The 72089-nt window shown below is 41.1% G+C and overlaps 1 protein-coding gene across 1 annotated transcript; it reads right to left on the bottom strand.

Annotated features, from left to right (window-relative positions):
- Window positions 1-53134: 53134 nt before the first annotated feature.
- Window positions 53135-67641, bottom strand: LOC110706186 (ATPase ASNA1 homolog). The gene is made up of 11 exons (XM_021884082.1): window positions 67347-67641; window positions 66065-66276; window positions 65904-65966; window positions 65653-65763; window positions 65405-65479; window positions 65230-65298; window positions 64725-64790; window positions 56457-56534; window positions 56268-56366; window positions 55158-55292; window positions 53135-53649 (listed from the first exon to the last, which is right to left on the bottom strand). Exons 1-11 carry the CDS (start codon window positions 67522-67524, stop codon window positions 53512-53514), a joined length of 1224 nt encoding a protein of 407 aa, XP_021739774.1. The 5' UTR covers window positions 67525-67641; the 3' UTR covers window positions 53135-53511.
- Window positions 67642-72089: the final 4448 nt, after the last annotated feature.

Raw genomic sequence — 72089 nt, 5'->3', positions numbered from 1 at the left:
AACGATTTAGAAAGTAGATTCCACCCAAAAAACACTAATTTTGAGTCGAAATCTGGGTTCATCAGCCAAAATTATAAAATTACAAGATTAAAATAATTAAAACGGCTTCTAATCTAATTAGAAAGCACAACCAGAAATTTAAATCCATTTTAAATCACCTTAAGTAATTATTAGTCACAATAATTAAAGTGAGCGCGGCTCCAATACCGCTGTTGAGTTTCGTAGCGTCCAACGCTACGTGGATGGGAAACCCACCCAAGACCCGCTTACTAATTAAAACAACTAAATATTTAATCACATAATTAACAACATAAAGAGAGAAGGAGAAAAGTCATTCTTACCCTCGACGCGTGCTTCGCTCGCAAATCGAGCTCTTACTTCGAAAGCTCGAGCGTCACAATCGTGACCGCCTCCAACGGCTCGTACCCACAAACCCGACCCGAACGGTCCAAGTCCCGAAGGTTAGTCGGGACCTTACCAAATAAAAACTGGAGTTTTACGAACTTAGAGGTTTTCTCACCTAATGGGAGATGCCTCATTGAATTCTACTCAAGTGGTTTTTCCCAAACCCAAAACTTGGGTATTTATAGGGAAAGGAGACTTGATTCTCCCTTCTCCCATCAATGTGGGAGATTTTCATTTTTTCATTATTTTATATTAATCAAAACAAAATAAAATGCAAAGGAATCAATGAGTTACAAGTGGCACATGGAGAGGAGTGGGTAGGTGAGGACCATTCCAAGAGGAGGGGACCATAGCCTTGGTGCCCAAGGCAATTCCCACTCACCTTGGTCCCCACTTGCTCAAACCAGCACTCCCTTCCACATGGCTGGCTAGCAACCTGCCAAGGCTGCCAGCTGGCGCCTAGCACTAAGGCTGGGCAAGCTTGCCAGCCAGCCAGCACACAGCCCGTATGCATGCATGCGCTGCCATCCAGCACAAGGCCAGCCAGCACGCAATGCATTGCTGCTACTTGGTGTGATGTGCTGGGTGCTGTAATACTAGGCACACGCACACCCTAGCACGCTGCAGGCTGGCGCATGGTGATGTGCTAGCAAGGCTGCCAGCGCTTAGCACCACACATAGCCTTGCATGCTATGCACGCTGCTATGCGATGCTTGATGCGTGGCTGCGATGGCTTGGCGCTGCTATTGCCAAGCGTGCTAGCAAGGCTGCTAGTGCCCAGCACCATGCATAGCATAGCATGCTTCTATGCGATGGTGCGGGGCTGCGATGGCTAGCTAGCATCATGAGCCCAGCACGCTTAGCATGCTAGGCTTGCGACGGGTTTTTTCTAGCCTAGCACTCACATGGCTAGGCCAATGCAAGGCTACGGCTAGGCTCGTACTTGTAACTCGATTGATTTCGCCTCTCGTCCAATTCTAAATTTGACTTTACTTGCGACGCTCGGTTTCGACGCTCTAAGCTCGATATCCGACGTCTTTGTTCGTAAAACTTCGACGACTCATCATATCCTTTGGATTGATTCGTCGTCTCGGATCGGTTGTTCGATTGGGTTCGACCCGAAGGTTTCAGTCAAGATTAAGCTGTAATATTAATTGAACTTTAATATTACTGATCGAAAGCGGCCTCCACCTAGGCATTCCGATCACTTGACCTTACTGAAGAATTAGCTTTCTAATAATTCTTAACCCTCTACCGGAATAATACACTTTTTAGAAGAATACCATTCCTTTCATATACAAGCATTGATCACATAAAGATTACATTGCAATGAATGTCGTTATTCTTTAATTTTTTAAATTCCTGAAAGGAAAAAGAAATAAACAAGATTCGCCTTAACTTAAGTGATAAAACAACAATTAATTATTCAGTTCTAGTCTTTAATTAACGAAAGAATACTATGTGAACTTAATTTATTAAATTTTTATTTAAAGTGATCAAACAACACTAATTAATCAATTAAAGTTATTTAAACAAGAAAAGGAAAGTGATTTATCTAAGTGCTCAAGAAACTAACTATTTCGGGGTTTTTTGAGTGTCCTGCGGGAGAGTTGCAACACCAAGACCGACCTCCGACTGCCTGTATCTGCAAAACAACGGAGACTCCCGGGGGTGGGAGTTCCGCCTCCGACGATCAAGTTAGAACGTGTATGAGGAGTAAAGTGTGGAATGTAAAGGGGGATCAGGCTCCTCTAAGGAGAGGAGTGATCTTCTGGCTATCTGAGACAACCTCAATATCTGAGTGTTTCACTCTCTGATTTGTGTGGATTGAATGTGTATTCAATATGAATACCTCCTCAACTGATGTAAATGATCAGTATTTATAGAGTTTTTGCGAGAGGTGCCTCTTAGGTTATTTAACCTAATTTGATGGGCTTATACCATTTTACGGTTTCTAGGGTTATGGGCTTTAAGCCCGTTTTCCCATTTGAGATGACACATGTCATGCTCTAATTGGCGCATTGGGCGCTGAGCTTAGGGACACATGTCGCATTAGCATAGGTCCATTTATCAGGTGTATTTTTACCCCAAACATTAGCCCCTTGAAAGGAGTAATCTCTCTTTTAAGAGGGATTGTTCCTTTCAAATATGAGACCCTTTAAGCCTCTTTGGTCGGCATTTGTCTAGTTCAATGAAAGAGGGAATTGATTAACTTGGAAAATTTTGATACCTTGAACGGTATGATATTTTCAAAGTTAATCAATCATAATAATGATTGTCGCTTAACTAGACAGATGTTGACTCTTATTGCTTTGAGCCCCACTATGTTAATAGCCCCAGATCAGGGGATTGTCGACCATCAAGTAGGGGGTAAGCGCCCAATATTATCCGGCCATTGGCCTCTTTAGGTTGTTCGTAATGGAATCAACACTTAGCTGCTAAGTTTTTGGACTTAGCTTATGTCTGCTCATGTTTGGAGCGGACAGTTTTAAATATAATCTGGCCATTGGCCTCATAGAGTTTTTGGACTTAGCTTATATCCTCAAATTTAGCTGACGGTATTGCTTTTGAGCAACATTAGGCGGCATCTGACAAAGATAGTAACTAGGTACCGCTGGTATTTAACAGCCGGTAGTTATGTCATCTTAGCCTCATTTGATCAATTCAAACGGCTACGAGCTTGACTTTTTTGACAGTCAGTAGGGCCATTTGTTTTAAGTTTATAGAGCAATGTGCCACCCGAATGGGAGATGCTCTCTACGACGAATTCACCCAAATGGGCGTCGCCGGATGCCTCCTCATGTTGGAGCAGACGAATTGTTTAATTTAATAAGATCACCCGGCATTGGCCTCGATTTGATCACTCCAGCCATTGGCCTTAATTTGATCATCTGGCCATTGGCCTTATTTTGATCATTCTAGCCATTGGCCTCAATTTGATCTTCCAGCCATTGGCCTTATTTTGATCATTCTGGCCATTGGCCTCAATTTGATCATCCGGCCATTGGCCTTATTTTGATCATTCCGGCCATAGGCCTCAATTTGGTTGTTCAAAAAGAAACAACACATCCGCTAAGTTGTTTAGACTTAGCTTATATCTACTCATGTTGGAGCAGATGGATGATTTTAATTTTGCCACCTGCACATTATACAAGCGGTGGTTCTACTTAAGCCCGTTCAACATACTTTTAGACCTTTTTTGGTCGGTATGCTGCCCTTGAGGGAGACTTAAACCAATATTAAAACTTCTCAATGAGAGTTTGAACGGTCTTTTTAGGCCGTCAGACTTTAGCATTGAAATAATAATAACAATAATAATATGATAACAATATAATGTTTATTCCGAGGTATTAGAACGATACCTTTCAATGGAGGATTTTTGCCCATATGCTGGACGACATTGAAATGCCTCCTGCTTATTTGTGATACCGAGCTCTTCAAATGGTGATAGGTGGTCATGGGACGCCGAGTAACTAAGCTCGAGAAACGAATTTGCTCTCGGCTTATATAGGCGGCTCTCTATTGAGATGCCTCCTGCCTTGGAGAATACTCAGTGCCAGGGGGCTACACCAGGCGGTTATTCTACCATGCCGCATGGTTAGATTCAAATTCAAGTGCCAGGGGGTTGTCAACCCATATACATGCAGCAAGGCTCCAGGCAACATACACTCGGAAAGGGCAAGAATTTGTTGAGGTACCCAGGCGCAGTGATAGCACTGACGGTTGATTCAGGCAGCTAGGCCTTAACCCTATACGGCTAGGCTTCAACCCATATATATACAACTAGCTTTAATGGAGTATCGCCATGACGTTGTAAAGTATGCAACCACAGGCGACTTCAATGGTGCAACACATGCGCCACACATCCGGTCAGTGCATGGCTCTGCTTGATATATATAGCCGTTTATTCATGGCTTTACTCATGTATGTACAGCCGGGTTTCGATATAATCTTCAAACACCGGCTGATCCCCTTTTGTAACTACCACATAAAAGACCGTCTCTTATGGACAATGCATTCGTTAACTCAAGCGCTCTTATTTGAACAATGCTCATGCTGGATAACGAAGCCAGTTACTCTCAAATGCCCAGCCATCCGAACTATCCATGAGGACTCACAAATAAGCACAACCGGCTTAGCAACACGATCGGATGCTCATGCTTCCATTTGAACTAATGAGAGGCATATAAACACAGCCGGTGAGAAGGTTATCTTCGATGCCGCATGACCCCATTGATAATAGCATAGAGTATCAGCAGCTCCAGTACTCTCAGTCGAACCTCTTAGTGCCGGATGCATGGCTTTAACTTGGCTTGGATAATGCATGGTTGTAGTGCCGGATGCGTTGAGTTGGGTTGTTCACATGGAGCTTCGCTACCTAGTCGGTCAAAGTGACATGTGACTAGCATGCACTACTCATGTAATAAGTATAAAGTTAGCGCTTGATTCCTTTTTTACCAACATTGTATATATATATATATAAAATGGTAGTTAGGCGGCCTGACTCTTGCATAATTTTTTTTTTTTTTAATTTTACAATACAATAATGATATATATTAATCATAATAATGATATGATAATGATGTACAGTATAATAATGTTATAGAACTTCACACAAGGAGGTTTTTAAGGGTGATACGACAATACCACCTCTATTATCATTATTATGATAATGGTAGCCTAAAGCAAGCCCCTATACCAGGCCATACATTCGGTATGCCGCTTGCTTTCATTTGCCAAGGCATCAAATCCCTTCAGCTTCGAAGCCACGATGCTTGATCATGATGATGCCGCTTGCTGTGATTACAATCACAAGGCTTTGCTTGATAGCGTCGCACCATAGCTGGCTTAGCAAGGATGAACCTACAGCCGTTTGCTCGGTTTTTAGCTGGCCGGATGATCGGTTTTTAAAGGGCTAGATGCTTCACAACTTAAACACCCTTAGCCGGCATCAAGGGTGTAACACAGGCACCCCCCATCCGGGCTATTCATGGTTGCTTTCGCATTCATACAGCCGCTTCTTGATGTTACCCTCATCGAATGCCAGCTGACCCTCTTGATAACCATAATGAGCGTCTCACGGAACAAAAATTCCGTTTGACCCTTGTAAATATATATACTCAAGTAATATGCTATTCACATGTATAATATATACTTTAAGGTTGACCGTATCTTCTTGTACCATAGCACAATCATGCAACCAATTAAGATGGACTTGTCACTATTCGCTGACCATCTCATGAGAACTCAAGCATAATCTCGACATGATACTCAACACCATTGCCGGATGCTCATCAATATTTTGATCTCTATGGCTGCTTGTTTATATTCTCGGCACATATATGCTGCTTGTATATATGGAGTTTTAAAGCTTGTTGGTTTTCTAGAAAACTCGACTGGCGAGTAAATAGGCTCAATCATGGCCAAATAATTGTTCATTAGAGGCGGCATACACTAAGTGTAGGTGAGTAAAGAAGTGCTTAGCACACTAACACATTTAACCATGCCGCTTGGCTACTCACAAGGTGAGTTAGCTTGCTCAACCTTCATGGTCATCCGGCCATATGCCACTTATTGAGACTTTTAATCACAAGCATTTGCTTGGTTGCTGGTCATACGGCCATAAAATACCGGTTGAACCACTTGATGATCACCGCCTAAGGACCCGTCACTCATGGACGGAAATGTCTGCTGCTCCATGCTTAACACGCATGCACACAACCGGATGCTTTGTGATTGGGATTGTGCCGGTTGTATCACCACTTTTGACAATTGCATGACCCCAAGAGCCACATCGCTTGGGTGTTTGAACTTAACAAGCGGCTAGGAGCCACACCACTTGTGCATTACTTCTCATAGGATAGCCCTTGGGCAGCCCCTGCTCCCCTCATGAACAAACCTGTTCAGCTTATTATTAGAACTACCAGGATATGCTAGGCTAAATGCCGCCTGGCCGGATGCTCAGCGACTAGGATTGGGCCGCCTGTGCCTAGTGATGACAACCGCGGAAGTACCACGATGCTTATGCTTGATAACGCCAATTGCACGTTGCTTGTTCAATGCGTACACAGCCAAATGCGTGGTTTAGAGCTGGCCGGCTGCTGCGTTGCTAGGATAGGGCCATGTTTGCGTGGCTGGGCTAATACCGGCTGGTATTTATGCCGCCTGCCCTCTGGAAGACCAAAGGTGCCGCTTTACCAATACCCCACATCACGACGCCGGCTACTCAATCTCAGTTATGCATAGCCTCGCCTATGTACAGCCGGTTGCTCAAAATGCCGGCTGAGTTAGTTGAGTTTGGGGATCTTGTATTTTGGCCCTTCTATATTGAGCTGGGCTAGACTTTAAATTCAATTAGTAGGCCCTTCTATATGGCTGTTTGTACGTGTTCAAAGTAACACGCCATTCACCTCTTGCATTCAAGGTTCGACATTTGGGAAGCTGAATGCTCTTGCGCCTATACCGGCTGCTACCACCGACTGCCGGATGCTTTAAATAGCTCAAGCTTGGAATGGTGATAGCTCTCTTGTATGGTGTTGGCTTTATGCTCATTGCACCCACAACCGATTTCAAGGCCGCCTCCTCATGCGTCACAATGTCGGCTGAGTTCTTGTGCTTGGGTTTATTAGCCGGATGCCGGTTGTACACATTGAGACTAGGGCAACATATTCCATATATACACAGCCTTATGCGTGGTTTAGAGCTGGCTGGCTACTTCTACCAAATACCGGCTTGGATCAAAGCTATGTGTTAGCTTAAGAAGCAAAGGAGGTGCCGCCTAGGTGCTCTAGAGAAGAAGCCAACCAGATCATGGCCCCCTCCATAATGTCTCTTGTAGCTAACATTCAAGTTTTGGCATGAAAAAGTACCGTCTCTTCCATGCATGATTATGCCGGCTACCCCTCCTGAGTGCAATTACATGCTCTTGTTAGGGGGAGTGCCGGTTGTATGGTATGCTTACAAGGGAGGTCGTGGACGACTGTGTATTAACCAGCCCCTACTCACACACATGGATGGACCCATTGGACTCAGCATTGAGGCTGCCTGTATATAGCTGGGATTAAAAGTATTTTAACTTCCTTTAGTCGTCTTAGCTACCACTTGTATGCCAACATGCTTGAGCATGCCGGCTGACTGAGAGTCTAAGCATGGGACAAGTATGACCTCATGATGCCTGTAGCACTAGACCTTTGGCCTCACGGTGCCTGATGTGCTTGACAGTTTGCTTGATGACACTTGTATTACTTGGCAGTCCAGCGCTTTCGCACCAGAAGGTTATTTCTTTGAGAACACAAAAGGTTGTTCCCCAAGGTTTTTGCAGGTGGAGCTGCTAGTCCTAATGGACATTTTTGCCGCCTGACCCCTGAAAAAGGGCCGGCTGCATGCATGGTTGTCCAAACGACATGTATGGCTGCTGAGGCACATACGCGCCGAGTGGATAATTTGAGAGTCGGTTTAAACAGACATGCCGCCTGACTGACCCTCTCGGTTAGAATGTGAATACCCCATTGAGGTATTTTGAAAGTTGTCTGGGTAGGTTGACGTTTAAGTCGACTTAGACATTTAGGATAGGGAGGAGGAACTCGGTCCTTGACTTCGACCGTAGGCCATTTCTTAGTAGACGGTAGTACAGACTGCTGTGAAGCCATCTTAGTAGTACTCTCCCCACAGACGGCGCCAAATGTTTTTGGGTTTTTTGAGTGTCTAGATGGAGAGTTACAACACCAAGACTGACCTCCAGGTGCCTGTACCTGTAAAACAACGGAGACTCCCGGGGATGGGAGTTCCGCCTCCGTCGATCATGTTAGAACGTGGATAAGGAGTCAAATGCGGAGTGTAAAGGGGGATTAGGCTCCTTTTAGGAGAGGAGTGATCTTCCGGCTGTCTGAGACAACCTCAATGTCTAAGTATTTCACTCTTTGATTTGTGTGGATTAAATGTTTATTCAATATGAATCCCTCCTCAACTGATGTAAGTGACCAATATTTATAGAGTTTTTGGGAGAGGTGCCTCTTAGGTTATTTAACCTAATATGATGGGCTTCTACCGTTTTACGGTTTCTAAGGTTATGGGCTTTAAGCCTGTTTTCCCCTTTGAGATGACACGTGTCATGCTCTAATTGGCTCATTAGGCGCTGAGCTTAGGGACACATGTTGCATTAGCATTCCATTTGTCAAGGGTATTTTTACCCCAAACACTAACTATTCTCCTTTGTTTGCTAGATCTTTGTTTTGGATGTTTATGGACCTTCCTTCTTCTTCGTACCTCCAAGAATTTAATGGAATCAATTAGGGTTGGAGAGTATTTGGGAAGAGAGGAGAAAAGTAGTATGATAGTAAGAGGGTTTGAGAGATTAGGGATTTCACAATGCTAGGGTTTTAATTCTGATTTTCTGTTGTGATTAAGGCTAACGAAGACCCCTATTTATAGGCGTAGGAATCTAGATTTGGGGTTTTAGAGCCGCTGCTTCAGGTGGCACGCGCAACTCTTTGAGTTGCGCTGGAGTGCCCAGCGCAATTCTATGATTTGCGCTCGGCAGACGCGCGCAACTTTGAGAGGTACACGCAGTGCCGTTTTCCTTATACGAAAACGCGTTTTTAAAACTTCCATAACTTTTGATTGCAAAGTCGGATTAAGGAACATAAGATATCATTGAAAAACTCTGAATATCTACTTTCCAATGCCGTTAGAATTAGGTTAAAATTTGTTATGGATAAGAAGATATGGTCATTTGATTGCAAGGGTGTTGGTTTTAGGGCCCGATTAGTATTTTGATGATAAATTCTTCGTTTCAACTCTGAATTGGCTTATAATATACTGTTGGAAAGCTCTTTGAAAGGACTATCCATATGTATTGGCGTTGAATGGATATTTGGTGGTTAAATATTTTGGTTGGCTCAGTTTCTACAATGTAAGATCTATTTGATCAAATCATTGCATTTGACACATTTAGTTCCGTTATTAATAAAATTCAAACATTTATGAGCACGTTATACACCTAATTAATAACCGGACTAGGATCTAAGATAATTTAGTCTCAAATACGGGTTTTAACTTACTTCCTAATGCTTTTCGGAGTCCATAAACACTTCAACTTTGATCTAGCATGAAAAATGAGTTTTTGTAACATCATTGAACTTCTTGTCGAGACAAGAGGCCAAAAGTAGGCGTCTACAGTTAGCCCCAACTTTGATCGAGTCTAGAATAGATGATGATCAAAGTAGTCAAGGAAATAAATCCGAGACTCATTCTGCGAAGTTCCTTAATCATAAGGAATCTTTTAGTAATGTTGAGAATGTCGAAACTATCCTCGATTTGCTAAATGTTAAAGACAAGTAGCTACCATGATTAATATAAAATAATTTAAACTTAGTACGCTAAATAGTCTAGATTGACCCTTTGCTAGTGTAGAACCTTTTTACAACTAAAGGCTGTCCTGGGTGATGCCATGTTATGAGAAGGTTCTGGGTTTAAAAAGATTAAAGAGGATGATACCCTCTCATTAAGTCATCGCCGGTCTAAAGTCCCTCGATATGTCATTGAAACATTAGTCCATGATCTTAACAAAGAAAAAGATAATAAAAATGGGAGTGTTTTGGCATTTGTAGCCTAACACTTGAATAAAAGATTGACATACGCCGCCAAAACAGATACTCGATTTCCACAAGATAGAAATACATGTCTCAGGACTTGAGGCACATATCCAAATCCAGTGAGAGAGAAGAAAATTGGCAACTCTCTTAGCATTTTTGTCCACAAGATGAAAACACGCGTCTCAGGACTGGGGGCACATGTATAAATAGGTGCGGCTTCAGCAGGGGCAGCTCTTTATACAGGGGGTGGACAAATGATAGGTCGTCGTCGAGCCTACTAAAATAATAAATCCTATATTGGTCTCACTAACTAGTAGCAAGGGTAAGAAAGGGTCGAACCCAAGAGAGCATTGAATCAACAACCGAGTACTACCGTTTAAATAAGCTAAATGAAGTCAAAAATTGGTTTAGTCATGAGTGACTTCTACTAGTTCAATTCAACTAAAGCTAACAGGAGATTACAATATTAAGAGGAATCTAGGGCTCGGGTTATACCACTCAACTTCATCACAAACAACAATTAGCATGCACAAACAAGGTAAATTAATGGGATAAATTAGGGGGAGTCATCTAAGGCACCCAACCACTCTCTCAAGCTAGAGGGATCACTTGAACCATGAGTACAACCTATTCTCGTGGTTACAAAGCATAAAACAAGTGTTAAAGCATAATCACGATGACATAAATATTCCCTTGACTGTAAATTCATATTCTCATGGCATTTCAAGTCAATCAAGCATACGGGAGCTAACTCAAGTTCATCTCTCAATCCTTCGTTGAGGAAGCTTGGATAAATAGTTATAGCAATGGCCATATCACTTAAGCTCAACTAATTAACATCCCACAACAACCAAATTAGCACATGCAACTATTTATTAGTGACTACATTGAGGATTTTACCCAAACCCTAGAAATTAGACTACTCAGAATCCATGGAGATTAAAGCAATTAAAGATTTCAAGCAATTCATGAAAAAGTTCAAACTAAGGATTAAGCTAATTAACGATCTAAACATGCAAGAACTAGAAAATAATTACCAATTACCAACAAAGTAAAGAGAAATGGAAAAGATGAGTAAGAAATGATTACTATAAAGCATCAAAGTAAGCAACAACGGTGGACTTTGTCTTCTACAATAATTGAAGTTGAATATTTCCAAGCTACAATTAAGAACTAACTAATGATATTGAGAGTTTTGATGTTCTAAAATTGCTAAAATAAGAGAAAGCACTAAAAACCTTCATAGCCCGTACAAATGAGCTCAAGGGGGGTATTTATAAGACCCCCAAATAAAAAGAACGGAGAAAACAAGGAAGGAGTTCGACTGCAGGTTTGCACAGGCATGCCATATTTGGCACGCACGTGCTAGGCTTAGCACGGTCGTCCCAAGTTTGGCACGGACGTGCAGAAGGGCCAAAAAGGAGGTAGAAGCTACTGCCAATTTTAATTGCTTCAAAAGGTTGTGTAGATAAAAAGTTATGGTAGGTTGAAGTTGATACTTACGCAAACGACCTTTCAAGGTTCTCCAAAAGCTTTTCATTTCCCTTTAGGGCATTCCTCCTTCTTCCTCCATGGCTCTATCAACCAAGCTTGCCCTTATCCTTTCTCATTCATGCTTGATCACATCCATAGTGCTAAAAATAGCTACATTACATCAAAAATACAAACAACCCGTGAAGCATGGATGGTAAAAAATTTGAATAAAAATAGGTTAAAAAATGAACTTTGATGCTGATTAATAACGAAAACATGGTTCAGAAGTACCCTAAAATCATGCCAAATAACAAGTTATCAAATCCCCCCAAGCTAAGCTTTTTCTCATCCTCAAGAAAAACAATAATGTCAAACCAAAAAGGGGAATAACTTGTTAGAATAAAAACAAGGAGGGGCAACTAGGAAAATGCACATACACACTAATCCGCATGGTAGCAACCATAATCACTTTTAGCGCAAGTGAGAAGCAATTTAAACCTCTAAGTCACCCTAGAGGACGAGTTTTTGTCTCTTGAGGGTTTCCAATGAGCTTACCCACAACTCACACAAACCACAACAAAACTATTAAACGACACAAATTCTGATGTTATTATCACCCAAGTCAACTCATTGGGATATAAATCGCAAGCAAGACAAGTGAGAAACTTTCAAGAATTATCATTCACACAAATGTGCACATGAGTTGGGGGTAAAGAGGAGAACTAAGCAAGATTGCACTAGGATACTTCTTTAGACCTTTTACTAGTTCATTAGAGCACACCTAGATATTCCAAAGTTTCAACAAGCCCTTTTTCGGTTATAAAATATCAAAATGCTGGTCCACTTCCCAAAATGCACACCCAAGGCCTCTTAACTACACTCTAACTCGGGAATTTCACAAGAAACAATGATGTAAACAAGGTGTGGAGGCATCCACGAGTTGACCTCTAAAGAAGAAAATTTTGAGAATTTTCAGGAGAGTTTTTGTTCTCCCTTTTTTATTCATTGTTCTATGCTCTTCTTTTCTTCTTTTTTGTTTTTTTTTTTTCAACTTTCAATGCTCTCGCCTCTTTTAGCTGTGAGCGGCTCTTTCTTTTATTAAGAACATGTGACTTATTATGCCATTTATTACAAATGATACAAATAGAACCAATTCCCTAATAGAGTTTCATTTCGGGGAGGAAAGGGGGCACATCAAGGGCACAAAGGACCACAAATTAATTCAAACATATCCTACTTGAGCAAATTAGACAATATCATCTACTAAGCGTGCAATTGAGAATTCATTGGCTTTAGTTTCATATACTCTAATGCAATCAAGATTATTAGACCTCTAAATGACCCCAACTCTTGCATACACCCTTCTAAAAGAACTAGTACTCATCGCTCAAGAGTCAAGCAAGCAAAACATATAAGCATTGTCATTTGAGTCTCATCCTTGGCAATTTTTTTTTTCATTTTTCAATTTTTTCATCATTTTTTTTATGAAGAGAAAGCGAAAATATTCACATTACTAACTAGAGAGGGAACACTAATAGTCACATGACAAGAGGTTTGGATTTCAAGGAAGCTAAATTGGATTAAGGGCCTTGGATATTAGGAAAATGAAACAACCAAAACAAACGCAACCAAAACAAACCAACATGTCAAGAAGGCATGTAAATGACTCTCCCCCAAGCTATCATAAACATTGTCCTCAATGTTAAGCAATAAAAGCACATAAAAAAAAAAGAAAGAAGAGTAACCCCCAAGGATCGGGTCTTCTTCGACGCTTGAACCTCCTTGGTACCTTTGTTCCTGTAGGTTGCTGTTGGAAGACATGCACTTCGTGCTTTTTTTTTTTTTTTTAAGTTAATCCACTACAAAAATACTCGGATTTCCACACACTTGAATCATGAATACAACCTAATCTCGTGGTTACAAAGCATAAAACAAGTGTTAAAGCATAATCACGATGACATAAATATTCCCTTGACTGGAAATTCCTATTCTCATGGCATTTCAAGTCAATCAAGCACAATGGAGCTAACTCAAGTTCATCTCTCGATCCTTCGTTGAGGAAGCTTGGAAAAATAGTTCTAGCAATGGCCATATACAAGAACTAAGCAATTAAACCACTTAAGCTCTACTAATTAATATCCCACAACAACCAAATTAGCACATGCAACTATTTATTAGTGACTACATTGAGGGTTTTACCCAAACCCTAGAAATTAGACTAATTAGAATCCATGAAGATTAAAGCAATTAAAGATTTCAAGCAATTCATGAACAAGTTCAAACTAAGGATTAAGCTAATTAACAATCTGAAAATGCAAGAACGAGCAAATAATTACCAACAAAGTAAAGAGAAATGGAAAACATGAGTAAGAAATGGTTAATATGAAGCTTAAAAGTGAGCAACAATGGTGGACTTTGTCTTCTACAATGATTGAAGTTGAATATTTCCAAGCTACAATTAAGAACTAACTAATGATTTTGAGAGTTTTGATGTTCTAAAATTGCTAAACTAAGATAAAGCACTAAAAACCTTCATAGCCTGTACAAATAAGCTCAAGATGGGTATTTATAAGACCCCCAAATAAAAAGAACGGAGAAAACGAGGAAGGAGTTCGACTGTAGGTCTCCATGGGGGTGCGAGATTTGGCACGGACGTGCAAGGCTCAGCACAGTCTTGCCAAGTTTGGCACGGACGTGCAAAAGCGCCAAAAAGGAGGCAGAAGCTACTGCCAAGGTCTGTACGGTCGTGTAGATTTTGCCACGGTCGTGCAGCCTTGCACGGGCGTGCCATCATCTTGCACGGCCGTGCAGAATGCCCATCCTAGACAGCTTAACTTTGGGAGGTTATAACTTCTTCGTTTCTTGCCGGAAATGGACTTGTGACCAGTCATTGGAAAGCTCTTGAGACAAACTTTAATCTCTAATTTGAAATGTTGAGTAGATCAAAAGTTATGGCCGGTTGAAGTTGACACTTACGCAAACGACCTTTCAAGGTTCTCCAAAAGCTTTTCATTTCCCTTTAAGGCATTCCTCCTTCTTCCTCCATGGCTCTATCAACCTAGCTTGCCCTTATCCTTGCCAAATAGGTTTAAAAATGAACTTTGATGTTGATTAATAACAAAAACAAGGTTCAAAAGTACCCTAAAATCATGCCAAATAACAGGTTATCAACAAACACCCTAAATGTCCGGTAAAGCTAGAGTGCTTCCGAGCTAACCGTATTTGCTTCCAACATGGGGCGTTTGACCCTGATGGTTTGGCATGCTCGTCGACTCATTTAAGCTAACGCCTAATGACAATAACAAAAGTTCTACAGTTTTCGAACGGGTGGCAGATCACGTTGCTAGTGTAATTTTACGTAGCACATACGCCATACAATTTTACGTTGTACGATATGCCATACAATTTTACGATGTATGATAACGTGGTATTTTTTTTATGGACGCCAAAAATACAAAAAACTTGACATTTCTAAAAGGGCAGTACATGAAAATGCCAAACTGTCTATGGGAGCTTTAGCGTAAACCAAAACTACAAGACATTTTAATACGCTTCACGAAAAACATCCAAAACGTATGCTTGGGGCAGGCACAAAGCACGATGAGCATGCAGGATGATGCAAAAAAATATCAAAGAAGAAAAGAACCTTCTAAATGAAAAAGAATAAAAGGTTTTAAAAACTTCGCGAGAAAGCTGGTCGAGGCGTGAATTCAATGAGCTAAAACGTTTAGTTTGGAAGACAAAACAAAAACCGGGAAAATGGTCATTTTGACTGACCAGTATCCGCAAGAAACTTTGGGGGTTGCGCTGGGGTGTTGTGCGCAATATTAGAAGTTGTGTGCAGTTGTCTCACCGCAACTTTGTGAGTTGCGCGCATAACTTAAACAACGAACAATTCTAAAGAAACATGATCCGCGACTCATGCTCTTCTTCGTCATTTGCCATTTTTGATCTCTTTCTCTAGAGCTCCATTTTTGCTATCGTTTGAAGCTAAGGAAAGTAAATCTTGCTCCTTGTTCATTGTACCAAATTTTGAATTTGGTCAACAACATGGGGAAAATTGAAAGAAGAACCCTAATTTTTGAAATTGGGGGTATTCGATTCGACTTGTTTTCATGTATTGAGTCATTGATAAGTGTTATTTATAACACGTTTTAGGGTGTTTTTCTCCCTTTGTTTTAGGTTTATTTTGGTCTTTCTTGGTTATTTCTAGTCATTTTAGTCTTATTTTAGTTAATATTGTCTTAGTTTATGTTTTTAGGCCTTAGTTGTGAATAATGCGCTTTTTGCTCGATTTCTAGCTTGATTTGCGTGCTTTTCTATGTGATCAACTCTTTTCTCTCTTGGTAAATTTTTCTAGGTACTTGGCATTTTCCTCAATGTAATGACCCGAGAGAAGGCCAAAAATTACATTAGAAGAAGCCAAGAAGCAAAAAAGAAGCTAAGAAGTTGCTAAAACCGACGCCTAAGCAAGTACAAGTAGCAGCAAGCATGAGACTCAGCAGACCTAAAGTGGCGTGGCAAGGTCCGCCGTGTCACGGTAGACTTGTCGTGGCGCGGCAAGTTGCACCATGGGGAGGCGAAATCCACCGTGTCATGGCACACCTACTGTGGCGTGGCAAGGTCCACTATGGCGCGACAGCTCGGTTTGTCCACCGCAGGCGCGGCTTTGTTCACTGTGTACGTGGTGTTCTAGGTTTTCTTCACGTTTAATCTCCGATTTTTCTCCTTTTTCTTCTTGTAATATAAATAGTGTTTGACCCTATTTTGTAGGGAGACTTCCTTTAGCAAATTTTTACATTTTTCTCTCTCCTCTAATTAGGATTAGGCTTAGATTAGGAGTTTCTCTCTCTAGTTTAGAAATAGTTTTAGAGAGAGAAAGCTTGGGAATTCAATGGAGAATTGAGAGCTTGAAGAAGCAATTATGTGCATTCTTTTCTCAACTATTGAATGAGCATTTCTAACTTTCTCTCACCTTTATTGCTTTCTTTAATTCTTGTGTTTGCTTAACTCTTTGTTGATTAAAATAGATAATTAGATTAGTTGTTTGATTCTTGCTTTAATTCTTATTTTACATTGATTTCCGTGTTTTTCTTCATTATGATTTCTTAGATTTAGTTCTAGGGAAATGGATGAATGTTATGTTGATGAATTGAATGATTGATTGTGATTAATATGCAATTGATTCTTGATTATTATGTGTGGTTGATGTTTACATTTCTTAGAGTCTTTTTTTATCTAAATGATTCTAAGTTTCTAATTGTGCTTTCAATCAATTGTGCGAAAGTGAGTTGTTTGAGAGTCTCGATTCTTTCATACCTATGCTAGGCTAGTTGCGCGGGAGTGAATAAGCTTAGTAGGATAATTAGCATGCTTAATTGCGCGGGAGTGAGTTGAGTGTGTTGATTTTTCCTAATTGAGATCATGATCATGTAATTGCAATTTGTTGTTTAATTCATTAAAGTAATTAGATTCCACTTTCCCTAGTATTTTGTTGATTGTTTAAAGTAGTGTTTTAGTTGTTCCTCTCTCTACCTCACATTCCTTCCTACCAGTTTAATTAGCTCAAATTAATACATTTAGTCCTTGTGGTTCGACTCTGAACTTGCCTCTATACTTGCTTAGTGGTTAGTTAGGAATTTATAAATATTGTTTGATACTAGGTGGTTAGTCAATGACCTAACCATCACCGACTTATCAAAATGGTGCCGTTACCGGGGACTAAGGCGTTCATTAGTTTGTGTTGATTAGATTAGCTAGGTTCTTGTGTATAGTTTGATTTTTGTTTGTTTTTTTTTTTGTTTTTTTTGTAAAAAAAAAAAAAGAAAAAAAAGAAAAAAAAAGGCATGCTTATTTTTCCTCAATTCGATGATGAACCCTTATATGCCCTTACTTTAAAAGACTAGATGGTTTCCTTAGTTTCCATGGGTGTTCTATTTGGGAAGCATGTGAAATAGCTTATTGGGGTATGAATAAATATAATAGGGGAATGGTTGAAAGTATGTACAATGGTGAATTTCGTGCCTTATCCTTGCATGATGCTTGGAATTTCTTTGTGTGGTTTGCTAGGGATACTTATGATAGGGATTCTCATGTTTCTAGTTTTGACGCAAATTGTCAAAATTCTTTTAACTGGTGCATAAATTCCCTTAATGTGCTTAATGATTGGGGGATTTCTCCCGCCACGTGGACCAATTAAACTCTGCCACGTGTCATCCACGTGGACCAACCAGAGCCCGTCACGTGTCACCTCGTGAAAGGTCCAAAGTGGACCAATCAGGCCACGACACGTGGCAGGCAGATTGCCAACTAGGACAATGGTCTTTAAGGGCCCAAATACCTAGGCAAGCCCAGTCAATCCTAGGTTTCTGAAAACCTAGTGTTCGGAATACATTTCAAGACCCTATAAAAGGGAGATGTTCCCTCTGAGGAACATCATTCAGAAATTCAAAAACACACGTGTACATTGATTGTTGCGCATTAACCCCAGCATTAATTGCACTCCTCGAGAGCTAAGGCTCTGATCTTGAGACTGTCTCAGACAGTCGAATGATCACTCCCTTTCCGAGAGGAGCCTGATCCACTTTACTCTCCGCATCTTTACTTCCGAACACGTTCTAACTTGATTGTCGAAGGCGGAACTCCCACCCACAGGAGTCTCCATTGTTTTGCAGGTACAGTCGTCCAGAGGTCAGTCTTGGTGTTGTAACTCTCCTGCATGACACTCTAAAAAACCCCAAAACATTTGGCGCCATCTGTGGGGAGAGTACTTCTAAGATGACTTCACAAGAACATGTATCGCCTCTTAATGAGAAGCGGCCTATGGACGACGTCCAGATCTATACAAACCAGGATACAGATGACGACTGTGAAGTCAACACACACACGGCCCCTGACGGGTCCTTGAGAACTAGGCGCATCCGTTCCATCGAAAAGAGGGAACGGAATGGCGAACAGGCGTGCTCTAGTGAACTAGTCGGCCATTCAACTGGTCAACCCCAGGTGGCCGAAGGCTCCGTCCCAATCACCAAAACCGAGCTCATGACCCTCTTGACAAGTTTCAAAGGGGAGGTTAAGGATCTGATCCATAAATGGACGACTGTCCCTACCAAGGAACAATCGGCCAAAAAGCCCTCCCATTCTGGGAGGAATAAGCCGGTCAAAGATCGAGAGGTCACTCCTTACCCTAAATCAAGGGAGGGACAGACGCCCTTAATAAATTTGGCCAGACTTTGGTTCCCTGAGCCAGGGAAGAGAAAGGCCATCCGGCATGTACAGCCGGATGGTTCAAAGAAAACTTATCCTGATGCATGGATGGTAATCCAGCAAAAGAAGAACATACAACTGTCGGAGTCAGCTTCAACGTCGAACTTGCAAGACAGCTTTCAGAATACCTCAATGAGGTATTCACAATCAAACCGAGAGAACCGGACAGGCGGCATGTCTGCCCACTCTAGTCCTCAGATGTTCCATGCAGCCACGTATGCGCCTCAACAGCCGTACATGCCGTATGGACAGCCTTACATGGAGCCGACCCTCTTCGAGGGGCAGGCGGCACAAAATGCCCAACCCTTGGACTGGTAACATCGACTGCTAACACTTGGAGAACAACCCTTTGCGTTCTCCAAGGAAATAACTGAGGCCGCATAGCCGGCCAAGGTGAAAAAAATGTGATGGTAGGTGCCTATAACGGTACCACCAACCCAGAAGACCACATGATGGCATACACCAACCTTGTGTATCTTTAAGGGTTGGATGATGTCGCATGGTGTAGATGCTTCCTGTTCACATTGAAGGGCGTCGCCCAGCAATGGTTCGGCAACTTGCTAGCCGGATGCATCATTAACTTCAGAACGCTTGCATATTTGTTTGCGTCCAACTTCTCAATGAACATCCCTGCAAAGAAAACAAGTCTTAACTTGGGAGCTATACAGCAGGGAGAGAAGGAAGGTTACGATCATACATCAGGCGGTTCAATCTGATGAAAATACAGATTCAAGGACTGACTGATGAGGTGGCCTATACAGACTTTTTTAAAGGTCTAAAAGACGAGTCGGCCTTCAATTTCGACCTTGTAAGGAAGAGGGTTGCTACCCTCCAACAAGCACTGATGGAGGCGGACGCCCATATAGCCGGCTAAGAAAGAAAAGAAAAGAAAAGAAGTCTGGGTAGCTGATACTTTTGAACAGCCGTCCTAGAAGAAAAAGAGAGAAACGAAAACGTACTCCCTAAAGTATGAATTCAATAAAGACTATCACTCCAACCTCATGGAGATTAAGGACCGGGTCTCCATTAACAAGTCGGCTGCTATGAAAGGTTCGACCAAAAATCGGAACAAAAATAAATATTACCACTACCATGAGGATATTGGCCATGACATCAACAAATGCTTTAGTCTCAAGCGACTGTTGGACCATCTGGCTGATAAAGGAGTTCTCAAATCTTTTATATTGAGGTCTAAGGTTACCCTGCAAACTAACTCTGGGCAGTCGCCTAAGAAGAAGCCTCACTCTGCTAATGGTTCGGACACTAAAGGAACTCTAATCTACAAAATAGCAGGCGGCTTTGCTGGAAGCGGCCCAACGATCCGGGGTAACAAGGACTACATCAGACGGCTCGACGTCAACTCGGTCGATGAGGGGAAGGCGTCCAAGGACTCCTTTCCCGAAGTTGTAATTACTGAGGATGACAGGGGCAAAGTAAGGAGGCCGCATGATGACCATCGAATGCAAAGTGGCCAACCTAAGAGTTGGCCGAATCCTCATTGAGACTGGGAGTTCATTTGATCTCATCAGTCACAAGTGCCTGGCCAAACTCAAGTACATGCCCGAGAGCATGCACTAGGTCTCTCATCCCTTAGTGGGATTTGGGGGTGGTGTGGTACATCCGGTAGGTCGAATAGACCTACCCATTCGTCTTGGCGAAAAAGGGGAGGGACGCCACATGGTGGTCCGGTTCTTAGTTGTTGAAGAGCTGACGGCCTATAACATGATTTTAGGGCGTCCCACCCTGAATGAATCCTAGGTTGTTATCATTCCTTCTCTTATGCTCCTCAAGTTTCAGAGGGATGATGGAACAGTTGGCTCCCTACGAGGAGACCAAAAGATGGCCAGGGAGTGTTATCTCTCTGATGTCAAACCCACTATGATCGCAGCCGATCCCAGTAGAGAAACTACTTTCCTTGACCAAGTCAAGGAAGCCGTGCTTCCTACCACAGCAGCCGGCAAGAAGAGAAAGGCTAGCCAAATGGTGGCCGAGAAAAATGACAAGCAATAGCAATCATTGATCGGTGAACGGCCGGATGAACTGCGTCTCTAGCCGGCTGGTGAGCACATGGACATCGTTCTAGATGACTCTCGTCCTGAACAAACTGTCAAGGTGGGGATGACTGCTTTTTCTAAACTTGGTGTAGACTTGCACAACTTGTTAAAAGAATTCAAAGAGTTCTTTGCCTTTGAGGTGGAGAGATGTTAGGCATCAGCCCAGATCTAGCCGTCTAGAAGCTTGCTGTTGATCTTAAAAAGAAGCCGGTAAGGCAAAAGAAAAGGAGCCACGGGAAAGAACGAAGCCAGGCGGCAGCCGTCGAGGTGAAAAAATTGTTAGATGCTTGGTTCATTTGGCAATGCTATTTTCCTGATTGGGTTGCCAATATTGTTCTAGTTATGAAGTCCAATGGAACCTAGCGCATGTGTGTAGACTACACAGACTTGAATAAGGCATGTCCGAAGGATAGCTATCCTCTCCAAAGATCGACAGTCTGGTTGATTCTACAGTCGGCCATGCCTTGATGAGCTTTATGGACGCCTATTCAGGTTTTCACCAGATACCTCTGTGGAAGAAATATCAAGAAAAGACAGCATTCATCACTGATCAGGGGTTATACTGTTACACTATGGTGCCGTTTCGTTTGAAGAATGTGCCTGTTGTCTTCCAGAGAATGATTAATACTGTCTTCATTAATCAAGTTGGAAGGAATGTGGAGGCGTACATTGATGATATGATAGTCAAGTCCAAACTACAAACGGAACATCTTACAGACCTCCGAGAAACATTCGCCACACTCAAGCTGCACAAGGTCATGCTCAATCCCAAGAAGTGTGTCTTTGGTGTTGAGTTTGGGAAGTTCCTCGGATTTTTGATTGATCAAAGGGGGATAGAGGCCAACCCGGAAAAAATACAAGCGGTCATAGACATGCAGTTGCCCCGCACTATAAAAGAAGTTCAAAAATTAACAGGCTGTCTGGCGGCATTGGGAAGATTCCTTAATCGGTCAGGCGACAAGTGCCTCTATTTTTTCCAAGCAATTAAGAAGAATATTATGTTTAAATGGGGGGTGGATGCAGAGGCGGCCTTCCAAAAGGTAAAGGAACACTTGCACTCTCTACCAAGGTTGGTCTGTCCTTTGCCAAAAGAAGTATTGTACATGTACCTAGTCGTCTCTGACCATGCGCTTAGTGTTGTTCTCCTTGCTAAAAGAGGCGGCACTCAGCTCCCGGTCTACTTCATCAGTCATGTTTTATGGAATGCAGAGCTAAGGTACCCCATGGTTGAAAATTTTGGACTTGCCCTCTTCATGGAAGTTAAGAAGTGGAAACCTTACTTCTTGGCGCATCTAGTCGTGGTCTACACTAACCAGCCAATCAAGCGGCCACTGACAACCATGGAATCATCTGGCCGAATGATCAAATGGGCAATTGAGATTCAAATCCTTGAAATAACTTTTGAACCAAGGAAAGCAGTGAAGGGGAAGGCGTTTGCCAACTTCATTGTTGTAATGACTAGGTCGGCTAATCTAAAAAATCTTAAACAAGTCTGGAAGGTATATGTAGATGGGAGCTCCACAATGAACGGTTATGGTGCAGGCGTCATATGTCAGTCTCCTGAAGGAGACAAGTACAAATATGCACTACGGTTTAAGTTCCAGGCCTCGAACAACGAGGCAGAGTATGAAGCCCTACTAGCCGGCATCCGCATGTGTAAGGCGGCTGAGGCAAAGAAAGTTGACGCATGTTCTGATTCACAATTGATTGTTTGCCAATACCATGGTGACTATGAAGCCACACATCCGGCTATGATAAAGTATTTACAGGCGGTCAAAGAAGAGGCTGGGACGCTTGAGAATTTTCATCTAAGTCAGGTGCCCAGGTTTGAGAATAACCAGGTGGATGCTCTCTCCAAATTGGCATCATCCGCCTCTTGTGACATACCTAGGTCAGTTTTTTGGGAAGGGATGGAAAAAAGGATCATCGAAGAGGAACCCATTGGGATCCTAGATCGAAGCTCAACCTTGATGGATGGCATCCGAGCTTACTTAATAGACGGCACCTTGCCGAATACCTACCCAGAGATGGTCGCAATGAAAAAACGTGCGGCCAATTTTGAAATCCACAATGGAGAGCTCTTTAAGAAAGGCTATCTCCAACCTTTTTTGAATTGTGTTACACTTGACAAGGGACGAGAGGTCCTAGAAGACTTGCACTCGGGCTTCTGCGCCTCCCACATAGGCGGCCGGACCCTAGCAAAAAGAGCCAGGCGGCAAGGCTACTTCTGGTCAACCCAAGAAGCAGTCGCCATGGAGATGGTGAGAAAATGTGACAAGTGTCAAAGGTTTGGCAAGCTCATCCATCGTCCGGGCACTAACCTGACGGCTATCCATAGCCTTGTACCATTCGCCAAATAGGGCATGGACATTCTGGGTCCGTATACGCCTACTACAGGCGGAGGGAGATACATTCTTGTTGTTGTCGACTACTTCACCAAGTGGGTAGAGGCGGAGGCAGTCAAAGACATTAAAACGAAAGATGTTATCTCCTTCATCTGGAGAAATCTCATTACTTGGTATGGGGTACCCATGTCTATGGTCATTGACAATGGTCCTCAATTTGAGACCCCTGCTCTCAAGAACTTGTCGGGAGACCAAGGGATCCTTCACTGTTTTGCATCAGTCAGCCGTCCCCAAGCAAACGGTCAGGTTGAAGCCTTCAACAAATTAATATCTGATGGCATCAAAAAGAAAATTGAAAGAGTCGGTAGCCTATGGGCTGACGAGCTACCGCATGTTCTGTGGGCCATCAGGACGACTTAAAAAGGGGCGACTGGTGAAACCCCATTTCTCATGGTTTATGGGGCAGAAGTTGTTTTGCCTATTGAGCACTATGAGCCGACTCTTCGAGTCATGCTTTATGACGAAGAGGCTAACTGGGAGGCCATGCGGCTAGCATTGGACTCACTTCCAGAACGCAGGGGCAATTCGGCCTTGCGTCATGAGATCTACCGTCTGAGAATGACGAGAGCTTACAATAAAACACTGCACAAGCGCCCCCTGAAAGTAGGGTACTTTGTGTTACGAAAAATGGAACCAGTCGGTAGGGCCAACGAGCAGGGAAAGCTGACTCCTAATTGGGATGGCCCCTACCGAATCTATGAAGAAGTTAGAGGCGACACCTACCACCTGGAAACTCCAGACGGCAGGTAGCTAGACATAACTTAGAACGTAGACAACTTGAAAAAGTACTACTTATGAGATTTTGTAGATAATTTGTACATGAAAGCATATCCATAAAATTTGCAATTTATTTCAGTATTTTATAAGTCATCTCCCAGTGGGGCAAGCCTCCTGTGCAATACACAGTCGGCCTTATTTCTTTTAATTACCTACTCTAACATGAGTAAAAATGCTAAGTCTAGACAGCTTAGAAACTATGTTCTTTCTAAACAATTTATTAAGGACTATGGCCGGATAATCAACTTGAGGCCCATGGCCAGAAGATCAACTTAAGGCCCATGGCCGGATGATCCGAATAAGATTAAACTAATACGTCTGTCCCAAACTTGAGCAGGCGTCCGACACCATCCATCTGAGTTAATTTGTCGCAGAGAGCATCTCCCATTTAGGTGGCACATTGCCTTATAAACCTAAAACAAACGGCCCTACCAAATGTCTTTAAGACAACCTCATAGTCGTTTGACATGAGACGAAGATAAACGTGCCACTTACTTCAAACAAGCGGTAGACAGTTAAAATCTAAGTCAGAAACCGTCTGCTATTTCTTGGGACAATACAGTCGGCATAAGCTGAGTTTTAAACTTGGCAACTAGTTGGGTAATAAGCTAAGTAACTTAGCAAATGAAGAAACAACATGCGGCCACAGCCGATTGTTTCTTCTATTTGCTCAAGTTTAAGTAACTGATTAAACCCAGAGGTTAATTCATAGTTGCTCGACCTAGCCAACCTAAAATGGAACCTAAACGGTACAAACGGAGCCGCCTGTACTTTTGATAGACATACAGCATTCGGCCACTCTTCCTATTTTAGGTTAGCCAAATAATTTAACCTACCGCCTGTAGTTCAACAAGCGGTTGCTACTTTAGTTAAACGTCCCGTTTGGCGCCTGTTTCTGTACAGGTACCAAACAAAGGGACAAATCACAATCAATAAAGTAAACTAAGTACAAAACTTAGTGGATAAGTGTGGTACGTCTAAAGAACTACATGAGGCCTAGAGTCGCATCATGAAGAGGGTATGACCGTCTGTCCAATGCCCGTCTGTCTACCTGGTTTGGGGCAATCACCATGATTGATTGACTTAGAAATCAACCATACTCTAAAGTATCAAAGTTTTCCAAGTCAATCCATCAGCCTTTGAAAACCTGGCACACAGCCGCCCAGGGGCAAAAATAGTCGGTATATAAAGCATTCATGAAAAAGCAGGCTACATACACTTAGAAAAATTCATGACATACAAACATGCAAAAATTTAAAACAAATTTGGAAACCAACCAAAACTGCCGGATGTTTAATATAAACAGTCGGCCAGGAGACTGACAAAAATGTTAAAATTGTCAACAAACCCTGACCTTTTGGTCTGATAATGATACAAAGCATGCGGCACGAGGCCGAAGAGAAGTTGATTTAATAAGGGAAAGCTTAAGTAGCCGGAGGGGGTACATCAGCATCAGCAGCCGCATCCTTCTGGTCCCCAGTCGGCCGTTGTTCTTTTTCATTAACCTCCCCCTCCTTCTCCTCTTCCTGGTTTGACTCCCCTGAAGTAGAATCAGACGATTCCTCCTCCTCTCCCTCGTCCTCTTGGGCTTGGTTTAGGATTTTTTTTATTATATTCCTTGATGGAGGCGACAAACTGATTCTCCCAGTTTTCATAGCTGGTCTCTGGGAAGAGAGCCCCCCATGTCATCTTCATGATGGCGCTGTTGTCATCCATCATTTCCTTGACCAGGGCCTCCTTTTCTTCATCAGCCCTTGAGAGGTACTTCTTGGCAAGCTGGGTCTCCTAGTTCTGCAGGCGAAGTTTGAGCTTGTCCACCCTAGTGCGAAGGCTGGCTGCTTCTTGGTCCGCCTCCCTTAGAGGCTCGAGCCCAGCCTTGAGGTCTTTAACGGACGACTCCAGCTCAGAGATCCTCTTTTTGGCCGCCTCTAAGTCCTTTTTGACCTGCAAGTTGGCAGCCGCCTGATAATACAATATGTCAGTAGTCAGAAGTTCATTTTGAGCAACCTGGAACATAGCTTTGTCAGTATCAGAGGCGGCCCGGGCCTTCGCATCCCTTACCTCTTTGTTCTTTTCGTTTAGGGGCTTGCGGAGACAATACACTCGCAACATAGCTTGCGCTCGGCCAAAACACAGTCGTCAGTTACAGGTAACCAGACAATTATTTATACAACAAAAAAGAATTTTTCACTAAGTATACCTTAACCAGGAGAGCCAAGATGGCTTCCAAGTTAAGGGTGTCGACTCCCTTAATAGTCTCCATATCCTCGACGGGGATGGCCCTCAGCATGGACCTAGCCATCTGAACTAGATCCGGCCTTTGGGAGACATCTGCACAATCAATACCCTGTAAGTACTTGGTGTAAATTAAATTTGGCCAATAGACTAACTACCCTCAGAGGTGCTAGACGACTATTGATTGAATTTAACCCTCAAAGGGTAAGAGAAAGGAAACAAGTCTTTGATACCTTCAGCAGCCGCCTGCTTGTCCTTCTCCTTCCCAGGTCGACTACCAACAGGGACGGCTGGAGATTTCGGAGGTGGATTGTTCCTTGGCCTTGAGGCCACATGTTTCCTGGCTCTCCTAGGGGTCGTTATGTCATCAGTCGCCTGTTTCCTAATTTTAGGATCCGGCTGGGAGGAAGAGGAAGGCTTTGCTAAGTTGCCCTGCAAAATAACCACAATAAGTAAGAAGCAGGCGGCAAAAAAGCTAAATGAGATTTGTTCAAGTTGAAAGTTCACCTTGGGCGCCTACACAGCAGGCGACTCTTCAGTTGACCGTTTTCCCAAGATGGCCAAGCGGTACTGGGCAACAGCTTTCTTTGAGGCCAAGAGCTTTTCCATAACTTTGTCTGCAAAAGATGAATCAAGGAGTTAGTTTGACACAAAACAAATCAAGTTTTACAAGACACTTGAACAGGCGGTCAGCTACCTCTCGGCATCTCTTCACTAAGGCCACAGGCGGCCAGATATGTCCCATCGTATAACCAGTTATACTTGGGAATATAATTTTGAGAAATGAACTCCCTCGCCCCAGTCTCGAGGTTCGCCTAGATGTTTACTTTGAAGAGCCCTCAGTCAAGGATCTTCTCTTTTGCTTTACGGGGAACAGGCGGCAGCTCAGAACCGCTTGTTAGGAAAGGTGGGTTCCTGTTCCATCAATTGAATTTTTTGTTCCTGACTATGTTAGGGCTGGAGACAATGTTGAAAGTGTTCCTCCAATATTTCCACTTGTTCTCCTTCCCCACAGTCATAATATAGCCCTTATGGTTAGACAGCTGATACCAGCCAGTCCCGTTTGTCTTTCGGGTCCAGCTGAGGTAGTGCATATGAGCGAATGCTTCAAAGCTTGGCTCTACCTCATGCATTTCACAGCTGACAACATAGCCCAAGATGTTGAACCAAGAGTTTTGGGCCAGTTGCCATACACCTAGCTGGTATCCGTCCAAAAAATTCTCTACAGCCGGATGCAAAGGAAATCTCAGGCCAGCCTTAATAGCCGCCTCATAGCAGCCAAAACATGCGTCCCTGTAGCAGGACTACTCGGGCCAAGACTATAGTTCCTCGGCATCCGGCGTGCATAGGACATAACCATGCCCCATGACATGGTCAGCTCTGAAGCTCCCAATTTTTTCCGCCATCATTTTTCGCCAGCATGCGGGAACATGATGATTGTAGGCGGCATATTGCTCTCGGTTGGTGGCAGACGGTTCCACCCAGTCTGCTCCCAATTTTACTAAGAGGCACTCTCGCGTAGTCTCTAGCCGAGAGTGCCTCTCTTCAGACTCATCCGAGAATTTGTAGGAAGTACTTGGCTCAGAGTCGCTGTCTGAGCTCTCGGTTGTGGTGACCGACTGGTGGGCTAGATCAACAAAGCCCGGCATATTATTTTGATCCTCTTCTCCTGATTCTTCTAAATGGGAATCACTGGGAGTGCTTGGGGCACCAGGCAGCACGTTAGACAATTCACTGACAGGCGCATAGAAGGAAGAATCGTCTGAATTTATCACCCGTGCGGTTCTCTTTATTCTGGCCATGGTGTCCTGCACAGACACATAGACAGTCGAACTTGGGGTAGTTTGCAAAGGGTGATTCAGCAAGGGGTAGTCGACACTCCTAGTTCTAGGTTCAGCCGTCCTCGGTGACCGGCTGATCACTAACCTAGGTCGTGTCGTGTGCTTTTGTGAAACCATTTTCAAAAAGAAAGAGAAACAAAGAGAAAATACAAAAGAAAGCAGGCGGTTACCTTTAAGAAAAGAAGACTGGTAGTTCTTGAGAAACGGGCGGCTGTTTGAGCAGGCAGTCCAAAAGCAAGCGGCAGTCGTCCAAAATGTCAGAGCTTTTGAGTCAAAAATTTTGTCTGAAAATGTTCTAGAATGTCCAAATGATTTAGAGTGTTTCAAGGGTCAGTAAAAAAAAAGGGGGGGGTAAAAAACTGATAGCCAATTAGAGTGTGACACCTGTCACAGGCGTCACGTGGCATGCCACATCACCCCTGTGAGGGGCAAATGATTAGGGGATTTCTCCTGCCATGTGGACCAATTAAACTCTGCCACGTGTCATCCACGTGGACCAACCAGAGCCCGCCACGTGTCACCTCGTGAGAGGTCCAAGGTGGACCAATCAGGCCACGACACATGGCTGGCAAATTGCCAACTAGGCTAGTGGTCTTTAAGGGCCCAAATACCTAGGAAAGCCCAGTCAGTCCTAGGTTTCTGATAACCTTGTACTAGGCACACATTGTAAGACCTTATAAAAGGGAGATTTTCCTTCTAAGTAACATAATTCAGAAATTCAAAAACACACGTGTACATTGATTGTTGCGCATTAACCCCAGCATGAATTGCACTCCTCGAGAGCTAAGGCTTTGATCTTGAGACTGCCTCAGACAGTCGGATGATCACTTCCCTTCCGAGAGTAGCCTGATCCACTTTACTTTCCGCATCTTTACTTCCGAACACGTTCTAACTTGATCGTCGGAGGCGGAACTCCCATCCACAGGAGTCTCCATTGTTTTGCAGGTACAGTCATCTAGAGGTCAGTCTTGGTGTTGTAACTCTCCTGCATGACACCCTAAAAAACCCCAAAACACTTAATTCTCCTTATGATGAATCCAACATGCATGTCAATCTCTCTCCCTCTTATGCTCATTTTGATGAGGCTCATACTAATTTTGGTGATATTGAATTTGATTTTGATCATGAACCTCAACCCAATAACATTAATGCCTAAATTCTTTCCCAATTACAAAATCTCACCCAACAAGTCCATGAGTTTCAAGAGGAACAAAAATTGAGGGAAGTGAGACTTGCCCAAGTGATGATTGCTAGGCTTAATGGAAATGGATGTGAGGCACCTCACTTGGAGTTTGAGAGTGTTTTTGAGGATGATATAGGTCAAGTGTGTAAGGGTGAGGGGAGATTTTGTTGTGGTGAGAGGATTTTTGAGGATTTTGATCCCAATCATTCCCCTCATGAGCTTGAGTGCCTTCCTCCCCCTTATTCGCCCCCTTTAAGAGCTACCCTTGGTGAGGATGTGAGTGAGCCATCTTCAATATTTGTTGAGGGATTTCATGAGGATGATGATGATGAATTTGAGCTACCAAAAGAGATTAACAGTCCCTTAAGTGATGGTGAAGGAGTTGAGAATGAAGAGAATGTTGATTTTGAAAACCCTAACCACCTCTCCCATCTTGATGAGTCTCAAGTGCATGATTGTGATTCTTCTATCCATGAGTATTTGAATTCATTTGAGGTTATGTCCAATATGTTCTTTGAAATTCAAATGAAACTCATAGCCTTTTAAGTGAGTTCATTGATAATGCTTCATGGGACAGAAATGAGATTGAAATGAATATGCATTCTTTCATGCATGGTTTTGAGACTCTAGCCTTTGAGGATGTTGAGGGAGTTGTTGTTCATCATTGTGATAAAGAGGAAGAAGTAATTTCTCTTGGAAGTTGGATTTTTAGGGAGATGAAGATCATAAGTGTTCTTCTTTTGAGGACTCTATGATTGACTTTCATGCTCTTATTGGTGATTTGAGGAATGGTGGTGAGGAAGAGTTCATTTGTGAGACCATTGCTCCTATTCGCTTTTCCCTTTTCCCATGTCCCTTTTTCAAGAAAATTTAACCATATCCCTACTATCCTATGTCCCTCCCTTCTTTTGTTAAAGAGCCTATTGTGGACCCTCCTTCTATTTGTGATATTCAAGCTCCCCACTCATCGACTATTGAGGAAAAGGGTGATTTTTCCACCCAAAAACATTTTGAGGAGAGTTTGCCTTATTTTTCTTCTTCTTCTTCTTCTTCTTTTTCTTCTTCTTCTTCTTCTTCTTCTTCTTCTTCTTCTTCTTCTTCTTCTTCTTCTTCTTCTTCTTCTTCTTCTTCTTCTTCTTCTTCTTCTTCTTCTTCTTCTTCTTCTTCTTCTTCTTATTTTATTGATTTTGCTTTTGATTCTTCTTCTTTTACTTAGCATCTCTCTCCTCACTTGTGTGCAATAATCTTGTTGCACGTCCTCCTCCCGTCATTTTCCTACTGTTTATCCTATGAAATGTTCAGTAGTGCATTTGACTAGCTCTTGCGTTCATTGCAATATTATCTACTAGAGCGGTCAAGCTTGGACCTTAAGCAAACCTTTCTTGGGAAGTAACCCGTGTTTTATTACTTTCATTTTCTTTTCTTTTTAGTATAGATTTTCTCTCATGAAAATGTTTTTGTGCCCTTTGCTAGGTACACAACTCGATATACTTTGGTGCATTAGTATTAGATCAAGAATCAACGAAGTTTGACTCCTCTTTCCTAGCATATGGTATATGAGGCATAGATTTGGAGGAAATTGGCTTTGAAAGTTTAAATTGGCTCATTTGTGGGTATTTACACCCACCTATATCCGGTAATATCTTTCCTTTCTCTTTCTCTAATGGTTGGTGACTTGGTGGACATGAGTTGGTTTGTTGGATTGATTTCTTTCTTTTCCCCTCCCATGGATTCTATGATTTATGATTTGAGTGTATTTTCTCATTCAAGCTTGGGGGAGGGTATTCTATCATACTTGGGTAGAATGTTGGTCCATTTATGCCATGCACTTGAGTATATGCAATTCCATGTCTTTTCCTATAATTTGAAAATTCCAAAAAGATTTTTGTTTATATTCAAGGTAATTTTGTCAAAATGTGTTTTGTTAGTTCTTGTTTTGGACATTCTTTTTTGGGACTTGTATCCTTGAATGTTTTTCTTCCTAAGTGGTGAATGTGTACGCGGATTGAAAATGTCATTGGTTGATTCTAGGATACTATATGCTAAGGTAGCTGGTTTAAGAACTCTTGGGGTCCATGAAACCTTAGTTCACGGGAAAGTGGTAAGATGGTGTTTCTCTTTGTAGTGGATTTGAAGCCCTTTAGGTTGTAATTGCTTTATACCCCTTGTGAGATTCATTTGTTCTAGCCTTCATCACCTTGTTGAGCGGCAATTTAGGATCCTTAGCTATGCATGTCTTAATCCTTGGTTTGACCTCTAGCCTCTCGAGACTGTGACCGAGCCACTTTAGGGGAGGACAAGGGCATTGTTCATTATCTTTATCTTCTTTTTGTTTTGTTACAAATTTTGTGTTTAATTTGCATTTCATCCTCTTGCTAACCCTTTGAGCCTATTCCCTCTCTTGATTATGAGCCACATTACAGGCCTAATGACCTTTTTGTTTCCTTAACCCTTAGTTTTGTGAAGCATTTTGGTTTGAGAGTTTGTTTTGTGTTGTGATGGTTTGAATGGAAATGAGAAAGTAATATGCTCTTTGGACCAAGCAAGAAAGTAAATTGTATATATTGTGTGTAATAAAGAAAATGCATTTAAGAAAAAGCCGTCCATAGTTAAAAAAAAAAAGGCAAGGACACCAAATAAGAGCTAAAAAAAACGAAAGAGAGAAAAACAATAATAAAAATTCCCAAAATTTTTGAAAAGAAACAAAAACTACAAAAATATTTTAGTTGGTTTCGTTTTCTTCCCAAATTTAAGCATTGAGGACAGTGCTCCGTTCAAGCTTTGGGGGGGGGGGAAGCTTCCCTTCGTTTTTGTATATATTATGTGTTGGTGTTGAATAAGCTTCGGGGTGATGGCACTATTGGTATTTTTATTTGATGTTTGGTGACTTCTTGAGTTAGTTTTTTAGGTTTGATCACCCTTTTGCTTCACTTAGGAAATACCACCAAAATTTTCAAATTTTTGCCTCGCCTTGACCCCTAGCCTTACGTTTCAACCAGTAAAAGACCCTTGGACCCTTGACGGTTGAGTCAACATCAGTGGACGGAGATAGTTTTCAAACCTATGGAGAGAGTATGCATAGTTGGGATGTCGGGATGACCTTCTCATAATTTTCAATTCATTATCTTTTTCCAGTTCCATCGAGGAATCATAAGAAGCTAGCTTAAGGGTTGATTTGAAGCTAGTGGAGAGAACGCGACCTGATTGATTGGAACTAGGATGAATTGAGTCCTTATTAGTTCTCTATGCTTAGCATTTTTTATGTTTCAATCTACATTGACATCTTGGAACGTGCATACATTTGTCTATTTAGAAAGGTTTACATTCATTGGTGCTTGTTCCTATCTCTTGTCCAAATATGAACTTGTGTTTTCTTTTTCTTTTTATTTTTATTTTTATTTTATTTTTATTTCCTTGCCTTTGTTTTTGTCAATAGTTGTGGGTTAAACTCTTATGAAACCTTCACGAGAGCACACTTGTCCTCAAGGGCGATCTAGGAGTTAAAAGGACTTGTCTTTAGTTTCCAAAATTGACCGTGATTCCTACGAAAGTGAGTAAGTATACATTCTTACCCCTTTAGTGTGCTAGTCTTGCTTAAATAAATCTTTCTCCTTTCCTCTTTTGTTTTTTTCTTGCTCGAGGACAAGCAAGAATTAAGCTTGAGGGAATTCGATAAGTGTCATTTATGACACATTTTAGGGTGTTTTCTCCCTTTGTTTTAGGTTTTTTTTTGTCTTTCTTGGTTATTTCTAGTCCTTTTAGTCTTGTTTTAGTTAATATTGTCTTAGTTTATGTGTTTAGGCCTTTTGTGAATAATGTTCTTTTTGCTCAGTTTCTAGCTTGATTTGTGTAGGCGTTATTCGAATCACACCTACGTTAAGAATGTTGCGAATATGCTTGCCATCTTAGGAAGTGGAATTTGACATATACGATTAGGGACAAAGCAAAGTAGGGAGCCGCCAACAAGTATTTAAGGAACTTGTAAATCGTTCACGGATCATTAAAGGCAACAACGAATAAGAGACAACGATAGGAAACAATGATTGACCCGTGAAGGTTACACCCCATTCATAATCCATGAGATTACTAACTCCATATGGTTTGGAACCACGAAAGGAGGATCGGGGATGATGGTACGAAGTGAGTCATGGAGTCACATTCGCCCGTATTGGCCTATACTCGATTCTTATTGTGAAAAGTATTCCTGCGATCTTAAAGGCATGCAAACAAAGATTCAATTTGCTCCAAACTAAATTAGGCTAAATTGGTTGAATGTTAATGCTACATATAATTCTAAAATACTGTGATCACTTGAATAAATAACAAGATTAAAAAGGACCCTAACCCGGTCGTCCAAATTATCTTATTAAGCATGATATTCAATTACATATTCACTTTAAACATACAATATGGTGATCAATAAATATAATAAAATCAACATCAACATTCGCAGCAATTCAACCATAATAACGTTAGTCAAATCAAATCATAATAATAACCCTAATCATGATACTAGCAATAAGAATAAAAATAAGAGTAATTAAGTGATTAATTACTCACGTTCCGTACTTCTTTAAATGGCTACGTCATGAATAATTGTTAGTAACTTCAAGGAAAATAATAAATAATAATGGAAATTAAATTAAATTAAACTAGAGAGTATTTGGGGCCAAACCCTCATACAATTCTACCTTTCACGCCTTGTTTTAAGTTTAGAACCTCAGGTAAAGTACGGACTCCGGGGAGTGCTTAAGGGGTGTATTGTAAAAGAATAGGGAGCTAGTGTTTAGGCTAAAGCATAAGAGAGAGAGAATTATTTGGTGCCCCAAAATTGGTGAAATCAGGTTCGTATTTATAGAGAAAATATGGGGGGTGAAGTGCGGAACCCTAGAATTGAAGGGGCCACGAAACAAAGCCCCAAAAAATTGGCGCAGTATTTGTGTTTTCTAGAAATCCGTCTAAATTCATTTTAACCTTTTTTTCTTATGCATTAAGCACGTGATAATTAGGCACCGTTTCAGCTATTCCGGACTTATTTTAGGCTTAGGGTTTTACTATTTATTAATCGGGCTTAACTAATAAATAACACGAAATGAATTAAAAAGGATTTCGGCTGAAATGCAAATTGGACTGAGTTTGTCTAAATGTTTGGACTGATTTGTGGACTGAATATGTTTGATTGAATATGGATTTTAAGCACTCTCGAGATTAAATACTCGACCCGACCAATAATGGCGGTGAAAGGTAGTTCATCATCGTGTTTGGTTTTGGGGAGACATTTTTAGGTGTCTAAAATTTGCGTGCTTTTCTATGTGATCTTTAACTCTTTTCTCTCTTGATCTATTTTTCTAGGTATTTGGTATTTTCCTCGATGTGATGACCAGAGAGAAGGCCGAAAATTACATTAGAAGAAGCCTTGAATCAAAAAAGAAGCTAAGAAGTTGTTAAACTGGTGCCTAAGCAAGTACAAGCAGCAGCAAGCATGAGCCTCAGCAAACCTACCATGGCGCGGCAAGGTCAAACGTGTCGCGGCAGACCTGCCGTGGCGCGGAAAAATCCACTGTGTCGCAACACACATGACGTGGCGCGGTAAGGTCCATCATGGCGCGGCACACCTGCTGTGGCACGGCAACTCAGCTTTGCCCACCGCGTGCGTGGTGCTGCGTTTTTCCAGATTTTCCTACCTTCTTGTAGACGCCCCACCACGAGGGGTGCCTTGTGGTGCGCAGGCGTGGTGTTCTGGGTTTTCTTCGCATTTAATCTTCGATTTTTCTCCTTTTTCTTCTTGTAATATAAATAGTGTTCGACCCTATTTTGTACGGAGACTTCGTTTAGCAAATTTTTACATTTTTCTCTCTCCTCTAATTAGGATTAGGCTTAGATTAGGAGTTTCTCTCTCTAGTTTAGGAATAGTTTTAGAGAGAGAAAGCTTGGAATTTCAATGGAGAATTGAGAGCTTGAAGAAGCAATTATGTGGATTCTCTTCTCAACTATTCAATGAGCATTTCTAACTTTCTTTCACCTTTATTCCTTTCTTTAATTCTTGTTTTTGCTTAATTCTTTGTTGGTTAGAGTGGATAATTAGATTAGTTGTTTGATTCTTGATTTAATTCTTGTTTTACCTTGATTTCCATGTTTTTCTTCATTATGATTGCTTAGATTTTGTTCTAGGGAAATGGATGAAGGTTATGTTGATGAATTGAATGATTAATTGTGATTAGTATACAATTGATTCTTGAATGGCCCAAAAAAATTAAAAAAAAAATAAATATTAGCACCGGCTCTTGCTGTGAACCGGTGCGAAAAATGGCCTAAAAATTTAAAAAAAATACTTTTAGCACCGGTTCTTGCTGTGAATCGGTGGGAAAAATGGCCCAAAAAATTTAAAAAAATAACTTTTAGCACCGTATCTGGTTCAAAACCGGTGCCAAAAATACCCAAAAACAAAAATACCCAAAAAAAATAAAATATTTGCATTTTTTTCACTTAAATTGATGTAGAAGCACTAACATATATATAAAGTTACATATTTTCATTAAAAAAGGGTGGAATATTACAATTTTCGTCCAAAAAAATAAAATATAAAATAAAATAAAATACAAGGTTACACAAGTATGTTCAAAAGTGAGGGCCCTCGACCTGGATATATCATACATAGCAAACATGAACAAAAAATCACAATTAGAATGATAGAACAACTCATAATTTTACCAAAAGAAAACAAAACAGTAGATTTGCTGAAAAAACACATTTCTGTGTACTTACAATTATTGTAGGGGGAAGGCACACAAATGGAGAAATAATGGAAATGTAGGCATAGATATTAGTACTGTCCATGTCAGTCTGAAAATGGAGAGAAATTGTTGGGAAGCGAAAGCCAAATACACTAAATTGTTAGGAAGCATAAGCCAATTACAGATGGAAGAAGTTGCAAGAGAAGCATAGCCATGGCTTTTTTTTGAGTAGATACTCCTGTAGGTGAAGGAAATATTTGAAATCATAGCGCTGATAAAGCCAAGCCAGTTGAATGATAACTTAATCAGGGAAACCATAGAAACACCTGCACTCAAAGAATTAGCATTCATAAGAGTGTATACAATATTTCATTAGGCAAAGGGTTTTTGTCAGCGTACCCTTATAACGAAAATCAACTACGTAGTAGTGTAACCTTGTAATTCTTACTTGCTTTCTTTCATATGATATTTGGAAAAGTTTTATGCATGTGTTTGTGTAATTTGTCTATTACTTTATATTTATTTATCCATTACTTATAAGAAATCAGCAACAAAAATCCTTAAGTCAAGAGAGCTCACTACTATTTAGTAACTTTACCCTTCCTGTGTTTAACAGAATGAAGATAGCCAATAAGAGATACCTACCAATTACAACTGGAGCCAAGGAGATCCAGAGAGTAATGGGGATAGACTGTCCGAGAACGAATTGAGAAGCAACAGCATTGAAAAAGGGCTCCAGAGCTGGATGATAGCAAAGAGAATCACATATTAAGAATTAAAGACTATAAATACAAATGTAGTCAGTTAGGTGTCCACCCTAAAGATCGGCTGATCACATCAAAAAATATAGATCCAAACCGGTTGCACAGAAGTTTTTAAGACAATTATAAGGATGGTAGCATATTTCTTGCATAATGGAAATTAGAGTTAAAGTGTCACCTTTAATAGTGGGTGAAAGAAACCGCAACAGCAGCAAAAGAGACATTGTTAGTAACATGGCCTATAGCATGACATATTGCGACTGGAATGAGCAACTTTAGAAGGTTTGAGTCGATAGGCTACAAATATATGCAAAAATTCTAATGTTGTTAGAATGGTGAATATCTTTTGAAAAGTTTCATGGTCAATATTAAGCAGAAATTCGCATGATTACTACATGCACCTTATGATGATCTAACTCTTATGTAAAATACTTCATTTACTGGTAACCTTAAACCAATTAAGACTAAAACACTATGAATTTTAGCTCTTACTGAAGAACAGTAAGCTAAGCCATCTCCTATGCTGCACAAATCCCGTAGTAGAGATGCTAGCTTATCATCAGGAATTTAAGGACAATTGAGTTGATGAGTAATGTGAGTTAAGGAGTGCTAGAGATCTTACACAACTTATACTTTAAATTCTTGTATTATGATGCCGTGATATCTTTAAAATATATATTATATCGAACATCCAGGTGGTTTATACCTTATAGCAGTGTATAAACACCAAAGTTTCCAGCAGACAGATATTCAGTAAATGTTCCACAATCACAGGGGTTGAAATTGTGTTGATTTTCTAAAAACAGTTTAGTGTTTTTCCCCAGAATCCATGGTAGCGATATCCATGTTGAAATTAAATACAAGGGGATAGTAAGCTGGAACGCACACGAAATATCTAGACAACTTAACAGGAACACCGTGAACCACTTGATCACGCTTCTTTCATGGTTTCTTATAGAGAATAATCTGATTGTTGTCATAATATGTTTTATTGTAGCAGGCTATAATACTCCCGGATATATTAAAATCACTTTTAGCAGCTGCATCATATTCATCATTATCATAATAATATGGTGTTTCTTCATCATCAACTTTTTTAATGAATATTACTCTAACACCAGCAATCATAGCACATGGCATAACAATGTAACGTACACACCAGCATATTTTATCGAACATCCAGGTGGTTTATACACAGCTAACTTATACTTGAAAAAGCATCTGCATTGGAGTATTTGAAATTCATACACAAATTCATTGAATTTCACCAACAATTTTTCTTCATTTTTGATTCAAATGACAGTAAGCAATCATTAACAATCCATAAGATGACAAGAAGCAATTATCGCAATCAAAATCACGGTAAACTATTCACATGCAAATCAAATCAAAATTCAATAGAACCCTATTTCATTCAATCAAAATTCGAAAAAGCACATATTTTTAGGGTTATTTGGTTCAATTATCAAATTAGGGTCTAAAATTCAGAGGGAAATTTGATTCAAACATCAAAAATAGTTGAGATTTCGAACCCTAAACTTACCGCATTAACAATTAAAATGAATCAGATAAAACATAAACCCTAGATTTCGAACCATAAACTTACCGCATTGACAATTATTCTCTCTCTTTATTTTTATTGTTGAGAATATTAAATTTTCTTTTGAGTTTTTTTTTTTTCTTTTTGTATCATACTCTATTTTTTTTAGAATGATTTCTTGATTTTTTTTTTCACTCTATTTCTTTTTTTTTTTTTTTTTTTTTTTGTGAGGCAATCGTCCCAAGTAAGGTTCTCGAGATTTTATTTTTAAACCATAGATAAATAAATTATACTCTTAAATCAAGGTTGATTAATTACAACTAAAAGATGACGACCACGAAAATAGGCACATTCAAGAATGGGAATACAGATGACGTCCTATTAAGGGATGCGAACTTCTAATGAAGAACTTTATAAAAAAGTAATGTCATTAGTTCGATTAAAAAGTTCGTAAACAGTATCACGCGCAATTTTCCGTTTTGCGCTAAGTTGGAGAGTGCAACTTAGAGAGTAGCGCCATCCACATGCATATTTTTTTATTTTATTTTTGTAAAAATAAAAGATAATGCTTATTTTTTCAAAAACGCAAAAATAAATGAACGATAAAAGACATGTTTTTGGATTTTTTTTTTAAAAAGAATGATTTAAAAGACATGTATTTTATTTTTTAACAAAAAAAAAAAAAGAAAGAAGAACAATGTAAAAAAAAACAACTAAGTTAGACAACATTGTTAGCCAAAGAGATATTATTAGTGTTTCGGGTGTTTTTTGTCCCTCGGGAGAGTTACAATACGGAGTATGTGTGCCTGACTTCTGTACCTGCAAAACCACGAAACTCCGGTTGGGTGGAGTTCCGCCTCCGAAGGTCAAGTTAGTATGATTCCGGATGAGAAAGCGTGCGGAAAGTAGAATGAATGTTTCACTTTGATTTAGGGAGATTCCGCAATTAATATTGCTCGGGATTTGTGTATGTATTTATGAATGAATCATAAATGAGGATTTTCCCCCTATTTATAGTGGGGGAGGCATGTTCGCTGATTAGGGTTTTGATGCCACATGTTAGCATCCGATTGGATCCCGGTGGGCCTCTAGTGGGCTGCCACGTGTCATTATACTATTGGGCCACGTGGCATAGGGTATTTTTTACCCTAAACATTTTCCCCTCACAGGTGTGACGTGGCGTAGCCACATGTCATCTATGACAGGTGTCAAGCACAGGGGAGGCGACGGTTAACTTCCTTCCCGCCTTTCTCTTGGATTCGAATTTTTGAAAAGTTGAGGCAGAAGGTGGCGATTCGCCTTCTCGGCTTGTCTATAAATAGAGACGCACCCTCTCTCTCCTCTTCACTTTACACATTTTGCCAAAAATTCTCTTGAGAGCTCTGATACCGGCTACTTAATTGTGAACCCAACTTCCTTGCTTGAACACATCCGGATACCGGTTGAGTGCTTCTTCAATCAACTCACCCAGGTACCGTCTAGATCTAGACTTATTCTTGATTTGAGTAGAACTACAGGCGGTCTTAAGTCCTTTCTTTCATGTCTTGCATTTGGTAGACCCACAGACGGTTTGGACCGTCTGGGGTATCTTCAAACCATGGTCTTCAAAATTGACCCTAAGACGGCTATGGACCGTCTGAGGTATCTTCAATCAATGGACCTTCCAATAATGCATCCCATATGCCCACAAACGGTGATATACCGCCTATGGCATATCTAATCAAAGAGCTTTTAAGCAATTTCATTCAAAAGATCCACAGACGGTCACATGCCGTCTGGGGCATCTTTAGACAATAGCTTTCAATATCTTGCATTCAATAGACCCCCAACCTGAAATATTCCGCTTGGAACATCTTCAAAAAATTTCTTATCAAACTCATTTCATAGACCCTCAGACGGCTAGGAGCCACCTGGGGCATCTTCAAACAAAGGATTCTCAAATAAAGACCCACAGACGGCTTTGGACCGTCTGGGGTGTCTTCAAACAATTTCTTTTCGAAACTAGACCCACAGACGGTTATGGTCCGTCTGGGGTATCTTCAAACAATCGTTCTTCTAGACTTGGATCCATGTTACCCTCAGCCGGACTTAATCCGACTGGGTTATGCCTGAGCAATTTTCTTCATAACTTGCTCTTGATCTGCTCTTGTAAAATCCTCAGCCGGAAATAGTCTGCCTGGGGCGTTTCTGAGTAATTTTCATCATATTCATTTTTTATTTGCATTCATAAGACCCTCAGCCGATATTGTCGCTGCCTGGGGGGCTTTTAGGCAATCTTCATCGATCCCGCCTGAGGGATCTTTGAACAATGCTCTGCAACCCAATTCATTAGGATCTCAGGCGGCCTATATGCCGTCTGGGGTACCTTTGGGCAGGCTTCCTTGATACCGCCTGAGGTATCTTTTAGCAAGATTTTTTGATACCGCCTGGGGTATCTTTGGGTGATATTCTTCCAAAATGGCTGACTCTTTGTCTTTGTGCTTCAGGATTTAAACGCGAACTGACTACTCCACCTGTGGTATTGTCAAGCCATACTTTGGAAACTCAGCACTCAAGTCTTCTTCAACCGTCTTCATACATTCAAGGTGTCGCCTTTGCCCCCTTGTAACCTCTTGAGTTTACCGGTTATATAGGTTAGAGAATAATGGACTCTCTCAATACACACACGGCACGGCCTAGGGCAGTTGTCAACCGGTCACCGAATACGCCTGAATCTAGGACTGGGGATGCTGTCTGGGGGTGTATGGAACACCCTTACTTTTCTGCGAATTCGACCGTCTCTGTTCTTGTGCAGGACAGAATGGCTCAGACAAGGAAAACGGTTTTTGCCCCAAGTACAAGTCAGACGACTCAGCCGGAACTTTGATTGAAGATGTTCCCTTTGATCAACCAGGAGTTCTGATTACGCCTGGTGATGAGATTCTGGAAGAATCCGGAGCTCAAGCGGCAAAGAAACCGACCAGGAGACCGGATCACCAGAGTTTACCATGACACCAGATGCCCCTCCAGATAATGAGGAGGCATACAACTGGCCTTTAATAAACAATCTAATGGAGGCGCACATGAGCGCCCGAGATGTTGTGACATTAAACGCAACACTCCCAGCATTTTTGGAAAAGCGCCCGGTTAGGGAGGACAAGGAGGTTGGTGTTCCGCCGACTGATGCATCAGTCGTCTAGGAAGATGACCTTAAACATGTTGATAACTACTTCGGCTGCTATGAGGCGGCGTTCAAAGCCGGCCTCCGGTTCCCCCTACACAGATGTATCAAAGCCATTTTAAGAGGCTATGACTTGGGGGTCTGGCACCTTACACCCAACTCCTGGGTCAACATTTTAGGGTATATTGCCGCCTGCAAAATGCAGGAGGTGACGCCTAGCTGGGAGGCATTTGCCCACATGCACTACTTAAGCCGGGCACCGGGTGGCTGGGATGCGGGGTACACACTGACTACGCATCCGGAGTATATGATGACCTTGGAGAAGCCCTCCAAGTGGACTAGCTGGAAGAGCAAGTTCTACTACGTCTCTTCCCCATCTACGGCTGCTAATCATCGGATGCGCCGTTATAATAAGAAACCGGATTTGCTGGGAAAGAAATGTACCCTACCCAGGATACTGACTGAGGCTTGGGATGCCATTATGGAACCGGGCTTATTTAAGAAAACCACCCAGCCTTTAGATGATGGGACACTAATCATTGTCCCTAAATTCTGGGTCCCACATCCGGATTGGCTCAAAAACGAGGCATTTCTTTCCGCCTGCGGTCTCAGCACCTTTTGGGACAAACGTAGGTTTACTGCTTAACCGGCATGTTGTGCCGCCTGTATGATGTTTGAATGCTTCTCACATTTTTCTTTTCTATCTTGCAGAAAAAGGATTCGAGATGACTCCTCTTGAAATGACATCGGCTAAGTCTGCAGCCGAAGTAAGGAAGGAGCAGTTGGAGGAAAAACGGGCCCAACTAGCGGCCAAGCCTGGCGGGGTAAATACTGGCTGATTTCTATACCGCTATCTTGTAAACAATTTTGATATTAACTTTTTTATTTCTTATCTTTTGCTGACGGGGAGCCAGAATGTGCCTCGCTCCCTTAGACAAATGGTCAGGAGACCACGGGAGGAACTTCCGCAACCGGCCTCTCAAAGGCGGAGGACCTCAACTGGCCCCGCCCTGATCTCAGCCGCCGAGAGACCCACAACTGCAGGCAAAAGTCTGCAAGTCCCGGGTGGAAGCTCGGGTCCATCTGGGGCAAGATCTAAGGAGCCTGGGGTTCCTTCTAACCGGATGCCTGCTATTGCATTTGGCTCTAATGCGGCTGGGGGTGGTGGCACCCCGCAGCCTGAAAATCAAGGTATGGATTTCCCTTTTGACCCCCCCGGCCGCTTGGGCCAATTCGAGTCAAGTCTCATACTTCTCAATCAGGAGAGCCCTCTGGCGACCGGCTGAATGTAGGGGCCGCCTATGCCCAACACATAACCAATATCTCTCATGATGCAGATATCACTTCTCGTTTTCCGGATATGCAAAACTACGCCAAGAGGATGCTGAGGACTCTAACCCGGTTTGAGAGGGAGGAAGTGTCGGGTATCAACCAGGTCAATCTTAACCGGATTAACTTTTTGCTTGCTGAGGTAAAAATACTGGTTGGGGTAATTTCTGGTTATTTTGCCAACAACCGGATGGGGTACTTTTGTGCAAAATTACTATTTGCTTATGCTTGAAACTAACTATTTTCTGGATGACCCTGCAGGCGTTTCTGAGGGTTGATGCCATGAAAAACCCCTTACGGAAGAAGCAAGAGGAGGTAAGGGATGCCCAGAAACGGGCAGCCGAATTACTTGATGTATGTCAATACAACTCCATAATGCTTGAAGTCAAAACTAAAGCAAGAGAGATGAAACAAGAGGAACTCATCCGGGAGCTTACGGATGCTGCTGATAAGGCCAACAAAGCTGCAGAGGACCGCAATCTCGAAATTGATCAGCTCAAAGCAGACATCAATACTTTGAAGGAGGCTGATAAGGAGAGGGCTGGTCTAAAGGACGATGTCACCCGGCTGGGGAATGAGCTGAAACAGGCGAAAGGTAAGCTGGTGAGAACCAAAAAAGAGCATATGGACCAGCTGTCGGCTGAGAAAAACCAGCTGGTGGCCGAGAATGAGCGCGACTATGAAGCGCGCATGAAGATGGTATGGTCCATGATCCACTCGGATACCGACTTTGCTTACTTCAACTTAAGATACAGATACGCTACAGAAGTATTTGATGCTCAAGTTCTCGGGCTACCATAGCCGGCTTCTTTCGAGGAGTGGGCCAGCTTGGAGGAGGAGCAGGCGACAGAGAATGTGTCGGGTGGGGCAGAAGAGGCCCAAACCCTGGAAACTCAAGGTGCCCCTGCAGCCGGTGAAGACCAGCCGTCCGAGCAACAGCAACAAGAACAGCAGCAGCAGTAGCTTTTAATGAATTTCATCCGGCCTACGAGCCGTGTAACCTTGTATCACTTTTTCTCCGGACAGGGGTCCGGCTAAAATTTGAAAAATTTTAATATATGTATTTATGAGGATGCCGACTATGTCGGTTTGATTTGCCAATGCTTTAATTTTTTCCTATTTTGCATTTTTTCAACTTTTTTGCTTTTGAATCTGGAGATGCGCCGGATGCATTGGTCTTGTCTGCCCCTGGATGGTTGTTTGCTAATAGTTTTTCAACTCTAAGCAGGCAACCGTCCACAGGTATCCGGTTGAATAAATAGACAGTTTTTGACCGTTTCAAAACAGGATTTTAACAACTGATTCTGCTAGCTGTGCCAGACTAAGGTTACACGTATACCCGGCTGCTGATTTTAACAAATTCGATTTTTTCGACAAGGGTTTGACCTTGGTTTTTAAGGCGGGTGCCGGCTGTAGTGCTTTTTGGCAAAAGCCAGTTGCTGATCAAGAGTTAATCAACCGCTTGTATTGTATTGGGGCAATAACCGGTTGTATCTTGATGCCTAACAAGGTTTTGACCTTGTTTTACAAAAATTGCGACCGACTATATTGATTTTTGGCAAACGCCGGTTGCAGATCAAGATTTAATTCACCGTCTGTCCTACTTTGAAGTAGGAACCAAATGTATCTTGAATTCAATAGGTCATTCGAATGGCCATGGTTATTCTTTAACCTAGACGGTTAAAGACGTTTGAGTATATGACACGTAGAACAATGTACCGCCCGAAAGGGAGATGTTCTCTTCGACGAATTCACCCAAATTGGCGTTGCCGGATGCCTACTCATGTGTAGAACAAGCGGTTAAAAATGTGTTGGCACTGTGCCTTTAAACGTCTAAGTTAGGTACTTAGTATTTTAAACGACTAAGTTGGGTACTTAGCATTTTGTTTGGTTGAGAAAATGGGTGCCCGGCTGTGTATCACACAGGGGACTTAGAAGGTGCCCGGTTGTGTATTGCACATTGGACTTTTACACAAAAAATTGAAATAAAGTATTATTCTATTTACAAAAAATAATTTCATCTCCTTAGAAGTAGTACTTTTTCAAGTTATCTACATTCCAGGTTCTAGCCAATTTTCTGTTGTTTGGTGTTTCTAGGCGGTAAGTGTTGCCTCTTACTTCTTCAAAAATCCGGTAGGGGCCTTCCTAGTTGGGGGTTAGCTTTCCTTGTTCATTTGCCCTACCGGTTGACTCCATTTTTCGTAGCACAAAGTCCCCCACTTTGAGGGGTCGCTTGTGTACTCTTCTGTTGTAAGCCCTTGTCATTCTCAGACGGTATATCTCATGACGTAAGGCGGCATTGCCCCTACGCTCCAGGAGTGAATCTAATGCTAGACGCATGGCTTCCCAATTAGCCTCCTCATCATAGAGCATGACTCGGAGTGTTGGCTCATAAAGTTCAATAGGCAAGACGGCTTCAGTGCCATATGTCATGAGAAACGGGGTTTCACCAGTTGCCCCCTTTTCAATCGTTCTGATGGCCCAAAGGACGTGAGGTAACTCATCCGCTTGCTTGGGGCCGGCCAACAGATGCAAAACAATGTGAGATCCCCTGATCTCTTAACCAATTCTTGAGGGTAGACGTTTCAAATTGAGGACCGTTGTCAAACACCATAGACATAGGGACCCCAAATCGGGTGATGATGTTCCTCCAAATAAAAGAGAGACATCCTTAGTCTTGATGCCTTTGACCGCCTCTGCCTCGACCCATTTGGTGAAGTAGTCTACAACCACCAGAATATATCTTCTACCGCCTGTGGCAGGCGTATAAGGACCTAAGATGTCCATTTGCAAATGGGACCAGGCTGTAGATGGCCGTCAGGTCTGTTGCCAGACGGTGTATGAGTCGGCCAAACTTCTGGCACTTGTCACATTTCTTCACCAATTCCATGGCGTCTGCCTCGAGAGTGGGCCAGAAGTAACCTTGCCGCCTGGCCCTCTTTGCTAGAGACCTGCCGCCTATATGTGAAGCACAAAAACCCGCATGCAGATCTTCTAGCACCTCTTTTCCCCGTTCTGGGGTCACACACTTCAGCAACGGCTGGAGGTAACCCTTTCTGAAGAGTTCTCCCTTGTACATTTCAAAGCTCAAAGCTCGTTTTTTAAGTGCAGCCGCTTCTGAAGAGGCATCCGGCAAAGTGTCGTCTACTAAATAATTCCGGATGGGGTCCATCCAAGTAGAGCTTCGGTCAAGAATTCCAATGTGATCATGTTCAATACTTCTTTTTTCCATGACCTCCCAGAAGACTGACCTAGGCCTATCACAAGTGGCGGATAAGGCCAATTTGGACAGAGCATCTGCCTGATTATTTTCTGACCGGGGGACCTGACTTAGATGGAATTCGTCAAGTGTCCCCGCCTCATCTTTGACCGCCTGAAGGTATTTGATCATTGCCGGATGGGTGGCCTCATAGTCACCATTGAATTGGCTAACAATCAATTGAGAATCAGAATAGGCGTCAACCTTTCTTGCCCCTTCCGCCTTACAAATGCGTATACCGGCTACCAGGGCTTCATACTCAGCCTCATTGTTTGAAGATTGAAACTTGAACCGTAGTGCATATTCATAGGTATCCCCTTCCGGAGATTTGCAGATTACGCCTGCACCACAACTGTTCAAGGTAGAGCTTCCGTCTACGAATAACTTCCAAACCTGATCGGTATTCTCCAGCTGTGACGGCCTAGTCATTTCAATAATGAAGTCGGCAAACGCCTGACCTTTCACTGCCCGCTTAGGTTCGAAAGTTATCTCCAGGCTTTGAATTTCAACAGCCCACTTGATCATTCTGCCGGATGACTCTATGGCAGTCATTGGACGCTTGAGTGGTTGATCTGTATAGACAATCACCGGATGAGCCAGGAAGTAGGGCTTCAACTTTTTGACTGCTTTGTAAAGAGCCAGCCCATATTTTTCAATCAATGGGTACCGAAGTTTAGCATTTCTGAGTATATGGCTGATGAAATACAATGGGAGCTGTTTGCCGTCTCTCTCAGCAAGGAGAACAGCACTAAGGGAGTGATCTGAGACGGCTAGGTACATGTAGAGAACCTCCTTAGGCAGGGGGCTCACTAGCCTTGGCAAAGAATGCAAGTGTTGCTTTAACCTCTAAAATGCCGCCTCAGCTTCTTTTCCCCATTAATATCTAGACCTCTTCCTGATTGCCTGGAAGAAGTAAAGGCACTTGTCACCTGACCGGCTGAGGAATCTTCTTAATGCCGCCAGGCAACCGGTTAATTTCTGGGCCTCCTTGACGATTCTGGGTGATTTCATGTCAATCACCGCCTAGACCTTTTCCGGACTAGCCTCTATGCCTCTTTAATAAATCAGAAATCCGAGAAACTTCCCAGACTCAACACCAAAGACACACTTCTTGGGATTAAGCATGACCCTGTGCTGCCTGAGGGTGGTGAAGGTTTCTCGGAGGTCAGCTAGGTGATCCGCCTGTATGTTGGATTTGACTATCATGTCATCAATATACACCTCTACATTCCTTCCAATTTGATTGATGAAAATCGTGTTTATCATTCGTTGGAAGGTAGCAGGCGCATTTTTCAACCCAAACAGCATCACCGTGTAGCAATAGAGCCCCTGATCAGTGACGAAGGTCGTCTTCTCCTGATCCTTCTTCCATAGGGGAATCTGATGGAAACCTGAGTAAGCGTCCATGAAGCTCATCAAGGCATGACCGGCTGTAGAGTCGACCAGACTGACAATCTTAGGAAGCAGATAACTATCCTTCGGACATGCCTTGTTCAGATCTGTGTAATCTACACACATCCGCCAGGTTCCATTCGGCTTTTTGACAACAACATTTGCTACCCAATTCGAATAGTAGCATCGCCGAATAAACCTAGCATCGAGGAGCTTTTTAACCTCGGCGGCTGCCGCCTGAGACCTCTCCTCGCCATGATCCCTCTTCTTTTTCCTAACCGGCCTTATTTTGGGATCAACGGCTAGCTTGTGGACGGCTAGATCCGGGCTGATGCCAACTTTTTAAAAGCAACCGTCCCAACCTTGACTGTTCTGTCAGGACAGCTGTCGTCCAGGACGACGTCAATGCTCTCACCAGCCGGATGAGGTCGGGAGTCATCCGGCCTTTCCCCGGCTAGTGATTGCAATTTTTTTTTTTTCGACGGGGGCCAATTGGTCCGCCTTTCGCTTTTTGTCGGCTGCCTTGGGGGCAGGCGCGGCTTCTGAGTCCTCGAGGTCAGTGGGTTCCTCGTTATGACCGGCTGCAGTAACATTCGGCCTGACGTCTGAGAGGTAACACTCCCTAGCCGTCTTCTAGTCCCTGCTTAGGGCACACACTGATCCGTCATCCCTCTGAAATTGATCATCATAAGAGAGGGGATGATGACAGCCTTGGACTCGTTGAGGGTGGGGCGGCCCAAAATAAGGTTGTAGGCGGTCAATTCCTCGACCACCAAAAACTTGACGACCATGTGCCGCCCTTCCCCTTTGTCTCCTAGCCGGATGGGTATGTCAATCCTTCCCACCAGATGCACTACCCCTCCCCCAAAGCCAACTAAGGGGTGGGCAGCCTTGTGCATGCTGCTAGGCTTGTACTTGAGCTTTGTCAAGCACTGGTAGCTGATCAGGTCAGACGAGCTCCCGGTATCGATTAAGATCCGGCCAAATTGTTGATTAGCAACTTTGCATTCGATGACAATGGGTTCATCATGAGGCCGCCTCACCATGCCCCTGTCCTTCTCAGAGATGAAGACCTCAGGGAAGGTGTCTTTCGACGCCTGGCCCTCATCTTCTGGGTTGGATAATTTCCGGATGTTATCCTTGGCACCCCGGATGGTAAGACCCCCGCTTGCGAAGCCGCCTGCTATAGTGAAGATATGCTCTTCATCCATTTCAGAGCTAGCAGCCGGTTTCTTGGACGGTTGTCCCCCACTTAGTTTGGGGTTGCCCCTGGACTTCACCAGATAGGACCCCAGAGCCCCCTCATCAGCCAAACGGTCCAATAGCCGCCTGAGGCTATAGCAACCATTGGTGTCATGGCCAACATTCTCATGGAACTGGCAATACTTTCTTTTATCTCTGTTCTTGACAGAGCTTTTCATTGCAGCCGGTTTTTCGATTGTCAATCGGTCCTTTATCTCCATGAGGATGGAGGAGCAGTCTTTTTTGAACTCGTACTTTGGGACGTACAGTTCCAACTTCCTTTGCTTCTTCTGGAACGGCTGACCTGGGCGGTCTGCTGCCCGGACTTCTTTTCTTTTCTTTTCTTCTTTTTTGGCCAGCTGAGTTGGCCGGCTGTCTCTCCTGTCGGGCCGCTTGGGTTCCGACCGATGTTTGATGGCGCAGAGCTCAGTTGCCTGTATATAGGCCTCCGCCTCCATGAGCGGCTCTTGGAGGGTTGCTACCCTCTTGCGGACCAGGTCAAATTTGAAAGTTGACCCATCCTTCAGACCCTTGAAGAAGTTTGTATATGCAACTTCGTCAAACAGCCCCTGAATCTGAATTCTCATCAGATTGAACCGCCTGACATAGGACCAAAGTCCCTCCTTGTCACCCTGCTGGATTGCCCCTAGGTCGATACTAGTCTTTTTAGCAGGGATATTCATGGAAAAATTGGACGCAAACAGATATGCAAGCGTCTTGAAGTTGTTGATGCACCCAGCCGACAAGTTGCCGAACCATCGCTGGGCTATGCCCTTCAAGGTAGCCGGGAAGCATCTGCACCAGGCGGCGTCATCCAACCCCTGTAGGTACATGAGGTTGGTGTATGCCATTAGGTGGTCTTCTAGGTTGGTGGTACCGTCGTAGGCACCAACCAACACGTTTTTAACCTTTGCCAGCTATGCCGCCTCGGTTATCTCCCAGAAGAAAGCCGAAGGCTGTTCCCCAAGATTTAGTAGACGGAGCTGCATGTCCATAGGTTGGGCTTGGTATGCCGCCTGACCCCCGAAGGGAGCCGACTGCATGAAGGGAGATCCATACGGGGCGTATTGCTGTTGGGGCACATACGGAGCCTGCTGGATCACGTGAGGGCCAGTACATGTGGACACGCCGCGCGATTGACTCCCTTGCTGGGTCTCCGAGTGCTTCATTGAAGCATTTCGGAAACTGTCCGAGTAGGTTGACGTTGAAGCCGACTGAGACATGCTTTGACTTTTCTTCTCCTAGATGAACATCTGGGCGTCAGAGAAAGTCTTTTTTGACCCATCCGGCTGTGTATGCCGGATGGCCTTCCTTTTCCCTGATTCAGGGAAACGAAGTTTGGAGAGGTCGATCAGGGGCCCATCCGTCCCCTTGGGTTTGGGATGCGGAGTAGGCACCCGGTCTTTGATTTGCTTCTTCCCGGAGGGAGAAGGCTTCTTTGCCGACTGACCCTTGCTTGAGCCAGCTGACCTCTTGATTATATCTTTGATTTCCCCCTTGAAACTAGTCATGAGATTCATGAGTTCGTCTCTGGTGATGGGGGCAGCACCCACCGCCGCCTGGGGTTGTCCAGGGTGCTTGTCGCCTGGGTTGTTGGGACAAGCTTTGTCTTGGCCCCGTTCCTTCTTTTCTTTGGAACGGGTGCGCCTAGAGCGGAATGACCCATCTAGGGCCATATAGGTTTCGACATTGTAGTCGTCACCACTGCCACTTTCATGGTCCGTATGGACCTCAGGGTGAGCCGTAGGCCGGCTGCCCTCTACATTCGGTACAGCATCAGATGCCATCTCAGTAGCACTCTCCCCACAGACGGCGCCAAATGTTTCTGGTGTTTTTAGTCCCTCGGGAGAGTTACAATACGGAGTATGTGCGCCTGACTTCTGTACCTGCAAAACTACGAAACTCCGGTTGGGTGGAGTTCCGCCTCCGAAGATCAAGTTAGTATGATTCCGGATGAGAAAGCGTGCGGAAAGTAGAATGAATGTTTCTCTCTAATTCAGGGAGATTCCGCAATTAATATTGCTCGGGATTTGTGTATGTATTTATGAATGAATCATAAATGAGGATTTTCCCCCTATTTATAGTGGGGGAGGCATGTTCCCTGATTAGGGTTTTGATGCCACGTGTCAACATCCGATTGGATCCCATTGGGCCTCTGGTGGGCTGCCACGTGTCATTATACTACTAGGCCACGTGGCATACAGTATTTTTACCCTAAACAATTAGCCCTAGACGGGTGAATACTATGTGAAATTAATTAGTTAAAGTTTTATTTAAAGTGATCAAACAACACTAATTAATCAATTAAAGTTATATACTTAAGAAAAGAAAAGTGATTTATCTAACTATTCTCCTTTGTTTGCTAGATCTTTATTGTGATGTTTATGGACCTTTCTTCTTCTTCTTACCTCAAAGGCTTCAATGGAATCAATTAGGGTTGGAGATTATTTTGGAAGAGAGGAGAAAATTAGTATGATAGTAAAAGGGTTTGAGAGATTAGGGATTTCACAATGCTAGGGTTTTAATTATGATTTTCTATTGTGATTTGGGCTAACGAAGACCCCTATTTATAGGCGTAGGAATATAAGTTTAGGGTTTTAGAGTCGCGGCGTCAAGTGGCACGCGCAACTTTATGACTTGCGCTCGGCAGGCGCGCGCAACTTTGATAGTTGCATGCGGTGCGGTTTGCCTTATACAAAAACGCGTTTTTAAAACTTCCATAACTTTTGATTGCAAAGTCGGATTAAGAAAAATAAGATATTATTCGAAAGCTCTGAATGTCTACATTCCAATGCTGTTAGAATTAGGTTATAATCTGTTATGGATCAAAAGATATGGCCGTTTGAGCACAAGGGTGTCGGTTTTAGGGCCCGGTTTAGTATTTTGATGATAACCTCTTCGTTTTAACTCGGAATTAGGCTTTTATAATATACCGTTGGAAAGCTTTTTGAAAGGGATATCCATATGTATAGCCTGGAATGGATATTGGCTGGTTAAATATTCTGGTTGCCTCGGTTTTCTACAATGTAAGATATATCTGATCTAATCATTGCATTTGACTCATTTAGGTCCGTTATGAATCAAGTTTAAACATGTATGAGCACGTTTTAGGCCTAATTAATAATCGGATTAGGCTCTAAGATAATTTGGTCTCAAATACAGGTTTTAACTGACTTCCTAATGCATTTTGGAGTCCATAAACACTTCAACTTTGATCTAGCATGAAAAACGAGTTTTGGTAACATCATCGAACTTCCTGTCGGGACAAGAGGCCAAAAGTAGGTGTCTACACAATATAAACATAAAATGAAAATAAACACAATAGAAAAATCATCATCTCAAGGATGAGATCAATTTATTGAAAGCAATGAAAGGTTTTTGGGGCTTACCATCGGTAAGAACACCGGTGAAAACCCCTACAAAGATTCACAACTGAGACCTAGAGGAAAAGAGATGGTAGTGATTGAGAGAAAAGAGAATGAAAACCTTAATAAAAAAACAGAAAGAACCTAACAATGGAGGCTAAGAAAACCCTCCCAATAGAGAAATCCTAGAGGGAACCAAGAAAAACCCTCCCAAGGAGAAAACCTGGAGAGAACTTACAAAGTTGGATTTTTTTTTTTTATTAATTTTTTTTTTACAAGAAAAAGGATTTCATTAATGCAAGATAGTCAAGCGGCACTTACAAACAATTCCTAGGAAATCTAAAATTCCAACACAAGTACAAATCACCTTAGAACTAGTTACATCGCATATTCGATCAACGATCGCCTTATTAAAAAACTTCATCCGAACCAATACAATCTATGAGTGAAAATACTCATATGGTCTTCTGATGAATAGTTGTTTGCTTGAAAATACTTATATGGTCTTCTATATACTTCCGCTGAATATGAAACCCAAAATCGCCTTATTAAAAAACTTCATCCAAACCAATACAATCTATGAGTGAAAATACTCATATGGTCTTCTGATGAATAGTTGTTTGATTGAAAATACTCATATGGTCTTCTATATACTTCCGGAGAATATGAAACCCAAAATCTTCGATCTTCGACAGAAGAACAAAAAAAGAAATTAAGCCTAATAAAATAACCACCATCTTACAGATCCAATCCATTTATTGAAAGCAATTAAAAAGTTTTTTGAGGCTTACCACCAGTAAAAACATCGGTGGAAGCCCCTAAGATGCACAATTGAGATCAAAAGAAAAGAGATGAAAGAGAAAGAGAGAAAAGGAGAAAAGTGAAGGAAAACCTTCAAAAAACACAGGAAAAATCTAGCAATGAAGGCTAGAATACTCTCCCAAGACACAAATCCTAAAAGGAACCAGAAAAACCCTTCCAAGGAGAAACCTTAGAGGGAACGTATACAAAGTTGAATTTTAGATTAATAAAAGTAGTTCCATTTTTTTAACAAAACAATAAATATTGAGGGTACCTTTAATTTAAAACAAAAATCCACCAAAATGTTTTGTAAACAGTATGAACTTACAAAGGCTCTTTTACTAACTAAAAAAATTAAGATCAAGGGCCAACAATAATAAAACGACACATATACCACTGCTGCTAGAGAAATTTTTACAGTACACAGGAATATATACCCACCGTACCTTAATTCCAAATAATCTTGAAATTTCTATAGTTCTATGGATATAACTTCTAATTTACATTGAAAACATCCGGTAGCAGCGCCTGGAAAGCACTAACTAAAACAAATGTCCTTTAATCACTCTTGACATGAGTATCATGGTGCAAGTATACAAAGAGCTTCCTCAGACGATGTCACTCCAATTCATGGAGAGAATGTGAGGCTTGAGCCTTGAGCACACTTCCCTGCGATGCTATTGATGATGTGGAAGTTTACTTCCAGATTATGTCACCCAAAAATCTAAGAGCCGGGACGCCTCTGATCTCTACATCAACAAGTGGTGCCTGGATCAAAGTCAAGGGAGCGAGTTCAGGATCACTTTGTATCACATCAAGTGCACGCGTCTGATCCTGTAAAATTTTCAGATAACAAAAAAAATGCCAGGTTAGAACATGGATATGTATAACCCATTGATATAAAATCCGCAAGTGATAGATGTATATCAGAATAGTACCAAATAGGCAAATATAATTGGGGTAGCATTAAATTTAGCTATGCTATTTACCTAACATAGCATGGAAAGTTACAGTACCTTCAATCACCATTCACATGAAATGCAAATTCCGTTATTTTCATGACACCCGAACAAGTTCAGCAAATTCAAGGAATTATATGAAGTTACTTCCTATATGTAAATTAACATAGGAATTTAATTCCGATAGCCACAAAACAAGAACCAAGTTTACATTGAGCACACAAATGTAGTTAAAGGACCCTTCATTGTAACTTTGTAATAAATCCCTCCACCAACAAAAATCCTTGTATTCCTAATTTGGATGACAGCATTAAAGTTTACCAATTACAATGAGAAGTTGAAACCAATCAACCCCCTGTGAGATCGCATGGCAAAGAGTGAATGCATAAATGCAGTTATGTAATTATCCCCCAAACAATCAGTCATCTAATTATCCCCAAATTATCTTCTCCTCCCTCATTTCTACTAATCTGACACTGATGAGAAGTTTCAATGTATTTTGTCAAGTTTTGTTTAGGGAGTATCCAACCATTCTGATCACATGCCGAACACCGCCTGACTTAATTGCAGCACTAATACATTACCTATATAATTTTCCCCCCAAATTACCTTCTCCCCCCTCTTTTCTCTGATCTGATCTTCAGTCCATTACATACTCTCTCCACTAATCCCATATAATGTGGGCTCTTCCACTAAGGGTTTGATTGTTTCATCTTATTTTAACTTATTTCAGACAAAATAAGTTCAGATGAGTTAAGATAAAAATCAGTTCAGGCAAAAAAAAAAGCTCACAAGTTTAGCATAAATAAGTTCAGAAGTATAATATAAGTTCAGACAAAATAGGTTTTGTTTGGAAATTTAAACAATTTCACATTATATATTGAAACAAAAAATTTAGATAAGTAAGTTCGGACAATATGATACTTCCTCCATTTTTTTACTAATTCCACCATTTTGACTATTCACTATTCAGACATTCCTCTTTGACCATCTTTTGTGTTTTACATATGAGGGAAAGTATAGTCATCTTCGATCTTAGATTCGTCTTAATATATGCTTTCCAAGTATCAATTTTTTTTTATCATTTTTACTAAAAAGCAAATTAAAGATATTAATGGCTTGCATTGGCAAGCATGAAACTCTAGATGGTGCAATTAAAAAATAAAAAAAGGAGGAAGCACAAGTTCAAGTAAAATAATACTATAAGTTTATAGTTCAGACAAAATAATACAAATTTTGACAAGTTCAGATAATATCAGGTGAACAAAATAGAGCCTCTCACAATCTTCAATCTGCTTTATTATTTCTAAATTATCTACCAAAAAAGCCTACATTACCCAACTAAAACCCTTAAAATGTGTGTAACAGGAAATAATTATGTACCTTCCTCTTCATTGCACAGAATTTGCAATCCGATGCAGAAGGTGGCAGGAGCTGATTTACAATAAGCCTCTTGACAGGCACATTTTCCTTCTTTAGAGAAGCAGAGAGTCTGGCTGATTCATTAATGGCCATGACCTGCATTAGCAAAAAGAAATGGTTTATGTCTCCACCACAAAATTTACGATAAAGATTAAAAAAAATATACTAAAACTAGTAAAACAAAGATACACAATGGCACATGAAAATGTAGAAATCTAAAAACTGGCAAATACAAATTTCCCCAGAAGGGAAATGTATTTTGAAATAGAAAAAGAAAATTGGAGAATGCACACAGATATATGTGATCCCACCACTCAACTGGAATGCCATGCCATGTGGTCAAACACAAATAATCAATCAAACAAATAGAGAAGAATCTGCACATCACGACTACAAAAAAAATACCTTACAAATATAGCAAAAAGGAGATCAGAAGACAGCAATACTGGAGACTTGGCCAGAATAAACACCAGAAGGCAGAAAAGCCAGAAACAGCCAAAGATTTCAGAAAAGAAATAAAACAAAATACTAAGTGATTCGGAGAAACAAGTTACAGGGCCAAGGAAGGAAATGTTAGATCAGCAAGAGTTGTTTAGCCCTTGGAGAGGAGGGATGGGGTGGTTGATTAATACAATTATAAGCAAGACATTGGGTCACTGGAGAAAATTCATTTGGAGGGTCACTTCATACTTCACAGAGAAGGTGATTGAAAGCAGGGTAGAAGCTGAGCATCAAAAACAAATGGGTCCTTGCTAGGATAAGAAAGTATAAACTGCAGATCAAGATGCTTTTTTACTACACATAAGCTGCCATTTCTGCTCTGAAATGTTTTGTTTGCTGAGCATATATTTCCAAATCCACTTCAAAAATATTTAGGAAATGGATTTTTCTTTTAAGTGGGGTAATTAAATGCGTCAAATATGATGCCAAGAACAAATGTATACAACTAAATATCAAGAGAATACCTTTGATATGGAGCATCATGTACAGTAATTTACAGGTCAAATGAAAACTTATCAAAGACGATACAAAATGACAACAAAATGCTTTACACTAAAACCACATCCTTACCGTTGGAATAGTGACTATGACAAACTCTGTTGACTCAGTATCCCGAAATAGCTCTCGCACTTGAATCATTCTTTCACGTAGCTTCTCCAATTTGCCAGCCTAAAAATTCAAAAAGAAAGTAGGCACTCGTATACAGCTTATTCACAAGAAAAGGTAAAAGGAACTGACAACATAAAAGGCCAAGCTTACAGCATCCTGTTGAGGTGGCTGTTCTTGCCCAAAAACAGATTTAAGTGCTGAAGTAGCGGATGTAATTTTCTGCCTTAGCTGCACGTGAGAGGCAAATCGTTAAGGGGGAATAAGGAACTATTAGAAATGGGGAATAGGAACATGGCATACAGCAGCACTACAAACACAGCCGTTTTTTTTAACCCTCATCTATGTTTGAGACAGGCATTTGCCTTCTATATAACGGTTGGATTTTTATTTTAATATTTTCTGTGTACTAACTCAGTGGTTCAACCGTTCAAAACTTGGACCCTGCTAATAAGTCGATTTTTGATCCATTTTATGTAGTATTTTTAGTTCTCTTTTGTAGCCTTTTCTCTCTATTTTACTCTTTTCTAACCATATTTCTAGTTTATTTTCACTTTGTAGCGTTTCATTATATTTGTAGAATTTTTGCTACTTATTGGCATTTTTGTGGTTCCCTTGTGTTTGTCTCACATTTAGCAGGTTTAATGACCAAATGATGGCGGCTTAGCCCGCCAATTAGCAAAGAAAGACTTGCAGTGTAAAGATTCATCACCCCAGTCAAGGTGCGGCCTCTCCTGGCAACAAAAGAAGTTCCTGCCCCCTTGGTAGGATTTCTGATTTCCTAGAGAGTACTCTCCAAGTGTATGTTACGGCCTCTCCACCCTGCTACAGACCTTGCTGCCTCAGCTTGGCAGAATTGAAGAAAATCAGAGGCGCGGCCTCTCCATCTATTTGGAGAGCCCTCTCCTCCTGAGTGCTGAACATTCTGCCCCAGGAGGAGAGGGCTCTCCAAAATCAGAAAAAACTTTGATATCATTGTTAGCACTTTGTTCTACACCATGGATTGTGAGTAATCTCTTTGGCTAGGGGTTGGGTGAGACCCAATCAAGTCATAAATTAAGTAAAGTTGGGTAATTTATGTTCAATTTAGGTTGATCTTCATTTGTTCTTGAGCCGGTTAATTGCATGTGCATTTTGGTGGCCAATTTATACTTATACACTCCAAATCTTCCATTAAAAGATAGAGTTTGGTTGCAGACCTTTTCTGCATTTAGATTAAACTTCTAGCTTGGTTATGGTTTCATTTCTGTGTATGCCTTAATTGTGGTAATTAGGTGAGAAATCTCAATTATTTGTTTCTCATGCTTTCTCAAAATGGTGAAATCAATATCATGGCTAAGTTAAGCTTGTAATTGTTTCCCAAATTCTGATGTCTTATTAGTCTTCCCTTGTGGATACGATCCTTTGCTTGCCTATATACTTGCTATTTGGTAGTATAAGTTATTCAAAGTGTTTAATTGTCAAACAACCAAGCTAGCGCTTGTCAATTGACGTCGTTGACTAGGATTAATAAAAACCAACCACAATAACCAAAAAGGCTAATCAAGGCCTTCATATCCGACATTCCACAATTGGCCTCCGTAATTCTTATAATGCAATTGTGCCAAAAAGAGCAAAACAATGAAGCCCAAATCCAAAACCAGCATAACACAAGAATGCATAACACCAACAACCAAACTTTAACAAACATGCAAACGCAAAGAATGCATAACACCAACAACCAAACTTTAACAAACATGCAAACACACACGCCCCCGTAACCATTGACCGTCCCCAGAAAAAGTAAAAGCCAAGACTAGACAACACCCCCAAAACTAAATATACACCGGCTTCTATAGCTTATGAGTTATGAAAGGGGAGGGGGGTTGGGGACGATAGAAAGAGGTGACTACTCTTCCCGGTGAATACTCAAAATAATAGTTAAGATCAAAATCAGCAAGGTTTATCGGAGTGTTCATACGATGGCAAACCAATATGAGGGGTAGAGCGGTAGTGGTTAAAGTCCAACCTACCTTGGAATCAACCACCATCATACTCGAGTGGAAACCTGTATGGCCCCTATGAAGCTCTTGTTTCCACTTTGACAAAGGTGGGGTCATATCAATAGAAGAGCTACTACCCTCGACTATGTTACTTGGACTCATATACCCAAGACCAACACGTATGTGTCCATCTATTTTGTGAAAATTTTCCATTATTTTGAACTAAATGGAAGGTGTACAAGTGTCTTACCCGTGTCTGAGTGTCAAAAATCCAACACGAGTACTTGAGGTGAAATGAAGAGTCACATCCCTCAGTTTGGATTTAGTCATAGAGAGGGAGAGAGCGAAGCTCCTCAATGGAGCTACGGGGACCTAGCCAGTAGGGGTAGGTGGGTTGGTTATTAGATCCATTGACCTTGCCAGTAGGATTATTGTGCAACAAAGTTTTGATATTCATTCTCACTAAGGTTTTGAGCTTGCATAAAACTCCCGAAAGGCAGAATCACAATCAAAGAAGGAAAAAAAGGAAGTACTTACCCTATAATTGGGTTCGATAGACCCAATAGCATGCGAGTAGCGCGGCTTTATATCGAGGATAGTTACACTCGGAATCAAAGGCTCAATGGGAACACCCCACCATCTCGGTCAAATGAGAAGTGAGATGATACCAAGGGTGCCAACCCTTCACCCTCCAACTATACTTGGTTTACGACTAGTCTCCTCGATGAAGGAGCGGGCTATAAAAGCCTCAATGTTTTGGGCCCTAGCCCACACGGACTAACATATTAAGGTGATTCTCAAATTTTAAACTTTTCGTAATGATGGTCACCATTCCCCTACATTGTTTATCCCTAGACATCTTCGGTTTATCCCTTAGCTTTAAACACCTGTTCAAGAACATGTATTGTGAGCCAATCTCTTGGCACGCTCTTTGGTATTGTACGCGGGTTTAAATCAGTCAAAGATTTTTATTATTGGTGATTGAGGTTCGAATTCGTTAGTATTGGAAGTAGAGATATTGGTTTTTGATATCTTTCTTTTCCTAAACAAGCTAGCCATCTTAACTCCTTACTAATGAAAACAACAACCAATTAACAAATCACACTCCTCCAAGGCTCCAACTAATAACAACCCCCACGAACTACAATTCAACCACACTTATGACAATTTATAACAACGGTTTTTCACCATATACACCCGAATTTTAATTTAATTCACCATTTACCACTGAATTTTTTTAAATACACCATATACCCATGAGTTTTCACAAAAATGCACCATATACCCTTGATGACCACAAGATGAGTGGAGTTTGGTAAATTATGACACGAAACCACCCCAGATCCCTTCCCCTACCATTGAAACCATCGCCCAAACCCTGAAACAACCCTGAATCTCTAGAATCATGTCCGTATGATTGGTTTTCAGGGTGAGGAAAGGAGATCTAAGGTGGTTTCGTAGGTAGAGGAAGGGAGGTAGTTGGTTTCGGGGGTGGGGGAAGGGATCGGGGTGGTTTTGGGGCATAATTAACCCTAAAGACTGATAGTTCAAACATATGTTAGTAAATAAGGGTATCTAGTGCATTTTTCAAAAAACTCAGGGTATACAAAAAATCCATGGGTATATGGTGAATAAAAAAAAACCTTGAGGGTATATGATGAAAAACCAGTTATAACAATAATCCACAATCCCACGAATATAGTTCAATCTCAAAACAACAATGAAATTCCACACATTTAACCAAAATAAGAAAAAATTAACAATTCACTAGAAGAACCCTTGGGTTCAAGAGAAAAAGGTGAAGCAATGATGGAATTATATCTCTAGAGCATGAAAATACTACATAATTCATATATGTCCTTTTTGCTTCAGTGAACTTTGTTCTTTGCTTCAAATGGAGGTTGTGCTTAATTCTCTCCTTGCTGATGAGTGTTAGTTATGACACTCATAGGGTAGTTTTCTTCTTTGTTTTATTCTTGTTTTTAGCTTCTTTTGTCGTATTTTTAGGTGATAATGCTTGCTTTGCGTGCTTGTGTGTTAGTTTAGAGAAATGCGAGCTTTTAATGGTTTTATTATGTTTTACGCATTTCTTGTCTATTCTCTCGTTTCTCTGTTTGTTTGTCTTGTTTTGTAGGCGTGTCTCTGAGGTTCAAATACCGAGGAGGAAGCTTGACAATAGCTATGGAAGTCAACATAATCAAGTTCGGGAAGCTAGAGCACAAGTGACACAAGTTAGATGATAAAGCAAAGAGACTCGGATAAGTACCTTGGCAAAATTTGCAAGCTTGCCCAAGTCCTTGAAGTTGAAAAAATCAAGAAATGCCTTTAGATTGGGCAACTTCTAGCCCGTGCTCGAGTCCCTGCTACACCAAAAGCTACCTACAGTGTACCGCGCAAGATTTGAAGCAAGCAACTATATACCGCGCTTCAGGCACTAGTATTGTGACGCAGCACACTATGGTGCATTAAGGTTTCCGAGTTAAGGCACTCGTAGCGCGGTGCGCGCTGACCAGGGGTGCGTGGCCTGCGTTGTCCTGCGGTACAGTTTTTCATTCCTCGGGCAAGGCTCGGCCAGCTACCCGAGCCTAGAAATGGGTAGCTTGGCCAAGTTCCTTAGCGCGCCCACGCCATACCATCTTGCCGCGCTTTAATTCTTCTTTCTATAAATAGTTCGGGACTTCCCCTTTGTAACCTAACTTTAGAATACTTCATTTTTAAGTCCTCTTTCATAATTAGGCTTAGGTTGAGAGCTTCTCTTTCTAGATAAGGCTTAGATCAAGAGTAGTTTTAGAGAGAGAATGGTCGAAACATCAATAGAGAATTGAGAGATTGAAGATTTAAGTGTGGCTTTGGATATCTTCTCAACTATTCAATGAGCATTTCTTACTCTATCTCATCTTTATTGCTTTCTTTAATTACTTGTTGATTTAGTTTTGTTGCTGTTAATCTTCGAATTTGGTTGATTTTTTATTTCAATTGCTTGTTTGAATTGATGATGAAGTGAAGTGAGTAGTTTGCTTGCTAGGGTTTGGGTAAAGCATGCTTGATTGATTATTGTGATTAGTTTGGGGATATAGGTTGATTGATTGTTGATATTAAATTAATTAATGGAAGTCTGCATGTGATTAGTTTGATTAGGCCTTGATGACTAAACTAGAATGCATTGTGAATTCATTTGACATGGCCAATTGATTTTGGATTTGAAATTATTGATTGGTTTGATTTGTGATTCTCTTAATTTATGACTCTTAAAGGAAACCTAGTTTGATGATTAGGAGATAACTCTTCAATTCCAAATGATAGCTCTTACCATTAATCCTCATAACTATTATTTAGCTTGACTTTCCGCAAATTGGTGCAATTATTATGATTACATGTTTATCCCCATTCCCAAGTGTTTAGTTCGTTTGATTGCTTTTTTTTGTTGGTTGAGTTAGTGCTTGATTAATCTTCTCTAGCCTTTGACTTCGACCTAGCTTAGGCATAGATTCGAAACACTTAAGCACAACTGTTCCTTGTGGTTCGACCCTTGACTTACCGTTATACTTGTATATAAGTTAGTTAAGTGATATAAATTTTGTTTGACCTTAGGGAAGATTAGTCAAACGACCTATTTTTTTCCTTAGTCACTTGCTTGAATGTGCAAGAAATTGGGGATTTTGTGAAGATAATGTGTTGTAGAATGTGAATTTAGGAATTTTTGTGAGAAGATTTTAGAAGAAAGATGATGATTTGATAAAAGATGGGAAAAAGAACAGGGTTTGGAGAGTGATAAAAGGGGGGAAAGAGAATGTATGAGTGTAGTGAGAAATAATGAGTGAAGAAAGGAAAAAGAAATCAAAAGTCGATGTCTCTTCTTCCAATACTACAAAATTGTGAACTTCAACCCACCAATATAAAAATCTCCATAATAAAAATCCCTGACCAATTTCAACTCGCTCACAATAAGTTGAATATAAGAATAAAAATATCCACAAAATTCTATGACTAAAGAGCGTGTGCCAAGAGATTGGCATTGATGTTGGGGTGAGGAGGGTGGTGGAGAACTTCGAGTGGTTAGAGTTTGTGAACCATCAAGAGGAACTTAATCGGAAACCTTAAAGTTCCTTTCCACCCTATCCAACACCCAAATCTTCCAATAAGCAAATTTAAAATAACATTCGGAATGTTCAATGTCGAGAAAACCTTTGACTTTCACAAGGCTAGATCTAATACTTCCTCTGTTTCTTTTTAGTTGCATCACTTTAAAAATTGCAGACTCTTAGAGAATTTTTGGAGATGAGAGAGATAGAGAAAAAGAAAAAAGTAGACCCATGTGATAAGAGAGAGATAGAAAATTTATTAATTAAAAAGGTAAGTGATGCATCTAAATTGAAACTTCCTTTTTTAGAAAGTGATAGGCTTATAGCTTGCTTTTCAAAGCAAGATTTACGAAGTTAACAAGAGAGGAGATTAAAGTCATATACATTGTAGCAAGAACTAAGAGGGATTTTAAGGGGAATGTGAACATGGGCTACATATTCTTGAAGAGGTGTTTAAAGTTAAGGGAATCATAAATGCATCATTGCGAAAGCCTTCAAATTTAAAAATGACTTTAGTTTGATGGTCCATGTGGGTAATACTACTGTTTGATCATCCACTCCATTAAGGAGAAAAGCCGCCCCACCAAGTATAATTGGGGGTGATGGGTAGGCACCATTACTACCTTACCTCTCCTCACTTGACTGAAAAAATGGGGGCGGCAAGAACTTGGGTTGTTCCCTTTGAACCTTGATTGTGGGTGATTTTTCTCACCAATATAAAGCAAGCCTGCACTATTTTGACCCCGATTACAATTTGCCCGTACGTCAACACTCCAATAAACTTTGGTGACGTTGATCATAACTATAATTTTGAATATTTGACAATTAAGATAAAAAGTAGCCACCCGTTTTTATCATCCCCGCCTCCCCTTCATAATCCTTAGGACACCGCAGTGTCAATATCTAATATCTTGCTTTGGAGGTTGTTTGTGCTTAGCTTGGGGGTGTGTGGGTGTGCATTTTTGTTAAAGGTCGGTTGTTGGTGTTGTGCACTTTTGTGTTATGTTGTTTTGGATTTGTGCTTCATTGTTTGGCTGAAGATTACATTATGAGAATCCAAAAAAAAAAACAATTCAAGTAAGATAAATTAGGACTCCCTCCATTTCATAATAATAATAGGTCTGTCACAAAGTTTTAGAAATTTATAAGGTAGGGATGGTGAATATTATAATATAAATTATAGTTAGTAAAGATATAATTAATTGTTCGTAGGAGAGAGAAATAAAAAAAAATAAAAAAAAAATAGTATAAGTGGGATTAGTAATAGAGAGATAATAGAATATTTATACAATTGGAGTTAGTAGGAGAGAGAAATAATAAAATAGTATTGGATCTTTTCCAAATTAGGAAGTGTTGCAATTATTATGAAACAGATGTAAAAGGAAAATGATGCGATTATTAAGAAATAGAGGGAGTATATACAAAACACGTATAATCTAGTTAGGTAAAGCACTGTAGCCTAAGTTCAGAATGTTTATGTAATAGCATATAAATCTACTAAAGCTCATATTCTCTTTATTTTGCCTGATCCTAACTTATTGTTGTTGAATTGTTAGTTAAATTTCAAATATTAAACTTAATGATTTTTTTTTTTTTTTTTTTTGGGCTGAACTTAACTTATTTTTGAACTTTATATAGTTTTGTTTAACTAAGGCCATGTTCAATTCAAGCTTATGTAAGCAAAAATTTGCTAATTTCAAAAATGATAACATCAGTCAAAACCTTATTCGTATTTGAAAAGTACACATTAATATGTATCTAATGACATCTCATTCGGTAATTTTTTTTATCTTAAGGATTAGAGTTAACATAAGATCAAAGTTTGCATCTGGAAATTAAATTCATTCACACATAAGGTGAACTGAACATAGCCTAACTTTGCTTTAACTAAACTTTATTTTGCAAAGCTTTACTTCTTTACTTATATTGCATGACTTATTTTTATAAACTACAAAGAACAGAGCCTAAACAATTAATAATATATAGTTATTTACAATGGATATGGAACTTTTTTTCATCTCAAGCCATAGAGACAAAGTATCATAAAGCTTTATCTCTAAGCATGTTACTTAATGGCATACACCGAGCTAATTGAAATTGCAAATTCTACATCAAGAAGGTGATAGTCAGCATACATAGATATCATAACACTAAAGATACAAAGCTTAAAATATCTAGGCCAGACACTACATAGGAATACAAAGAATATGCCAAACAGACAATGTAATTGTAACCTGACAGACAGTTGATGATTTCCAAGTTAGCTAATTATGAACGCAAATAAAAAGACTTTGGACAGAGAATTAATGGCGTCACTAACTTCCAATGATATATCAATCAACAACTTATAAACGCACCTTGAGTATCTTACCAATGGAAGCATCTAAAAAGTCTGGTAGTGATAAGAGTCGCAATGTGTGACCCTGTTTAGAAAAGTAAAGGAAAGAAGATTCAAAAGGCAATGGTGAATAAAATAATACGCCTTAAATATACAATCACAAGTCTCAATGGGTAGCCATCAATGTTGACTACATATATAATAACTTTGACAATGAATTCTCGAATGCTGATAGATTTGGAACATTACAGAAATTTTAAGTATCTGTAGCAGCATTCTTGACTATGTATCATATATGTTAGCTGATCTCTAGGTCATTCTGCGACCACCTCTATGCTAATCTAATCTAGTCAAGGCCAGGTGCAATTTGCCTCTTTGATCCCATTTATCCGCAATGGTTCTGAACTCGTTATTTTACTTATTAAAATTGATTTTTCAGTTAAACTGCAATCAAATTGGTATTTCATTTAATCTATTCATATAAAAGCAAAGGGTGACACTTAAGTTATAGTACAATATCTCACCGTTGGAGCAGTGTCAAAAATAATCCGTGTGAACATACTATATTCTTGTGATTCTAGGAATTGCATCACCTAGTAAAAGAATTTAAAGTTTAGCAAGGCCTCAATAAAATGATATAACACTCGTGAATGAGAATAATACCAAAACTCTTGGAAGAAAAGGCCCAAAGATACATACTTTAGAAATTGCAAGAGCTTCATCTAAGCCAGGCGGTGGTGTGTCCAAAAGCTCCCCAAGTTTCAACTCTCCTAGCTTTGTTGATAAAAACAAACACAGCAGGTCAAAGATCAACCCAACAGATAAAGATTGACTTATTATTTGACAGAACCCTAAGGCCTAAACAGTCCTTTATCAATTCATTCCACAGTGAATATAAAAGGGGTGGGCAACAACTCAATCACAGCAACAGATAATATAAGATGTACCTGTTCGGCTAGCATGCCAAGCCCCATGCTGTCCATGAAATCTTTGACTCCAGTTCCTCCATTATTCTGACTCATACCACGGAAATCTTCCCTTGCCTTCTCTGGGTTTATCTGTCAGAATTCTAAAAATATTAATTTTCTAAGTGTAAGACACTGCCAATTTTGGTAAATTTTCACTTACAATACACACACTCACTGAAATAGTAGCATCTTTAAATTAGCTCCAATATAAGTACAGCAGTCATTAATACCTCAAGAGCAAACAGGGGAGAGTCCGGCCCTTCAACGGGCACCAGTGTTCCTCCAGTCAGATCCTACGATTGAAAATATTGTAATACATCAAGTAGAATATTAAATCATTTAAAGATTAACCAAATATTTTACATTAGAATATGATTTGTCTATGGCAAACCTGCGCAAAAGAATCACTTAGAGAATGAGCTGGATCAGTTGAAACCACAAGAGTAGGGTGCCCACTGTTAGCAAACTTCACGGCTAGTGACGCTGCACAGCTTGTTTTTCCAACACCTCCCTTACCTCCAAGCATGTAATACTTCCTCTTGGTCCCTGAGGCCATCTCATCGAAGCCAGATGAGGCTTCAGCTGGAGCAGCTACAGACCTCACTGACAAGGACAATGGTGAAACATCAACTCATCTTCCAAAGAAAAGATATAAGGTTGCAAAATAATTTGATAAACTATGAAACTCAAACTCTCAAAATACACATGATCTCTTTTAAACTTGTTTATTGGTAGTGAAACTAGTGTTACTGAAATACAATGTCCTACACTGATATCCGTGATAATTCATCTCCGGTAGCAGACATTTGATTTCTAGTTTCCATAACACATTTTACTCATATTTCTATACAGTAAAATTAAAGGTAACGGAAATCAACGAATAAATTTTCCACAAAAAATACACCCTCTTCAATTGCAGCACACTTTGGAGTCCGGACATCCCATGTAAAATTCCATGTAATCTTATTAAATACACCCTCATTACTCAATCAATCAATCAAAGTCTTAACCCCATAAGAGGGGTCGGCTACATGAACCAAAAGTGATTATCCTCGGTAGTCATCGACAAAAAAATACACCCTCATTCCTCATTACTCTTCCCTCAAATTATTAACTTACACTAACCGAGCCACCATCTCGTCAGCTTCCTTATCCCCATCTAATTGATACGTAATCTTACTAATAACAAATCTCAAATAATCTCTGAAATGTTTTGTTCACAATAGGGAAAATTGAGTAGGATGTGTTTCCTTTCCCTTCCTCAATTCATTCATATGTCACTTATTAAACCGTATATATTATCACTTAGCGAAAATATCCGAAACTCATCGATAAAAAATATACAATTAAGAACTCTTCACCCTTAAAAAAGCAAAATAGTAATAGAACAATTAAGGATAACCCTCTTGAATTCCTAGAGCACAAACAATAAAGAAAATGCTACTCCAACTTTCTATAATTACTTCAATTAAACTAAGCTCCTATTTCAATTTCCCAATTAATCTTTCAATCCAAACATAAATTATAACTAGTAGATAACATAATACAATATACACATCAAAAATCCAACTAATAGAAAATTGAATTAACTATGTAATTTCAAAATTAATTCATGCAACAACACAGAATAGTGAAAGAGCGAAAAAGATGAAGTAAAATTGAGAATTTCTGACCTTGAAAAAAGTATCGGTGAGAAGTTTTGCGGGCAAGGAGATGAAGGCAAGGGAGCTTAGAGGTGAAGATAGGGTTGAATCGTAGAAGAGGAAGAGGTATAGTGCGATTGGAAGGATGATGAGGAAATGCAACGAACGACATGGACGAAGCAAATGAACGGACGAAGGCACTCGCCATTTCTGCTGCTGATGAAGTTCAGAAGCTTTTTGTGTTGTTCGTATTCCACAACACACACAGGCAACGAGGGAAAGAGACAGAGAGAGTAGACGTGTAGTGGGTATTGACGTAGTTTGAGAATTTTAATCTACGTAATAATGGTAGAAATAAGGTGAAAAAAAATTATTAACTTTGACAAAGATATATGATAGAGAATCGGTAAAAATAATTTATATTAATTAAAAATAATATTAGTTCAATAATATCAATTGCATATAAGTAAAAATAATTTAAGTTCACCAAAAATATATAATTTTAGTTCAGTAAATATAATTTCATTCCAAAAATAAGGTGAAGTGAACGGGACTTAAGAGGGCGTATGAGAGGAAGTTCACACCAATATGGCATTAATTACTCTCATCATTAATAACAATGAATCATTAATCACAATGATGTGTCTGTTGGTATCAATATGACATCTTAAAATATCAACGGTCTTATTGGTATTTTTAGATCTAATATTAGTATAATTATTATACCACCGTGAGGTGTAAAAGTACTAAAAGACACTTATTATTGTCAAGTTGTCATTAATGACAAAAATAATTACTGATTTCGAATTATATTGAAAATGAAATGAAAATCAATCAAATAAAAAGGGAAAAGGAAATCATTTAATTTTTATCTTTTCACTAGTTTAATTGATTAGTTTGTTCATGGAAACTGGAAATGAATCAGTTGATCCTTATTCTCTTTCTTTTTGTTTGAGGAAATTAAAGGTAATTATTAATTTAGGTTTTTAAAGGGGTACAAATAGGTGAAAATCATTACCTCTAGGTAATGATAATTGTTAGTTAAATCTTCTAACCAAATACTTCTTCCGTCCCTTATTGATATTTCTAATATTTCAACAGAATTAAGGATTGGGAGTTTTTAGAATTCACAATTATTAGAAGTGCAAAAAGTGGAATTAGTGCATTTGTGTGGTGTACTTTATTGCTTTAATTAAACAATCAAAGTTTTAAAACTTTTGATAGCATGTCATTGTCAACTTTATTGATGGGTGTTCATTATTGCATTTTTCAACACAAAAGAAGAGAGAGTTTGGGGAATAAAAGTTAGAAATTAGGGTATTATGGTCCAAAAGCTAAGTATAGTCCATAAATAGAATGAAATAGAAATAGACACATCATTTTGGAACTCTTTTTAAGAAAAACATGGAAATCATTAAGGGATAGAAAAGGATGATACACCCAGGTGCACCATGCGCATGGTGCACCGGGTAAACAAAAAAAAGGCGGAAAGAACATATAGTGTTTGATAACGAACATACAACGTTTGATAAATAACATACCTTTGTTTGACAAAGAACATACCTTTAATATATTCTTTTTGTTTTGGGGTTTTCTGTGTCCCTTGGGAGAGTTACGTCACCAAGACTGGATTCCGGTCGCCTGTACCTGCAAAACCACGGAAGCTCTGGATGGTCGGAGTTCCGCCTCCGATGGTCAAGTTAGTAAAGATTAGGAGTAAAAGAGTGCGGAAACGTAAATATCTTCTCGGATTCCGAGATCAGGTGTTTTCTCTGTTTTCGAGAATAATAAATGATATAATGATTGAACGTGCCCCAAAATGGGGGGAATCTCCCTATTTATAGGGTCCTTTTGATTTGTGCCCTTATCCTAGGTTACGAAAACCTAGGACTGATGGTTGCGCGGTTTTACAACAGTCTAGGGATTTGGGCCTTGAAGGCCGCCAATCCCCTTAGGGTATCTGCCTGCCACGTGTCTACCTTTGGTAAGTCCATTTTGGGCTCTCCCTAGGGTGACACGTGTCACGCTTTGGTTGGTCCGCGTGGCAGGGTAAAAATACCCAAATCATTTTCCCCTCACAGGGGTGATGTGACGTGCCACGTGGCGCCTGTGACAAGTGTCACCCATGTATTGCGCAAAATTTTTACTGTTCATCCGGAGTAAAAATTAGGGTTTGGGCTCCCCAACAATTTACCCCTCCATAAATAGTTTTTCACCCCCCTCACTTTCGCGCGTTTACGAAAAAGTCTTCGAGAGAGAATCTTTAACTTTGAGAGAATTTATCTTTTTCTAAGAAAAGCACCTGTCGCCTGCAACTTGTCCGTCTGTTTCTACAGCCGACCAAGACCTTTCAAGCGTCCTCGGTACCTTCAAATCTAAGGTAATCGCCTACTTTTCTCTCTTTTTATTTTAATTTTGCTTCTTTTCTTTTGAAAATGGTTTCCCAAACGCACACGGCACGGCCTAGGTTAGTGATCAGCTAGTCACCGGGGACGGTTAAGTCTAGAACTAGAAGTGTCGACTGCCCCTTCTTGGACTCCCCTTTGCGAACTTCCCCGAATCCGACCGTCTCTGTGTTTGTGCAGGACACCATGGCCAGAACGAAACAAACATCTAGGCAGCAAAATCCGGACGGCTCCTTTAGGGCGCCTGTTAGTGAAATTTCTGATCTGCCGCCTAGTACTCCTAGTACCCCCAGTGATTCGGTTTCGCAAGAATCAGGGGAGGATTTAGGAAGTGATGTCTCTGGATCTGTTCATCAGGCCTCTCATTCGGACGTTAGGTCTGACAGCTTGCTCTGACGGCGAATCGGAGCCGTCTACTTCTGGTAGAGTCTCTGTGAACTCTGATGAAAAGCGATCTCAACTGGAGACAACGAGAGAGTCCCTCTCCGTAGAGATGGGCGAGGGAAGGGTCGAGCCTTCTACCCATCTCCGAGAGCAATACGCCGCCTATTATCACCATGTTCTCGCCAGCAAGCGGAAGGCTATGATTGAGAAGGTGGGGAAGTTTCGAGCTGACTATGTCACGGGACATGGTATTATTATCTGCGTCCCTGATTCTAACACCGTAGTTTGGCCAGAAAGGTCAAGCTACGGGGACGAATGCTTTGGCTGCTATGAGGCGGCCATTCAGGTTGGTTTACGATTCCCTCTCCAACCGGCTATGGAGAGGATTCTAGCCGGATACCTGCTGGGTGTTTGGTAACTTACCCCCAACTCCTAGGTAAATATTCTAGGGCTCATTGCCGCATGTGAGATGCTATAGGTAGAGCCAAGTTTTGAGGCCTTTGTCCAGATGCACTATCTCAGCCAGACCTTGAAAGCAAGCGGGTCCGGATGGTACACCCTTTCAAGCCACAAAGGTTACTTGATGGCTATGGGGAAGGAGTCCAAGTAGAGGGACTGGAGGAGCAAATTTTATATTATCACCTCCCTCGACTGGATGAAAAACTAAAAATATAAACGGTGGAACCGGAATCCCCCTTTGCTCTCAGGCGGAGCTGAATTGCCGCTTGTCCTAAGAAGGGCCAGGGAGCAGATCCTGGACAAGGGTCTCTTTAGAGTGACCGTTCGGTCTAATGAGGAGACGGGGGAGAAAGAAGTCATTCCCCACAGCCACATTCCCCGCCATGATTGGCAAGCTGATGGGAATTACTTGTCCTCCTACGACTTGAGTGTTGAGAGGCCGAGAGGTAGACGACCAAATGCGTTTTTGATTTTTTTAGTAAGACTTGATTGTTTTGTTCATCTTACTAACCACTTCCAAATTTGTATGCAGACAGAGTAATGGAAAAGCTTGGCTCCCCACTCCGCCGCCTACTACCGCTTCAACTTGGGTAGACGGAAGAACAAGGATCCGGAGGCAGCCAAAACGCCCAAGGTGAGCCATATTCTTTAGTTGGATAGGTTGAAGTTATTTTCCCCGCCTGCTCTTTACTCACTCTGGTTTATGTGTAGGGCGATTGAACCAAACCTTCTCCCTCTTCTCAGCCAGACCCGAAGCTTCAAGAGTAGTCGGGCGGTGATGTGAAGGCTCCTGGCAAGCCTAAGAAGTATGTGGCCCACAAGCTTGGCAAGACCAAGGCAGGAGATGGCTCCCACCCCCCCCCCCCAACTGGGGGAAAATCTCCAGAAGGCCTCGAGGCCTTAAAGAAGTCGGACGCCCATAAAGCGTCTAAGAGTGGTAACGATCCACTTGAAGCTGCTATCAACTCAACAATTGCGGGAAGCAAACCCCCAAAAGGCCGGGAGGCGGCCGATAGGAACAAGGCCCCCTAGGAGAGGGCGGTTTCTAATGGAAGCAAGCTCCCTAGAGAGAGAGATGAGGCGGACGTGGGAGGTATTACAAGTTTTAATCCCTTGCCCTACCCTTGTAGGGTTAAGCTCAATCAACAGTCGACCAGCAATTCTGAAGACACTCAGTCTTATAGCAGGATTTATGTCAACTACTTACAAAGTGTTCAATGTGCAGATGTCCCCCAAAGGCCGGATATTCAACATTTGGCGAAGACCATGCTGAGGGCCATCTTCCCCGAGGATAGCGAGTCTATCAGAGGAGTCGGCTCCCTCAACTTTGATGTCATCCTTGCCCTCCTTGCTGAGGTGCAATAACTTGTAATTTTTGGTTTTTGTGCAACTCTTTGAGTTGCTTGATATTAATGTTTTGCTCTTTGCCGGATGCAGGCTATGCTGTGGGTGAACTGCCATAAAAAAACCGTTCAATGAGAAGACCAAAGAGGTAAAAGCCTCGAAGCTCGGGCCGCCTCTTCTC

This window comes from Chenopodium quinoa, unplaced genomic scaffold (assembly GCF_001683475.1).
Source record: "Chenopodium quinoa cultivar QQ74 unplaced genomic scaffold, ASM168347v1, whole genome shotgun sequence".
NCBI classification, from domain to species: Eukaryota; Viridiplantae; Streptophyta; class Magnoliopsida; order Caryophyllales; family Amaranthaceae; genus Chenopodium; species Chenopodium quinoa.
The sequence above is the reverse complement of the archived record's forward strand: the minus strand, read 5'-3'. Positions and strand labels throughout refer to the sequence as shown.

What these genes read in the sequence shown, in the direction of transcription:
- LOC110706186 (XM_021884082.1), bottom strand. Translation starts at nt 67,524, where the DNA reads ATGGCGAGTGCCTTCGTCCGTTCATTTGCTTCGTCCATGTCGTTCGTT. An exon ending in TTGGCATGCTAGCCGAACAG is followed by an intron (nt 65,480 to 65,652) that starts GTACATCTTATA and finishes TTATCAACAAAG; the next exon opens with CTAGGAGAGTTGAAACTTGG. An exon ending in TCATAGTCACTATTCCAACG is followed by an intron (nt 55,293 to 56,267) that starts GTAAGGATGTGG and finishes TTGCTAATGCAG; the next exon opens with GTCATGGCCATTAATGAATC.